The sequence below is a fragment of the Lampetra planeri genome, chromosome 38, assembly GCF_965212315.1.
Source record: "Lampetra planeri chromosome 38, kcLamPlan1.2.h2, whole genome shotgun sequence".
In the NCBI taxonomy this organism is placed as follows: Eukaryota; Metazoa; Chordata; class Hyperoartia; order Petromyzontiformes; family Petromyzontidae; genus Lampetra; species Lampetra planeri.
Window position 1 is genome coordinate 1627858 of NC_136144.1, and position 68556 is coordinate 1696413.

General features: G+C 50.8%; 1 protein-coding gene and 1 long non-coding RNA gene across 2 annotated transcripts; both read left to right on the forward strand.

Moving 5' to 3' along the window:
- Window positions 1–22686: 22686 nt before the first annotated feature.
- Window positions 22687–44010, forward strand: LOC144731149 (dual specificity tyrosine-phosphorylation-regulated kinase 2-like). The gene is made up of 10 exons (XM_078612114.1): window positions 22687–22692; window positions 24414–24545; window positions 26134–26270; window positions 26915–27005; window positions 38877–39014; window positions 40496–40571; window positions 40952–41127; window positions 42655–42715; window positions 43379–43479; window positions 43981–44010. The coding sequence occupies exons 1-10, from the start codon at window positions 22687–22689 to the stop codon at window positions 44008–44010; spliced, it is 948 nt and encodes a 315-aa protein (XP_078468240.1).
- Window positions 44011–44325: 315 nt separating this feature from the next.
- Window positions 44326–45714, forward strand: LOC144731175 (uncharacterized). Its single transcript, XR_013587918.1, has 3 exons — window positions 44326–44403; window positions 45129–45199; window positions 45613–45714. It is a non-coding gene; the product is annotated as an uncharacterized LOC144731175 (long non-coding RNA).
- Window positions 45715–68556: the final 22842 nt, after the last annotated feature.

Genomic DNA, 68556 nt, shown 5'->3' on the forward strand with positions numbered 1-68556 from the left:
TCCTGGGAAAGTCCACTGACCTAATAGTTATTTTTTGTAAGCGACCTGCCCACAAATTATAGCTTAACAAAGTAACTTATCACGCGGAAATGTATAGCAGCCAAATACTATAAATGCATGTTGATTTGAAATGTGGAGGGGAAAACCAGAGGACCTACAGAATAATCCACATGACCACAGGGAGAACATGCAAACTCCAAATGTACATGCGTCAAGTTCGGGATCAAACCCCACGACCTTACCAGGCGGAGTTTTTATCTTCTCCCCATGGATAACCCTCTACCACCTGGCAAAAATGCCAATGAAATCAATTTGTCAAGTGGGCAAATGAGCCAACTGATTTGGTTTATCGGCAAACCAACGACCTGAACCCACACTGAACTATGACTCTAAATATTGGTCGTGAATATGCATGAACAATATTAAGATTATTGTCGTTAGCAGAATCAGCACAGCATTTAAGGAGATGACACTGACACTGTGCTGGTTTTGTTTCTGCTTTTGTCTCTCTCACAGGGAGAGCCTTTATGATGTGATGAGAGAATTGGGGTTCCGGTTGGACATGGCAATGGTGAAAAGCTATACCAGGGGAATCCTCATGTTCCTGTGCCACATCTATTCCAGGAACATAGTTCACGCGGACATCAAGCCAGTAAGTGGACACAGCGCTCAGTATGACTTTGTTGCAGAGGTGTATCATTATTAGGGAATCGTTCCACGGAGAAAACCGGCCACGTTCGTCACAAGGTCGATGCGTTCGCTCTTTCTATCTAACTGGAAAGAGGCAGGTCATAGTAGCCCTGGTGAAGATAATGCGGTATGAATTAAACTGTAGTGTAGAGTCGTGTCGGTATTGGGGACTCACCATAGACAAAACCGGCAACGTTGATCACAGCGTTACCCCAGTCCTTCGGAGACAGAAACTGGAGCAAAGAAAAACGATTTCCTAAGTGTGCCAAACATGTATTTTGACCTGACAGCTTGCCCGTTGTCGGCTTCCACACTGCGAATGGAAAACTTCCGAAGACAAACGCGCGGAGGATAGCGTCATGGAATCCGCGAGCTCTCATGTGGAGCATTTGGTCCGTAACCCGTTAAAGGGCACTCTTGCAGCTGTGAGCACCATGCGGCTCTCCTGTCGGAGGAACCACGATCAGTTGTCAATAGGGCTGCCCTCCTTTAGTTCAAAGGTGCCTCAGAGTGCTTTGAACATGAGTCTCAACTCAAATCTCTATTTTAGACGCAATTGAAAGGGGCAACCCCCAGTAATAGCTGTCAACAAACACCGAATGTTGCACTTGACCGACGCTCGTCAACGGCACTACGCCTCGTTTAGTTCCCCTGTTTAGTGTAGGTGGTGGTACGTGATCGTTCAACTGCTGGCTGAATGTTATCGGCATAACCTCTGAGTTTGAATTCATTCTGCCCCTTCTCCTGCAGGAAAATGTTCTCGTCAAGGACACCGTGACCGGCACTGTGAGGGTCACGGACTTTGGCACGAGCTTTTTTGTGGAAAGTCAACGTGAGTGACCTCACCTGGGTGTGTGAGCGTCTGCGTGTAGGTGTCTATGTGGGTGTCTTTGTGTATGGGTGTATCTGTGTCTGTGTGCGAGTATCTGTGTGTAAGTGTTTGTCTGATTGTGTCTATGTGTGAGTATCTGTACATGTGACTGTTTACGTGTGTGATGAAGATGCTGTTTAAGAAACAATGAGTACACAAACACACATGTGTTGTTCTTGTGATTGGTGTGCAGCTATGGATGTTGGTGGGACCCTGGAATACACGGCTCCGGAGCTGTACCTGGGCTACAGCTTGACCTGTGGAGTAGACATGTGGGCGCTGGGTTGCACGGTGGCGGAGTTGGCAACGGGCAGGCAATTATTCCAGTCCGAAAGTGACGAAGATCACCTCCCACGCTGCATTGAGGTATTTCCCACTGGGCGTCCATCCGCTCGTGATCCCCCTCTCTTTCCTTGGAGTCGTGGGTTTTGGGGGTGGCAGGAGGGGGGGTGGCCACTTAGTGATCTGGCGAATAGCGGCCGTCGTATGTTGTGTATGTGTGTACACGTGTCCGTCTTGTACGTGTGAGGGGAGCGGTAGTGTAGCGGTTAGCATGCTGCGCTATAAACTGAGTTTTATCCCAGCTCATGGCCCACGCTAGTGATGATTATCTGAACCTGTCCTGGGCCTCCCTTAGTTAGCCTCAGCCTTAAATGAGTACCTAGTGCAGTGTGTAAAATACCTGGGGCAATGTGGCCCACCACCCCCTGTCTCTGTGTGCCATAATGCTGGCCCTCAACAAGCGCTGCTGCTGTTGCTACGCCATACTAACAGCACTTGCCCCTACAGTCACCCGAGATTACACGGGTGACCTTTGTCTTTGTCTCAACCATGTGCAGATTCTGGGAATGCCTCCAAGATACATGGTGAACGCAGATCCCGACAGAAGGCAGTTCTTTGGTGAGTTAAAGGGTGGTGCGAGCGACGGACGGGATTCAGTTTTAAGGAGAGGCCTGCGGCTGTTGTCATTTTTGGGGGGGGAGGGAATGGCCTCTTTGTATTTTAAATTCCTTGGGTGAGTGGGTGGGTATATAGGTGTGTGTGGGCAATTGGGTGGGTATGTGGTTGAGTAGGTGAGTAGGTTGTAGGGTAAGTGGGCGAATTGGTCAGTGGGTAAGCGGGTGGACGGGTGAGTGGGTGGGTGGGTCGGTGATTGGGTAGATGGGTAGGTGAGTGAGTGATTGTGTAGGTGGAAGAGTGGGTGGGTAGGTGAGTGGGTTAATAGATGAGTTGGTAAGTGGGTAAGTAGGCGGCATGGTGGTTGGTGACTGCATCTGTCCCGCTGTGCATGGCTCCCGCAGACCGTCGAGGGAAGATGTTCTGCCCAGGCAAGACAAGGGTACCGGGGAGCTTCCCACTTGACAGGGTGCTCAAAAGCCACGACCCGGCGTTTGTGGAATTCGTCAGCTCCTGTCTGCGGTAAGAACCCCCCACCACCTTCTCCCCATGAGGATCCCCCCCTCTCCAATTGATCGGAGATCACTCTCCACCGATCACCAGGAAAATGTGGAGCTGAGTGAACCTGCTGATGTGCAGTACCACCGGTGTCAAGATCACCCTCTGTGGAGGAGGGGGAGGTCCGTGCAAGATGCTGCTGGCCAATGCGAAGCTCGGGGCGTTTTTAAGCTACTGGGCATCAGAGGATTGCCACTGCTCCTGCTGCTTCCGCTGCTGCCGTGCATTCCTTGACCTCTTCGGAGAAGGGAAGGAACTTCAATGCTCTCACCACGCTTCTCTCACCACATGCGGCGCGTGTATCTCCCACGCATCTCTCAACAGATGGGATCCGGATTGTCGTATGACGCCAGTGCAGGCGCTGGATCACAGGTGGCTCCGGACCGCAGTCACCAGCAACACCAGCAATGCCACCACCACTGCTACTCCTGGCCGTGTACAGTGCTTTGGAGCTGCTGAACGACGGTAACCCACTTTATGCTTGTCCAATGTCCAAGGCAGTCCATAGAGAGGTGTGGGGCCAAGGCAAATAACAACTCCATATTCCACATGGAGAAAGTGGCCCAAGTATGGGCATTAAACCCAGGTCCCTCTTTGGCTGTGAGTTCCAGCCCTGCCGCCCACAAACTAATACACGGAGAGTTCAAATCCCACGTGTACATTCGGTTATATACGGATATATTTGTATAATTACTTTCTGGGTGAGGACAACTAATGAAGCGGCCATATCTTTGCCATGTAGCCCTTCATCCACTGTGACATCGCCAGTCCCCCCCCCCCACCCCCCCCGATGGTGGAGGAGGGATGGCTGCAGTCTCTGCTGTAGCAGTAAGTTTGAACGATGTCGTGCGCATCTCTTCACAGAGCGGAGCCGGCGCTGCCCCCATTCTCGTCGCTCGCCCAGGCCTCTGAATGGAAGCTGAAGGTTGTGGAGGAAGAGGAGACCCTGGTGGAGGAGCTGGTGATGCAGGAGGAGGAGGAGACCCTGGTGGAGGAGCTGGTGGTGCAGGAGGAAGAGACCCTGTTGGAGGAGCTGGTGGTGCAGGAGGAGGAGACCCTGGTGGAGGAGCTGGTGGTGCAGGAGGAAGAGATCCTGGTGGAGGAGCTGGTGGTGCAGAAGGAGGAGACCCTGGTGGAGGAGCTGGTGGTGCAGGAGGAAGAGACCCTGGTGGAGGAGCTGGTGGTGCAGGAGGAGGAGACCCTGGTGGAGGAGCTGGTGGTGCAGGAGGAGGAGACCCTGGTGGAGGAGCTGGTGGTGCAGGAGGAAGAGATCCTGGTGGAGGAGCTGGTGGTGCAGAAGGAGGAGACCCTGGTGGAGGAGCTGGTGGTGCAGGAGGAAGAGACCCTGGTGGAGGAGCTGGTGGTGCAGGAGGAGGAGACCCTGGTGGAGGAGCTGGTGGTGCAGGAGGAGGAGACCCTGGTGGAGGAGCTGGTGGTGCAGGAGGAGGAGACTCTGGTGGAGGAGCTGGTGGTGCAGGAGGAGGAGACTCTGGTGGAGGAGCTGGTGATGCAGGAGGAGGAGACCCTGGTGGAGGAGCTGGTGGTGCAGGAGGAGGAGACCCTGGTGGAGGAGCTGGTGGTGCAGGAGGAGGAGACTCTGGTGGAGCAGCTGGTCGTGCAGGAGGAGTCCCTGGTGGAGGAGCTGGTCGTGCAAGAGGACACCCTCGTGGAGGAGATCGTGGTGGAAGAGATGGTGGTGGAGTAGAAGGAGAAAACAAGGGTAGAGGATCAGGTGATGGTGATGCAGGAGAAGAGGAAGCCAGGGGGCCTGACCCGCATGGGGAGAGTCATCCGCTCACTCCTCCGACGCGCGCTGCTGTGTGGTGGCCGGTCCACCGCACAGTAGAGATGGTTGTGGTCGTTGATCGTTGTGATCCACGACCACTATCACCACACCCACCACGCACACCCTGCACCCACCCACCCCGTGACACCAACCATCCTCCACACACCCCACACACACCCTGCACCCACCCACCCCGTGACACCCACCACCCTCCACACACCCTGCACCCACCCACCCCGTGATACCCACCACCCACCACACACACCCTGCACCCACCCACCCAGTGACACCCACCACACACCACACTCCACACACACCCTGCACCCACCCACCCACCCCGTGACACCCACCACCCACCACACACACCCTGCGCACCCACCCACTCCGTGACACCCACCACACACCACACACCACACACACCCTGCACCCACCCACCCACCCCATGACACCCACCACCTACTGCACACCACACACACCCTGCACCCACCCACCCACCCACCCCGTGATACACACCACACACCCTGCACCCACCCACCCCGTGACACCCACCACACACCATACTCCACACACACCCTGCACCCACCCACCCCGTGATACCCACCACCCACCACACTCCACACACACCCTGCACCCACCCACCCCGTGACACCCACCACCCTCCACACACCCTGCACCCACCCACCCCGTGATACCCACCACCCACCATACACACCCTGCACCCACCCACCCAGTGACACCCACCACACACCACACTCCACACACACCCTGCACCCACCCACCCACCCCGTGACACCCACCACCAACCACACACACCCTGCGCACCCACCCACTCCGTGACACCCACCACACACCCACACACCACACACACCCTGCACCCACCCACCCACCCCATGACACCCACCATCTACTGCACACCACACACACCCTGCACCCACCCACCCACCCACCCCGTGATACACACCACACATCCTGCACCCACCCACCCCGTGACACCCACCACACACCATACTCCACACACACCCTGCACACACCCCGTGACACCTACCACCCACCACACTCCACACACACCCTGCACCCACCCACCCCGTGATACCCACCACCCACCACACTCCACACACACCCTGCACCCACCCACCCCGTGACACCCACCACACTCCACACACACCCTGCACCCACCCACCTACTCCATGACACCCACTACCCACCACACTCCACACACACCCTGCACCCACCCACCCCGTGATACCCACCACCCACCACACTCCACACACACCCTGCACCCACCCACCTACCCCATGACACCCACTACCCACCACACTCCACACACACCCTGCACCCACCCACCCCGTGATACACACCACACACCCTGCACCCACCCACACCGTGACACCCACCACACTCCACACACACCCTGCACCCACCCACCTACCCCATGACACCCACTACCCACCACACACCACACAACACACACACCCTGCACCCACCCACCCCCGTGACACCCACCACACACCACACACACCCCTGCACCCACCCCGTGACACCCACCACACACCACACTCCACACAAAGGGTTAAGAGTTTTGAGGGTTAGGTGTTTAAAGGATTAGGGGTGGAGAGATCTAGGGGTTTAGAAAATTATTGTTTTAACAGTAAAGAGGTTTAGAGTGTTAGGGGGTTTGGGATTTTATGGTATTTGGGTTAGGGTTTCAAAGGGTGAGGAGTTATATGGATAGGGTTTTATGGGTAAATCGGTTTAAAGGGTTAGGGATTTAGAGGATTATAAGTTGAGGGTTTAGAGATGTACAGGGTGATCGGTTTAGAGGTTTAGAGGGTTAGGTATTTAGAGGGTTTGGGGTTTAGAGGTTTAGGGGTTTAGAGGGTGAGGGTTTTAAGGGTAAAGGGGTTTAAGATTTTAGCGATTTAGAAATAATTGAAGACTTAGTCCAACATGGACTGAATCCTGACGTACCAACTTTGCTTAGGCACCAACACTTACTTCACCTGGAATGGTACTTTCTAGCCAATGTGTTTATGGAAAGGTTTGAATCAGACGCCATCCAGACGTCCACCCTGTGTCCTTCCCTGTGGAAGAGGTATGTGGATGACACTTTCGTCATTTGGCCACATGGCCTCCCAGCATTGAACCATTTCCTGGACCACATCAATTCCAGCCACCCATCCATCAGATTCACCATGGAAGTGGAGAAAGATGGCAAACTACCATTCTTAGATGTTCTGTTTGAGAGGAGACCTGATGGATCCTTGGGACATTCTGTCTACAGGAAAGCCACCCACACAGATTCCTATCTAAAACCTGATTCCCACTACCGTCCAGCACAGAAGGATTCCCTCATCAAAACACTACACCTTAGGGCCCACTGCATCTACGACCAACACCACCTAGCCAGTGATCTGGAACACGTACACCAAGCCCTCAAGATGAATGGGTACTCAGACCGCATTTTTCGCAAAGCTGTTTCTCCAACCATGGAGAAACAATCTCCTGAGAGTCCAATCAAAACCATCACTTTACCATACATACCAGGTGTTACCAAAAGATTTCCAAAATCTTAAACAAACACAAGATCCAGGTCCGATTCATTACAGTACACAAAATCCGTGATCTAATCCCATCTGTGAAGGAGATCATTCCTGACATGCATTTCCCTGGAATCTACAAACTGAGATGAACCTGTGGTAGCAGTTACATTGGGGAAATGAAACGACACTTCTCGGACCGTGTTCGCGAACACAAGGCAGATCTGAAACATGGCAGAACCAATACCTCTGCCGTAGCTGACCATTGTTATAAAGCTGTGGGCTCACATGATATTGGTTTTGTCCGAGACCAAGGTACTCTGCAAACCTTCGGGCTACTATCAAAAGTTTGTTTATGAAGCCGTCCAGATATATAAACATAGACAAAACTTCAACCGAGAAGATGGATACAAATTGAACAATCATTGGAAGGATGTTATCAACCAGGCAATGCCTTAACTTGTTGTTTCCATCATTACCTGCCGGTTTGCTGCTCACCCTGCCCACGTCCCCCCCCAGCCTCACGTCCTCTATCTGTTCTTCCACCACCTTCCCACTTCTAGCCCTGACCACTTCCCCCCCCCCCTCTCAGCCTCACGTCCTCTTCCCCTAGCGCTCACGTGCCCCCCCTCTCCCTAGCACACACCCCCCCCCCCCCTCTCTTCCCGTGCCTCCTCCCCCCTCTCTTAACTATATAACCTCTTGCCACGGCAGCTCTCCCGCCGACTTCAGCATTTTCTTGCTGTGGTTGTCCCACCTGATGAAGATCGCTTGTGTTGCGATCGATACGTCGTGATTTGTTTAATTTTATTTCTACCTACGTGACTTTACCGAAAGAATAATAAAGTATGAACTATTTTAATCTTACCATAGAATCACACAGACCGGTTAGACTCACACAGAGACCTAAACCACTAAACCTCTAACAATTAAAACCCATAAACCCTCTAAACATCCAAACACATAACTATCTAAACCCCTAACCCTCTAAACCCATAACCTGCTAAACCCTAAACCTCTAAATCCTAAACCCTCTAAACCCCTTTACCCTTAAAACCCTAACCGTCTAAACCCCCAACCTTCTAAATTCCTAGGCCCCTAACCCTCAACCATTACACCCCAACCCACCAAAAACCCATTACCCTCTAAACCCCTAACCATTGGAACCCAAACCTTCTAAGCCATTAAAAACCAAAGCCTGTAAACACTCTGAACCCCTAACACTCTGAACCTCGAAACCCTAACCTTCTAAAACCCTAAATCCCTAACCTGAATCCCAAACAATCTAAACCACAACCCTCGAAAGAACTAACCCTCAAGACGCCTAACCCTTAACACACCTATACCCCTAAAACGCTAACCCTCTAAACCCATAATAAATATATCTTCGGGTTAGATCGTGTAAATATAAATATATCCTCACAAACCCCATACATGCACTTAAGGCTGTGATCGACTGCGAAGATTTCATAGCAATTGTTGTCAACAATCATCACTGCAATAGTTTCCACAGATTGCTCCATTATAAAGATCTTGTAGCCCATAATAACGACACATTTCACTGTAGTGCCCATAGTGGGCAACTGGAATGGCAACTTCAAAATCAACTAACAGACAATTAATGTGACTGATTTATATAATTCTGTCTTCATTGGTAATAAATTACCACTTCAAGTGCTTGCATGAGTGGGATGGTGGAGAGATCGGGTGATGATGTCGGGAGATGGTGTTGTTATTTGGAGAGGTCAAATAGTGGAATGTTCTCGAGAGATGGTGTCTTGTGATGGTATAGACACACGATGAGGCTCTATGATGGTGCATTTAATTGGCCGTGGTGGTGTGGTGTCATGAGAAAGGTAATGTGAAGAGATGGTGTAGTGATATTTTGGTGTGATGGTGTGCTAGTTTTGGAGAGAATGTTGTGTGTTTGACTCCCACAGACCCCACACCTTTGGGGAGTGATGCTTGTAGCAACTTTGGCCTGGGAAAGGGTCCATCTTATCCATGTCCCCCCACGTGGTCGATTGACACGACGACTCCCGGCCTACAAAGAACAGAAAATGAATTCAAACGACGAGTATGGAATTAGAGAACGAAGGACGTGGAGTTTCACAGAAATAATTTTAAGATCGCTGTAATTGCCTCTTACCACACAACAGGACCTGATATTGAGAAATATTCATCACATGGCAGTAAAACTTTACAAGTCATGTTTAGCTTGAGACCCCAGTTTAAACAAAAATGGCTGAAACTCAGATCTGAACCCATCCTCTCAGCCACACTCGATCATTACGTCTTCCCATCACCACCAAGCCATGTCTACTAAAAGTAATTGATCAAGGAGCCTCCTTCTCTGCATATAAGCAATGTGATGCAGGTATCTGGGACTTACCCTCATAGTCATCCAAGATCTCAGCCCACTTGATTTGGCTGTCCATGTTGTTGGGAAGGAGTAGATGCTGTATGAAGTTGGATGGCCTGGGGAGGTTGGAACGCTCAGATTTTGCAACCTTTTGACTTATTCATCCTCTCAATTATTACATATTTGACCACTCACTGTACCAATTCAATAAATTTCATGCCTGTTGCTTTACAAGCCATTCACTCGCTCGTTTGCCCAATCATGCATGCGTCCGATCACTCATTCATCCACATGAACATGTTTATTCCGCCTGCATTAAACATCATCGCCAGACTTAATGATATTTAACCTCTAATCCAGACATGCATGTCAATGTACAGACCATTTGTATTAATAGAATGCTTGATAAAGGCCCCCCCCTATGCCTTGTACGTCATCAGGGTCATATGACCATACTTAAAATTATTTGTTATAACCCGAGCATGACTTCGCAGGTTATTTGATGTCAGAAATACCATCCATGTGGCTGTGCCTTCAGATTGGAGACAACTATGGCAGCAGCGAGTGTCTGAACATGAAGGCAGACTCCTCCCCAATGTTGAATAACATTTAGTACATGTAATTGAGGGCACAATTGTGCCAGCAATCAGAACACAATCATTGTAGACATGTTATTCATATTCTAAGAGCTTTAAAAAGGTTCGTTATGCATGTTTTAAATGCTGACTCACTTGGGGTCTAAACAATGACAGTAACAGCAACATATCAGGGCTTGCCAAGATACTTATCTAACAGTCCTTGTTTCAGTTTCATTAATACTGGTAGGAACCTTCTGGTTACACCAGCCGACAGGGGATTATTATGTCCGTCCGTTGTGCAGGGAGGGCGTGGGTGGGGAGGGTGGGGAGGGGCTGGGTGGGGAGGGGAGGGGCTGGGTGGGGGGGTGGGAGGGGTGGGGCTGGGTGGGGAGGGGCTGGTCACCCCGTGGTGCCCTGATAAAACTCAACGTTTAACCTACTCATGCCAGCTTGTGCCCGCCCTCACAGTCGGCCATATTTGCAGAATACGCCACGCCGCCGTTGACCCTGGCCATTGACCGAGCAACCCAACGTTCCTACCAGCTCCCTCCGCAGGAATGTGTTGTTTTATAACCCTGTGAGCCATGCGGCTCTTGACTCGGGTGCAACCGCAAAAAAAAGCAAGAAACATCGCAACAGAAAAATCCTGGATAAAACAGCAAAGTCTTCCAGAATAAACACCGGATTCCAACGCCATGTGCAAAAATCCAAGTGGGATGCAAGTCAAACAATAACAACCATTAGACAATGTAGATTAAAGTTATCAGGCTAACTCTGTACTACAACAAACAAACATGGCTTAACAAAACGTTTTCAAAATCACAAAAATAAGGCTATAAATACAATGTAACAGTGATCATAGAAACTGTGATTCAAATTTAACAATAAACGATACACATAACATGTACGACCAAACTTTGCAGCTGTAGTTGGCTGCATGAGTCACTCCACAACAGCAGGAGTATCAGTAGCAGAATATAAATTTTTCAATGCACCTTTAAAAATCAGCACACTCTAATCAAAAATCAAGATCGTAGAGTTCTGCCCTTACTAGTGTAGTGACATAGAACGGTCACTACTGTGTCGGCCCGTACGAGGGCTGGGGCCCCCAAGGGGGTGCCTGGGGGGTCACGTGGTGGAGGGATCCGGACCTTCCCAGAGGTGGGGGAAGGGAGGCGTGGCCTGGGAAGGGAGGCGTGGCCTGGGAGGGGAGGCGTGGCCTGGGCGGAGCCAGCCACGCCGGGGCGGAGCCGGCCACGCCAAAGCAGATATAAGTGTGGTGTGAACGCAGAGTGAGGCTGTTGTACTGTACTCCGAAGTGAAGACACCATCGGTCGTCAAGTCTCGAGTCGTCGTCCTGGGCCAGGCAGGCCGTTTGCTTATTTCTATCGATGTTCCAAAATCCGACCTTTTCAAGCGGTGTTTCTTCATCTCGTGTACATTCGCTCACTTCCCAGGCGCATTTCTTTAGAACGACTCATTCTTTCAGAACTGCCTTCTGCGTTTAGTTTGTTGTCCTGCCCCCGCACCTCCTCCGATTAACACGGTTGGCTACGTATGGTGGGAAAGAAGTTAAACGTACGTAAAGCACGCTTGTAACGTTTAAAGGAGTCTGCGCTTTAATCTTGTGTCTCGTAACCAATCCGTGCGTACGGTGCTGGTAAACGTCGTGTTCAACAGACGTTCACATATCGGACGTATCCGCATATACTTTGGTACCACGGCGAGTCTGATACGCACTCCCGCCCCCCCCCCCCTACAACAGGTAGACAGACTGTGGCATAATTGTGGATTTTCAGGAGGGCCTATAATAGCACCCCATCAACATAGATTGCCATAAAGATGTCAGGAGCATTAAACAACCTCTATGAGTGCAGTCTGACAAGGTATGATCATCAAACTGCCAGTGCCAACTGTTTCTGCTTGGTCAGAGAGTGGTGCAATTATTCCCTTTAGAATTCCAGATCATGCTCTTGGGTTAGGTTTAGTCTGACCTTAATCCAGATGCAAATGTGCACCAACTATATAGTCAGTCAGGCAGTTATTTTGGGTAACGGCCATTTAGTTAAGCATGTATTTTTTTATGGTGACCTAAACTGGTCATAGTAGCAATAAACAAATTATTTTCCAAATGGGCCCCATGGTTTTCGTTGTCTGTTTACCCATATCTGTGCACGAGATCGCCCTAAGTGTTGAGTGGGGGGGGCAGGGGTTGTCATCGCCCGGCAAATTCTTGAGCGCGCACACGCGGTACCCAAAAACCGAACACTTTGCCAGGAGCATGGCCCAGCCACGCGAGACTAAGTGCCGCTTGTGCAACAGAGCAGCGTGGCAGCCGGCGAAGAAGGCTTCACGAGCACTAATTACGTAATAATAATACCGTGCGGTAATAATTGTGCTCTACTAAATTTCAGAATGATGTAAAGGATGTTTTGTGGGGGTTGTTTTCTACGAGCGGCAGGATAAAGTGTGGGTTACTACAACCTATTCCAAGGCGTCTTGCAAGCTTGGAAGAGCTCACCAAAAAATACCCTCTAGAACAGCACTCTTGAGCTATTTCTAGCAGAGGCCCTTTCACCAGCAGTGGCACAAATAATTGCAGGGGCTGTACCATTACCTTGTATTACAGTTACCACGGTAGCGAAATGTTAACTACCTCGACTGGTATACACGAAGTCGTGGATTCGATCTCGACCCTGACATCAGCATATTTGGGGTTTGCATATTCTCCCCGTGGTCGCGTGGATTTTTCTCTGGATCCCCCGGTTTTTCCCTCCACATTTAGAATATAAACATGCGTTCGGAGTATTTGGCTGCGAAAAATTTCCAAGCGATAAGTCACTTCGTTTTGCTATCATTCGTGGCCAGATCGCTTCTAAAAAAGAGTTATATAGCTTAGTGGGCCTTTCCTGGTAAATAACAAAAAAGTTTAGTAATTATTTCACGGCTATTATACGACAATCAAGCTAAGACAATGTTCATGCGAGCACTGGGGCGTCACCCATCTCCATTAGTGGTAATTCCATAGAGACTTTCCACAAGACAACCACCGATTCATTATTCCACAACACAACAGTCGTATATTTTGCAATAATCGCACATTCCGAGTGGAGTATTACAGCGATACCAGTGTTTGTCTCTGGAAATTTTCCGATTTACAATAAAGTGGAATGGTGGCGCAGTGCATTCACATACAACTGAACCTCGAAGAGTTGCTCTTCATAGCCCATGTGACGGAAGACGTTTGATACCCGGCCCGAGGTTTAACACTTGAGCCAGCCTTGGCTCCCCTTCATCAACCTGCAATGACCAGTGTAGTGAGGGCCTAGTCAAACAACAACCATGACAAACATGTTGTGGGGAAGCCTTCAATCAGCAGTGAATTGGACAATTACTTTGGTATGCCCCCCCCCCCAACCAGACCTCAAGACTTCGCAAAAACTACCTAACACGGCAATCAGATTTGTCTTCACGTTACATCTTTTTTTTTCTTCCAAACTTGCAACTCAATAAAAAAATATCGGAATGAGAAGACAGTTTAGAACATACTGATTGTCCATGAACATTTTCAGTCGCATTTTGTTACCTAGGTCAAAGATTATACATATTCGATTATTGATACCATCGTTCACACGTCCCTCCTGTTTAGGACGAGCCCTATGTACGACAAAATACTGCTGTGATTGACAGGATGACTCGCGTCTAGACAAATTAAGTTTCTCGTCATGTACACCGCTGTGTGGAGAATGATGTAAACGCCGAGCACACGTTTTGGACGGGAACCATGTTGGAAGAGCCATCAGATGTGACAGTGGTTCTCATTGCCACAACGTAAAATGTTAAACTCATAAACATCAAAGCAGCTGGCTCCTAGATCTCTGAAAACAACAATGTCTTTGGCAACCGTGTTGTTAAAACTGTGCATGATGGTCGTGCACACTCCAAGGGTGAATAATGTTAACAAATGTATGGATTTGTATACGACTTGCCACTATGAGCGCCGGTACTAAAGATGTTTGTTGTAGAGACAAATGAAGGAACGATTGTCTACGAATTGCGGTTAAAAAAAGTGCATGCATGGCAATTAAGATTGGTTAATTTTCCAGTGGCCGTGAGTTGCAATGAAACTATGACTTGTTACAGCAACAGTGTGTGATGGATATAAACAGTATATCTATTTTATGTTTTGCGTGACTTGTTATATCAGTGTTACAGATTACATTTTTCCAAATTCTTCCGGAAAAAATACATGGAATTTCAATAAGCTCAGATCTATTGACGCACATACTGTATATGAGATAGATGCATTTCTTTGATAGTTGTTTATGCTTACCATTTTGTATGTTGAATTGTTTTCACTTGAGTAAATAATAGAAACTGTAATAATGATGATAAATTCGGTCTGCTTAATATCATTCCTCATTTATGTTTCGTAGTAAACTCATGCAACAGCATTCGTGTCAAAAGTATTCACCCGTGGTGTTATTCTAATGCCCCATATGCACGAGTAGAGAAAGGCACGTATGATATGAATGTGTAATAATCCTTCTTGAGACGGCTTCGGAATCAGTCCTTTTTATTTCCACTTCCACAATACACTTTACTCACTCACTCTCCGTTGCTGGCAGACAACGGAGAGAGGACTGACTTTACACTAAGTCCCTACCGCGCACGTGGCACCCGGAGCCCCCGTCCGCGCGTGACCCTGCTCTTATCGTTTCCCAGTCTGCTCTCGATCGTTCTCTCTCACTCTCTCTTAATCCCTTCGTCACGTGGTCCCCCCAGCCAATCGTTCATGGACAGCTTCGACCATTCTCGATGGTTCCCTGTCAATCCCGGGACCACGCCCCTCATCCGGCTCCCCATTAGCTGGGGCCCCGAATGGCTAGGCCAATCACTCCTGATGACATGCCGTGATCACGCCTGGGCCATGGTCTCTATCTCGACCCTTATTGGCTACAAGCAGGACCGGCAAGCCAATCCCCACGTGAACCCTCTATGGCTGTTATTACATCACCCCCCCCCCCCCTCCGGTGAAAAAATTTAGCCGTCTCGGCTGGGAAAAGGGTGAAGAACCAATTCCGCAACATCTTATTAGGGCACCAAGGTGCGTTTAACAATTCGAGGGTGAACCGGCGTTCCCGCGCCTAACAACATTTAAAACAGTCACCCATAATAAAAAAAAATCACGACATACATTAGGGTGCCCCTGCAGCGCAGTAACGACAGGGAAATCAGCGAAACGATCAAACGTTAATGAAACGGAAGAGATTTCGACCGCCTACGCGACGCGGGACCCTCTCCGCTCCCAGCGCAAGGTCGCTTTGCTTCCGGATGGACAGGAGGTGGCAGGCTCGAAGAAGAAGTAGGTTGTTGGTGCTTGGTCACGTCCAGGGCGGGCCCCGTTGGAGGGGGGGCAGCGGGGGCTTCCTCAGCCCTCAGAACCTGTTCATCTGCAGGAGGCACAACACAGTCCCCCCTGGGATCAACGGGCGTGTCAAGCGGCGTAGTCGGCCCGGCAGAACCCGGCAGGTCAGCTAGTGGAGATGAAGGACCGACACGCGCGTCAACATAGGGTTTAAGTCGCGAGGAATGAACATACCACCGACGTTTTCCGTATTGAACGCGGATAATTTGCGAGTTCCGAACATCTACCAGCGTCACAGGCCCCCGCCACGGCCTGTGCAGTTTAGGGGATGTGCCCGCCGGTACCTGGGGGCAGTGGAGCCACGCCAGGTCTCCCACTGACCAAGGCATGCGAGTATGCGATCGACACGCATACCGTTCGTTCCTTGCCTGAGCACGGGCCGTCGCACACCGGGCAGCCTCTCGCGCCTCCGTTACTCGTTCAAGCGAGTCACGCACGTGGTCAGGCAGGGAGCAGGACGGTTGTTTACTCGGCGTCCCCAGTTGCACATCGATGGGTGGAACATTTTCACGGCCATACATAAAAAAAAAATGGTGAGTATCCCGTGGACGTGTGCGGAACCATGCCGTATGCCGCTAAGATGCCTGGTATGTGCAGGTCCCAATCGGTTTGCTTGTCACTGACCGTGTGACAAAGCATAGCCGAAAGGGTACGGTTGAATCGTTCCACCATACCATCTGTTTGTGGATGGTATGGGGAGGTGCGAACTTTCTTTGTACCTAGCGCGTCACAAACTTCCCTAAGCAATTTAGAGGAGAAATTCCTCCCTTGATCTGTGAGCAGCCTCTCAGGTGCCCCCTTGTCCATGACATACCCGTTCAAGAAAGCGTCGGTGATGGACGCTGCCGTTTGGTCGGGCAGAGGCCAGGCCATCGGCCATCGAGAAAAATATTCCACCCCGACTAGAAGGTATTTATTGCCCCTAGCCGACGGGGGAAACGGACCCAGAATGTCGAGAGCCACTAATTCGTTTATACGGGACACTTCAATGGAACGCAACGGTGGTACATAGTGGTTCCGAGGCGGCTTCCTCTTCGCACAATCATGGCACGAGCGGACAAAATCGTTGATGTCTGCCGTCATACCGACCCAGAAAAAATCCTTTTGCATCGCGGCCACAGTCTTTTGGACGCCGAGGTGCATCAACTTATCAGCGTGCAGAGCACGGAGCAGGTCGTAGCGAAGTGAAGTAGGCACTACCAAGCGTGGTCGGTCAGACAACCCGTCGGTACACATTAACAACCCTGACTTACCCCGGAACATCTGCCACTTCCAACCCGCCAATTGCGATTTCTGTTTCCCAACCAATTTACGTAGCGGAGACAGCGAGGCATCGGCCTCCTGCTCGCGCAACCAGACCGCGTGCGGCAGCCGTAAGGTATCATCGGTGTCCACCGACACCTGCTGGTCCTCCTCCTTCACTTTCGCTCCTGCGTCGTCCTCATTTGCTATCGCCCCCATAACCGGGCAGGGCGACGTGGGCGGTGCCGCGCAGCGGTGCGTGCCCGTCAGGCAAGTGCACGGAGGAACGGGCGGCAGCCTTGAGAGCGCATCAGCGTTCGCGTGGCGGGCCCCCTTTCGGTATGTTATATCGAAGGAAAATTCCTGTAACGATTCCAACCACCGGGCCAATTGGCCTGACGGCTGATCCAATTTAAGGGAATATTGCAAAGCCGCATGATCAGTGCGGACCAGGAATTTCCGTCCATACAGGTACTGCCGGTACAATCGAACAAAATGGACAATTGCCAAAAGTTCCCGCCTTGTCACGCAATATCGCGTTTCCGCAGGGGATAGAACCCTGCTGCCGTACGCCACCACCCTCTCAACCCCGTCCTTGCGTTGCGACAAAACGGCCCCAATGCCGATATCACTAGCATCCGTATCAAGGATGAACGGCTGCGAAAAATCTGGTGGTCCCGAAGTGCCATAAAGGAACTTTCTTCCTCCGCACCCCATTTAAACCTTTGATTTTTGCCAGTTAGAACGTGTAATGGTTTTGCCAACGTCGCAAAGTTCTTAACGAAGCGGCGATAATAGGAAGCGAATCCAATAAACCGCCGAACATCACCCACCGAGGTGGGTGTGGGCCACTCACGTACACACTTCGTTTTCAGAGGGTCAGTGGATACACCGTCCGAACTGACAATATGACCCAGGTAACGGACGGAGTGTTGCAGAAGGTGGCATTTCCTCGGTTTAAACTTAAGGTCAGCCGCACGCATTCTTTGAAAAACTGTCTCAAGGCGTAGGAGATGTTGCTCGAATGTGCGGCTAAAGACAATTATATCGTCTAGATATATGAGGCACGTTTCCCACTGCAGTCCCGCCAACACCAATTCCATGAGCCGCTGAAACGTGGCCAGAGCCGCGTTCAGGCCCATCGGCAACCGATTAAATCAAAGAGACCTTACGGCGTGCGGAATGCCGTTTTGGCTTTTGACTCGTCATCGAGGGGAAGCTGCCAGAAGCCCGAGGACAGGTCAAGGGTGGAAAAGAATTTAGCACCCGATAAAGCATCCAATGAGTCATCCATCCTCGGTAAGGGGTACGCGTCCGCTACCGAAATTTTGTTCAACCGGCGGAAATCAACGCAAAACCTCGTACCACCATCTTTCTTCTTAACCAGAACGACGGGCGCGCCCCAAGGGCTGTTGGACGGCGAAATAATATCGGCCGCCAGCAATTCATCTACTACCCCACGCACGTGTTCCCTTTCCGCCGGGCTCATGCGGTGAGGGTGCATACAGACGGGAGGCGCCGCACCGGTTTCAATATGGTGCGACAAAAGCGACGTGCGGCCGAGGTCCAAATCATTTCTGCTGAAAACATCAGCGTACCGCAGCAATAGCGAATGCAAGGCGTTCCTATGTTCATTTGACAAGGAAGAATTCTCTCCGCATAAATCTGCGATCCAGCGTTCTTGTGAACGATCATGCGGAGACCCATCCGCGGGCATCCGAGCGCGCGGCGGTTTGTCACAAGAGGCGAAATCGGTAGTGGCGTGAGCCAGCACCGATCCCTCCGGAACAACAACGCGGTCAGGTCCCCCATACAAGACCTGTATGAAAGGTGCCTGACCTGGGCGCACGATCGTTTGTGCCGCCGCCAAAGAAAAAGATTTCGATACCGAATTCGATGGGGATAATAGCACGCCCTTCGCATCCCTTCCCATTTGAAGTGGTTTTCAGTAACGCAGCGGGATAAGCATTTGCGCTCCCGATGGAACCTCCACCGTAGCCGCAACGACAGCAGTAACTGCGTTACCTGTAGGCACATTGGCCAGCAGGGAAGGCAGGAACGCCATCCTACGACCCCCCGGCATTTCCAAACAGCCCTGGTCGACCCGTATTCTCAGCGGCATCCGGCGCAGGAAATCTGTACCCAACAAGCATGGAACAGCTAGCGAGCGAGAAATTAACACAGGTCCTGCGGCGGTAATATTTCCGATAGCGATGCTCACATCCACCTGTCCGCAGATACCCATGCTCCCCCCATTGGCGGCAACACACGCATCATTAACCTTGCGTATCCGCGACGCAGGAATGGACAACAAATGAAAAATAACATCAGAAATGATGGTAGCCGATGCGCCAGTGTCCACCAAGATACGGACGTCAATGCCGTCGATGGTACCTTGTACCGTCGACGAGCCCGACGCCGCAGCCACAATCCTGCGAGCCAATTTCTTCCACTGTGTAGCAGAGCGTGTCAATGGAGCAGGATAAGTAAAATTATCCTTAGGAGTGTAAGAATGAGTGCGAGTGGATGAGTGATGTGACAAGACCTGCCGGTTGTCTGATTTGTGCCGACTCGCCCGAGGTTGTTGCAGTTCCGCAGCAGGTGGAGGAGATGGAGGTCCCCTCGGCAGAAGAGGCGACAGCAGAGGTCGGCAGCGGCAGTCACGGGCGAAGTGGCCCCGTCTGCCGCACTTGAAACACGCGGCCGACGTCGGCCGGCGGTCGGACGACCCGGCCCTTGCACGCGGCCGGTTCGTGTAGTCGCCACGCTGGTCGCGCAGCTGCCGTCCCGGATTCCTATGCGGAACAGCAGCAGCCAGCATGTCGTCGTCGCCCGAGTCGTCGGAGCAGTGGACCACCAGTCGCGGAGACCATCCCAGAGGCGGCCCATCGATATCGGGTTTCCCCGTCCACGCCGCCATCTGGTCCCAACGCTTGATATTAAACGTAGCGTCCAGGCAGCGCGCCACCCATCGCGATGAAAGCGGTTCGTGGCCGCACACTGGTAGAGAGATGTTGAGCTCCTGAGACAACTCCAGCATACGGGAAAGGATGAGTGGATCCAAATGATCGGCCGTCGCGTCGGGGTAGGCAGCCATGGCCAGCGCCATCAACGCCCCCCGATAAGCCAACGGCGATTCCTCCGGTGCTCGGCGACGCGACATAAATTTTCTGGTGGCTGATGTCGGTGGGTCATAAAATTCCGCCTTCTCTGCGAACGCATTCCGCAGTGTCTTCTTCTTGGACGCCGGGATGGAGCGGAAGACTCCCAGAGACACATCATCGAGCAGTGTAGGTAGCGCTCCCAGCGCTTCTTCCTCCGTCCAGTTCACAGATCTAAAAGCTGACTCGAAGCGCCACGTAAAAGCACTCCAATCACCCCCGGCGATAAATTCTTTAATTTGTGGAAGGCGATGTCCGCGGTGGCACGCGCGCGCCGCGGGCGTCTCCGACTGCCGTTCCCGCTCTCCACCCGCTGCAGGCAAAATGGCGTCCGGCGGCCGCGTGGTGGTAGGTGCGCCCAAAATGGCGGCTGACGACTCCGGTGCAGCCGCCCCACCCAAGACGACGGCGTCCTCCCGCGTGGCAGGATTAATGGCGGACTCCGATTCTTTTTCAGGACCTCTTCCCGCGGCGTCCAGCTGATCGGCGATCTGGCGACCCACGGCTGGTGAGGACGCCACCGCGGTCACCAGGCTTAGCAGAATGGCGCGTAACGATTCAATCTGCTCCGCCATCAGCCGCCATTCGTCTTTTGTTCCTGCGGTGGTCGCATCTTCCCCTGGTCGACGCTGAGAGGCGTCGAGGAGAGTGTCATGAGCAGGCGGCATAAGGGCTGTAGCTCCCAACAGCTCATCTTCATCCGTCTCGACCTCTTCCTCCGATAGAGGCACGGGCAGGTTCTTTTTTCTGGGGTGTTTAGACATCTTGACGATCGTCCAAACAGTCACAGAAGCACTTCTGACACCAGTGTAATAATCCTTCTTGAGACGGCTTCGGAATCAGTCCTTTTTATTTCCACTTCCACAATACACTTTACTCACTCACTCTCCGTTGCTGGCAGACAACGGAGAGAGGACAGACTTTACACCAAGTCCCCACCGCGCACGTGGCACCCCGAGCCCCCGTCCGCGCGTGACCCTGCTCTTATCGTTTCCCAGTCTGCTCTCGATCGTTCTCTCTCACTCTCTCTTAATCTCTTCGTCACGTGGTCCCCCCAGCCAATCGTTCATGGACAGCTTCGACCATTCTCGATGGTTCCCTGTCAATCCCGGGACCACGCCCCTCATCCGGCTCCCCATTAGCTGGGGCCCCGAATGGCTAGGCCAATCACTCCTGATGACATGCCGTGATCACGCCTGGGCCATGGTCCCTATTTCAACCCTTATTGGCTACAAGCAGGACCGGCAAGCCAATCCCCACGTGAACCCTCTATGGCTGTTATTACAAAAGGAATAATTGTACAGGCACAATTGTTTTAAAAACCACGAGCTGATTTCCCCACTCTTCATCTCAGCAATAAGGGTTAAGCAGGCGACAGTAAAGACGGCAGCTATGCCAAACTTAGACTTCAAAGTCACCGTTTCTCCACTTTCAAAGCCTCACTGAACTCTACTCATCTCCGTTCGTGGTCCCTAGCCGGTGGTGGAAATTCCACATTCCTATGGTGGTAATCAGAATGTCCACACGATGACCACACAGAGACCCAAAGACTCACCACACAGAGACCCACAAACTCACCACACAGAGACCCACAGACTTACCTCACACAGAGCCCCGTGTCGGCATCTTCAGGCTGAGTCGACCACGAAGAGGCCCAGACAGGGTTCAGATTTTTCCCGCCATCGCCGCCATTCGCCCCGACCGGAAGCGGAAGTAGAAGCTGGGGGTGGAGGTCACCCAAAGAGGAGGGGCAGGGGGCAGCTTCCGGGGGCGTGGTCGCGCATTGGCACGTCACTCGGAGGGCGTAGCTAAAGGGGGCGTGGTCACGTCCCTCGCTCTGTGACATCACCGGTTACGTCGCAATCACCACGTGCTTCCTCAGTGTTCGAGACGGGCGTGAAGGAGACGGCAGCTTCTTAAACTTCAGCTGCTTCAGCTTCATCATCGTCGCCTTTCGAACAACTTCTGCTGAAGCCATCCGAGCGAAACTTTTGACGAGGTGAGTTTTGTGGACTCATGGTGAGTGTGTGGGTCCCTGTTGTGGGTTCGTGGTGAGTGTGTGGTTCCGTGTTGTGGGTTCGTGGTGAGTGTGTGGATCCGTGGTGAGGATGTGGGTGCGTGGTGAGTGTGTGGGTCCATGTTGTGGGTTCGTGGTGAGTGTGTGGGTCCGTGTTGTGGGTTAGTGGTGAGTGTGTGGGTCCGTGTTGTGGGTTCGTGGTGAGTGTGTGGGTCCGTCTTGTGGGTTATTGGTGAGATTGGTTCCGTGGTGAGGATGTGAGTCCATGTGAGTTTGTGGTGAGGATGTGAGTCCATGTTGTGAGTTCGTGGTGAGGATGTGTGTCCTTGTTGTGAGTTCGTGGTGAGGATGTGAGTCCGTGTTGTGAGTTTGTGGTGAGGATGGGGGTTCGTGGTTAGAATGGTGGGTTCCTGGTTGGGGGATATGGGAAAGTGGTGAGGATGTGAGTTCGTGTTGTGACTCTCTACACCATCTCCACCCCCCCCCACCCACCCACAGCTTTCCACACAGAGACCTTGGGAACTGCTGCGTGAGAGAAGCCACTCTGAGTATCAACACCATGGAGGTACGCATGGGCCCCTACGCTCGACTTACGAACACCACCAGCACTCACCAACACCACCCACACTTCCGAACACCACCCACACTTACTAACACCACCCTCACTTACGAACACCACCAGCACTTACTAACACTACCAGCACTTACGAACACCAATAGCACTTATGAACACCACCCATACTTTCGAACACCACCTTCACTTACGAACAACACCCTCACTTACGAACAACACCCTCACTTACGAACACCACCCACACTACGAACACCACCCACACTTACAAACACCACCCACACTACGAACGAGCTTCCATGAAATATATATTTGTTTAACATCGACTTACAACTCGCACTTGCAAACCGAACGGCGGAACGATCCTCTGCGAGATATAGTGAGTGTTTGTGATGCCTGTACACTACTCTGTGGCACCACAATGGCGACATATTAACAACCTCACTTGGTTTCCAGTAGGTCGTGGGTTCGACCCCGACCGTAACATCTACTGTTTATTTGAAGTTTGTGTGTAGAGGAGCCTACTCCAATATTGTTTTTATGTGTGTGTGTATGTGCATGTAGACGAACCAAGCTGGAGCAAGAAGGAGAGAGGCAGTCTCTGGCAACACGTGGAGTGCGTTGTCCGCAACCGGCACCGGCCTTATCCACAGTAAATCGCTTCGAGGTGAGGAACAGCAGTGAGCAAAAGTGGCCACGGTGAATGGAGGGAAGTCACTACCGCCATTTTTCATGGGGGACTTCACGTTGGCCATGTGGCTTAGGGGACTTTATTGCAGTCCTGTTGCATGGGAGACTTCATTGTGCCCATTTTGCATGGGGGATATCACGGCAGCAATGTTGCATGGGGTACTTCACTACGGCCATGCTGCATGGGGGGCGTCACTATGGCCATGTTACATGCGAGATTTCATGGCTGCAATGATGCATGGGGGTTTTTAGGGCGGCCATGTTTAATGAGGGATGTCATGATGGTCATGATGATCATGCTGCATTGGGGATATTACAGCGGCCATGTTGCATGGGGGTTGTCATGGTGGCCATGTTGCATGGGGGTTGTCATGGTGGCCATGTTGCATGGGGGATGTCACGGCACCCATATTGCATGAGGGATGTCACTGCGGCCATGTTGCAAGGGGGACTTGATTGCGGCCATGTTGCATGGGGGATGTCACTGCAGCCATGTTACATGGGGGACTTTATTACGGCCATGTTGAATGAGGGATGTCCTGATGGCCATGTTGCATGGGGGATGTCATGGCAGCCACATTGCATGTGGGTTGTCATGGTGGCCATGTTGCACGAGGGATGTCATGGCAGCCATGTTACGTGGGTATACAGTATTTGGCTGCCGCTATATATTTCCACGTGATGAAGATCACAGCCACTTCGGTTGGGCCTTACCTGCCAAAATAAAAAATATATAGTTTAGTTTTAGTATGGGTCTCTATGGGTCGTTATGGTTCGATATGAGCATGGATCTCTGTGGGTCTATGGATCTATATGAGTGTGGTTCTCTATGGTTCGATACCAGTATGGGTTTCTGTGGGTCTGAGTGGAGTGATGAGTCTCCACGTGATGATAATTACGACGATGACGATATAGCTCTAGCGGGGGTCTTACTTGGCATGTAAACAAAACAGAAATAGTTAAAAGTCTAAGATGTCGTTGTTGTTGTCACGTGTGCAGCGATCCTGGATCTCTTTGGGCCTCAGGTAAGTCATCGCCAAAAGCCGGAGCTGGAGGCCATGAAACAAGTATGGTTCTTCACTGTGGACAAGGTCGGCAAACCCCGGGGCGGCAACAACAACGACAGCTACGACGACGATAACAACAACTACATCCCTGTGAGGCTCACAGTGACACCCATGGAGACCCAAAGAGACACCCACAGAGACCCACTCCCATTGAGACCCACAAAGGCATCCAAAGAGACACCATTAGACACCCACAGAGGTTTTTGTTGGGTTAGAAGGCATGAGTATAAATATGTAATCGTTAAACTTGCCACCACCATCAGACACAGACAGTCAGTTAGGGTTTTGTGTTACGGGTTTCTGGGGGTCTCTGTGAGTGTCTAAGGATCTGTTTGGGTCTTTATTGGTCTGGGTGTCTGTGGGTCTCTGTGAAAGTGTTCAAGTTATTTCGCACCGTATGTAGTAAACTTTGGCTAATCCACTCACGACGTCGGCCGTGGTGGCCAGGAGATGTTAACTCCCTCCCCTGGTATACAGGAGGTCGTGGGTTCGATACCGACCCTGACGCCTGCTGTATATTTGGAGTTTGCGTCTCTCTCTCCCCGTGGTTGCGTGGATTTTTCTCCGGGTCCTCCGTTTTTCTCCTTCCACATTTAGAAACAACGTCAAAGAGCAATTGGCTGCTTCTGCTGTAAATTTCCACACGGTGATAATGATGAGGCCCCACTTCGTTGAGCAATGATTTGTGATGGCCAGGTCGCTCCATAGCAGCTCAGTGTGGGGCCTTTAACAGCGTAGCAATAGGCTGTAGCCTTTCTGGACATAAAACACATACTTGTGGTTAATATGCAGACAAAAACATGCTCTGATAATGTGTGGCATTGCCTTTGAAACTGATTGGTCTACACCAGAGAGAGCAGCCTTCTTTAGGGCCTAGTCTCAATACCAGTGTCTCACTACCCAGTGTCTCACCACCAGTGTTTCACCACCAGTGTCTCACTACCCAGTGTCTCACAACTTGTGTCTCACCACCAGTGTCTCACTACCCAGTGTCCCAAAACCTGTGTCCCAAAACATGTGTCTCACAACCTGTGTCTCACAACCAGTGTCTCACCACCAGTGTCTCACAACCAGTGTCTCACTACCCAGTGTCTCACTACCAGTATGTCACTACCAGTGTCTCACCACCAGTGTCTCACCACCAGCGCCTCACCACCAGTGTCTAACCACCAGTGTCTCACTACCAGTGTCCCAAATCCTGTGTCTCACCACCAGTGTCTCACCACCAGTGTCTCACCACCAGCGTCTCACTACCCAGTGTTAGATCAATAAACGCAAAAAGGCGAACAACCCCCCCCCCCCCCCCCCAAGTTTTAACGGCATTCGGTATTCTTGGGTCTTTCGGTAAAGTCACGTAGATAGGTTCAAAGAAAATAATACAAAATAACAGAAAGACGACCGCTTGCGTTGCGATCGAAACGTCATAGTTGTCCGTTATTTTTTTTTATTATCTTTGAACCTATCTACGTGATATTACCAAAAGATCCAAGAATATGAATTCCTGCAGTCACGAAAGCTTTAAGTCAAGCATTCGGCAGTTTCCACGATCTAACACCCAAGCAAAAAGAAACCTCCGTAGCTGATAATGGCAGTCGTGGAAGCCCCGACTACTGCTGCAACTACCGAACGTTCGACGCTCTGATTGCGACGACTCTGACTACCGGCCTCCGCCTCCTAGGTCCGCAAGGAACAGCTCCACTACCGCTATGAGGTGCAGAAGATGATCGGCGAGGGAGGCCAGGGCCTGGTGCTGCAGTGCCTCGACCACAAAACCAAACTGCTCGTGGCCGTCAAGATGCTGTCGCTGCCCTTGTCGTGAGTCGGAGGGCCTTCCGCGGTGGCCCGCTCTCTCGGAAAATAATCATCAAATGATTGGAGGCACCGCCGTGAAACTGCCACTAACTATGGACTCGCTGACAAAATACTAACTGCCGTAAGACTTCTGCTAACAATAAACTATCAAAATACTGACATAAACCTGCTGCTAAATATGAACTAACAAAATATTAACTGACATAAAACTGCTGCTAACTATAAACTAACAATATCTTACTGCCATAAAACTGCTGCTAATTATAAAGTAACAGACTAACTGACATAAAACTTACTAACTATGAACGAACTCACGAAATAATAACCTGCCGTAAGGCTACTGCTATGAACGAAAATTAACTAACAAAATAATAACTGCCATACAACTATTGCTAACTATAAACTAACAGGCCCATACAGACCCGCAAAGACCCATAGAGACCCACAGAGACACCCAGACCCTTAGAGACCCACGGATGCACCCAGACCCTTAGAGACCCACAGAGGCCCACAGAAACACCCAGACCCAGAGACCCACAAAGACCAGCAAAGTAACCCACAGAGACACCCACAGAGACCCCACAGAGACCCCCACAGAGACACCCACAGAGAGTCACCGTTGATTTCGTGGCCTTCCCGCTGCGCAGCTCCTCGACAGCGGCCCGCCAGAGGACGGAGTTGGAGGTGGCCAAGGAGCTGCAGGGCAAGGCCAGCAATGAGCGCTACGGAGTCATCCCGGTCCTGGACACGTTCCAATTCCGCGGACACAATTGCCTCGTCGTCGAGCTCTTGAAGTACGCGAACCTCCCCCTCCCACCCCCCCACCCACCCACCCACGAGTGTGTGCGTGTCCATTGCTCCGCTCGATAGTTGATTTATTTCGGAATAAATATTTATTTAATATTTGATCAAGCAACCAGATTTATCACATTTATTTATTGAGTTTCACACGCATGGCTTTCGCGACCAATATCATCCATAATAAAGATATTTTTGGGTTAGATCAAGTAAATATATAAATGTTGTGTCGTTAAACCCACAACCACCCAACATAGCCAACTAGTAAGGGTTGTCACGCAAACAGAACGTGACAATTCGTTACTAGTATAGCACTATTGTGTAGTGTCGTGTAAAGTGTAGTAGTGTATAGTGTGGTGTATAGTAGTGTATAATGTAGCAGAAAGTGTAGTGTATAGTAGTGTATAGTGTAGTAGAAAGTGTAGTGTATAGTTGTGTATTGTAGTGTATAGTAGTGTATAGTGTAGTGTATAGTGTAGTAGAAAGTGTCGTGTATAGTAGTGTAGTGTATAGTGTAGTAGAAAGTATAGTGTATAGTAGTGTATAGTGTGTCTGACCAGCTAGTTGTGCCTCAGGCTTGTTCCATCTGGGCCGGCCCTCTAGCTGCTACCGTAGGCGCACACCAGCTCAACATCCCTGGTGAGTCGGTACAGTCAGCAGCTGTCAACGCCGAACCCCGGGCGGCGGTTAACGAACCCGGAAAATTCAGCTTGTCTGAGCCAGAGCATGTGGAACCCCTGGTGGAGGAAATTCCACCAAAACGGGTCTTCGGACCTTCCACTGCAACCAGGACCATCTCCAGTCTTGACTACGTCTTGCCACTGGGTACAGATGCGGCTGGTCGAGAGAGTGAGGTTGAAGCTGCGCAAATCACCCTCACTTAAATCCAAGTTCTCTGCGCAAGTCATGGCACTTTTTACCATCGTCATTATCCAAGTCCTGTGGCGATGGGTGAGCGACGAAGCAGCAGGCACGGATATGCTGGAAGCTGTAGCCGCAAACCTGCACGCAGGCGGCTCAGGATATTGGTCGTTCCTTCACTGGACCGAAGCAGCAGTGAAGTCCGGCAGCACCCTGAGTGACTGAGCAGCCCTATTCAGGATCAGATATGGCATTGGAAAATGTAACAGCAACGGTCTTCTGCTGCTGAAACATGCTCTGAATTTGACCTGCTCATCACCAACACGATATTCCAACTACCAAAGCGCAAGAAAACTTCATGGATGCATCCTTGTTCACACCACTGGCACTGGATTGCTGACGTCATCATGAGGAGGAGCGACCGGCACGATGTCAGGGTGACCAAGGCAATGTGTGGTGCTGAATGTTGGACTGGCCATCGTCTCATCATCTCCAAACTTAACATCCGGATTCAGCCTCCCAGACGCCCACAAGGAAAAAGACGTGGCAAGCGTCTTAACATCACTCGCCTACAACAGGAACACACCAGATTAGCCTTTGTTGAGGCTCTAGACCATCACCTGGAGTCTCTAAACTTCGAGCATACAGACGCTGAGGCAGACTGGACTGCTCTCAAGACCGTGCTGCATTCTATAGCCCTTGAATCACTTGGTGTTCCATTACGTACACATCAAGATTGGTTTGATGAGAACGATGCAGAAATCCGAGCACTCGTTGACGAAAAACACCGCCTGCATAAAGCATATCTGAATGACAGCAGCTCAAGTTTAAAGAAAACTGCCTTCCTCAACATTCGCAGGATTGTCCAGCAGAGACTCAGAGTCATGCAAGACACCAACTGTGCGCAAAAGCTGAGGAGATTCAATCCTACGCTGACAGTAACAACACCAATTGCCTCTATGATGCACTCAAGCAGGTCTATGGTCCGCAACGCTCAGGAACTTCACCTTTCCTGAATGCAGATGGAACAACACTCCTCACAGAGAAGGACAAAATACTTGCAAGGTGGGCCGAACACTACAGCGCAGTCCTCAACCGGCCATCATGCATAAATGAGGAGGCAATTGCGAGACTGCCTCAAGTTGAAATAAACCAGTCCCTTGCTGTTCTACCATCCATTGAGAAAACCTGCAAAGCCATAACACTCCTCTCATCAGGCAAAGCTCCAGGGTCCGATGCCATTCCAGCAGTAATCTATAAGGCTGGAGGGCCACGCTTAGTCGAGAAACTGACCGACCTCTTCCAGTCTCTGTGGAAATTAGAAGCTGTTCCCAAGGAGTTCAAGGATACCACTATAATCAATCTATATAAGAGGAAAGGCAATCGGCAGGACTGCGACAACCATGGAGGCATCTCTATATTATCAATCGCTGGCAAAATCTTGGCAAGAATCCTTCTGAACCGCCTAATTGTCCACCTAGACCAGGTTCTGCTACCTGAGAGTCAGTGTAGTTTCAGAAAAGACCGCGGAACCACTGACATGGTATTTACTGCCCAGCAGTTACAGGAGAAATGCCAAGAACAAAATGTTGATCTATATATGGCTTTCGGGGATCTAACAAAAGCATTCTCCACAGTCAGCCGGGAGGGCCTATGGGAAATCATGGCCAAGTATGGGTGTCCAGACAAGTTAATTGGTATCGTGCGCAATCTCCATGATGGCATGATGGCCAGCGTCAGAGACCAGCAAGAACTCTCTGATCCGTTCCCAATCACAAACGGGGTGAAGCAAGGCTGCGTATTAGCGCCAACGCTCTTCAGCAAGGTGTTTTCTGCCATGCTGCAAGACTCATTCCAGAACCACAACACTGGGATTAACTTCATCTACCGTTTTGACGGTGGGCTATTCAATCTGCGGAGGATGCAAGCCAAAACTAGAGTGGAGGAAGTCACTGTTCGAGAACTTGTGTTTGCTGATGACTGTGCTCTGGCTGCTGGCTCAAATAAAGATCTACAGGACAGTATCGACCACTTCTCCTCAGCTTGTAACAACTTCGGCCTAACAATCAGCACAAATTTCGATTTAAAGCTTTCGTGACTGCAGGGATTCATCTTCTTGGTTCTTTCGGTAAAGTCACGTAGAAGGGAAGTAATAAAATAATAAAAATAAAACATAATAAAACAATTCTCACGACGTTTCGGCCACAACGCAAGCAGCCGTCCTCAGGCGAAGAATGAGAACATTATCAAGCTAGGAGCTTATATAGGTGTAGCGAGGAGGAGCGCCTTAACAAAAGAATGTGCATATGAAGAGGAATTTAGCATACCAATGGGCAATGAGTAGGAGGTGGGCGGAGGGGTTTCAAAGTCCCATTATGCCCATGCATTATGCAGGATCAACAGCACCACGGGGGGGGCGCAAGGAACAGCGTTAATAAAGGAAAGGAATGTTAATGATATGTAGCTGCATTTACCAAACAACCACGTAGAAAACCAAAGTAAAAACTACATAAAAAACTAAAATATAAACTGATACTTACTATACTCTACAATAAGCTGAGTTACTAACAAAAAATAATAAATTACAATTCTACGTCGTAAGAAGTATATAATATACTTCCATCTAAACTTTATTCTCTTAGCATATACAGTACTATATACTGCCATAGATAAACCCAACATTAAATTATATACTGTATTGCTGTAAACCACCCTATACTTTATACATTTTAATATAACACTATGTATTATTCAACTCACCCTAATGTGTATCGAAATGGTTTATTACGTCCTTCCAATGATTGCTAAGCCTGAATCCATCTTCTTGGTTAAAATTGTCTCTGTGTTTGTATATGTGGATCGCCTCATGAACGAATCTCTCATGATAGCCAGATGGCTTGCAGAGAACCTCCGTCTTGGAGAAGTCAATGTCATGTGAGCCCACTGAGTTGTAACAGTGGTCTGCCACGGCTGAGGTGTTTGTCCTACCGTGTTTTAGATCAGCTTTATGTTCACGAATGCGGTCTGAGACGTGTCGTTTGGTTTCCCCAATGTAACTGCTACCACAGAGGCAACTTAGTTTGTAGACGCCAGGGTACTGTATGTCTGGAATCACATCTTTTACAGACGGTACCAGATCACGGATTTTATGTACTGTGTTGAATCGGACCTGGATCTTGTGTTTAATCAGGATTTTGGAGATCTTTTTTTTGATGTTGCTAGCTGGCTAAGATGCCAGCTAGCAACATCAGCAAAGATGAGCGTTTTGAATTAGCTCAATTAAAAAAGAGGGAGGACATTGTCATCCTCTCAGCCGACAAAGGCAATGCCACTGTCATCATGGACAAAATAGAATACAACAACAAAATTCAAGAACTACTCAACGATGGCAGCTATACAAAAATAAAAAGAGACCCCACCAACAGCCTTGTCTCCAAAACCAACAACATCATTTCTACTTCAACCGCATTAATTGATCAGACCAAACAGTTCTCGTTGAAACCTTCTGCAGCCAGGCCACCAAGATTGTACGGCTTGCCAAAGATACATAAAGAAGATACACCTCTTCGTCCCATTGTCTCTACTATCAACTCCCCCACTTACAAACTGGCTCGTTTTTTGTCCGAAATCCTACGGCCTTTCACTGGAAAAACCACCTCTGCAGTACTAAACTCTACTGACCTGGTATCGACAATCAAGGGGATTGCCCTGTCCCCAGACGACCTGCTTGTCAGTTTTGATGTGGTTTCCTTGTTCACCAAGGTGCCTGTGCCTGACACCATCGCAATCATTGAAGACTTGGTTCATCAAGGACTAAATGCTGGGGTACCCCCCCTGGTGAGACACTGCTTAACCAATACATACTTCACCTGGAATGGAACCTTCTACAAGCAAATTGAGGGCACCCCAATGGGCTCCCCCCTATCTCCGGTTGTAGCCAACATCTTCATGGAAAAATTTGAGACGGACGCCATCCAGACTGCCACTCTACGCCCGACCTTATGGAAGAGGTACGTAGACGATACTTTTGTCATCTGGCCACATGGCCGGCCTGCTCTAGACCAATTTCTCGGCCACATCAATTCCATACACCCAGCCATCAGATTCACCATGGAAGTCGAAAATGATGGCAAGCTACCCTTTTTGGATGTCCTAATCAAAAGGAGACCTGATGGTTCAATGAGCCACTCTGTCTACAGGAAAGCCACCCACACGGATGCTTATCTAAAACCGGATTCCCACCACCATCCATCCCAGAAGAATTCCCTCATCAAGACTCTATATCATAGAGCCCAATGCATCTCCGACCATGAACACATTTCCAGTGAACTCAAACACGTACGCCAAGCTCTTAAGGCTAATGGTTACTCCGACTACACAATCCGCAAAGCCATCACTCCAACCATCAAGAAAGATCCTGTTGAGGAGCCTTTCAAGACCATCACCTTACCCTACATTGCTGGGGTCACAAAAAAGATCTCCAAAATCCTGATTAAACACAAGATCCAGGTCCGATTCAACACAGTACATAAAATCCGTGATCTGGTACCGTCTGTAAAAGATGTGATTCCAGACATACAGTACCCTGGCGTCTACAAACTAAGTTGCCTCTGTGGTAGCAGTTACATTGGGGAAACCAAACGACACGTCTCAGACCGCATTCGTGAACATAAAGCTGATCTAAAACACGGTAGGACAAACACCTCAGCCGTGGCAGACCACTGTTACAACTCAGTGGGCTCACATGACATTGACTTCTCCAAGACGGAGGTTCTCTGCAAGCCATCTGGCTATCATGAGAGATTCGTTCATGAGGCGATCCACATATACAAACACAGAGACAATTTTAACCGAGAAGATGGATTCAGGCTTAGCAATCATTGGAAGGACGTAATAAACCATTTCGATACACATTAGGGTGAGTTGAATAATACATAGTGTTATATTAAAATGTATAAAGTATAGGGTGGTTTACAGCAATACAGTATATAATTTAATGTTGGGTTTATCTATGGCAGTATATAGTACTGTATATGCTAAGAGAATAAAGTTTAGATGGAAGTATATTATATACTTCTTACGACGTAGAATTGTAATTTATTATTTGTTGTTAGTAACTCAGCTTATTGTAGAGTATAGTAAGTATCAGTTTATATTTTAGTTTTTTATGTAGTTTTTACTTTGGTTTTCTACGTGGTTGTTTGGTAAATGCAGCTACATATCATTAACATTCCTTTCCTTTATTAACGCTGTTCCTTGCGCCCCCCCGTGGTGCTGTTGATCCTGCATAATGCATGGGCATAATGGGACTTTGAAACCCCTCCGCCCACCTCCTACTCATTGCCCATTGGTATGCTAAATTCCTCTTCATATGCACATTCTTTTGTTAAGGCGCTCCTCCTCGCTACACCTATATAAGCTCCTAGCTTGATAATGTTCTCATTCTTCGCCTGAGGACGGCTGCTTGCGTTGTGGCCGAAACGTCGTGAGAATTGTTTTATTATGTTTTATTTTTATTATTTTATTACTTCCCTTCTACGTGACTTTACCGAAAGAACCAAGAAGATGAATCCCTGCAGTCACGAAAGCTTTAAATCGAAATTTAACCGCCTCTACGGGGAGGGTTTCCACATAACTTTGAGATCCTTCAACAAGCTCCGGGATAAGAAGGCTCAGCTAATCGAGTCTCTCACCTTTCTGAAGAGATGCCGCGACTCTAAGGTAATACCAAACGCATTTACACTAACATCTGCTGCTGTAACTTATTCTAATGCGAAACGAATTCTGTCTAGAACTAGCTTAGCTCTTATCTCAGAGAAAATCAGACTTACGCGCACCGAACTAGATCAGTTAGACAAGATACTCTACAAATCACACTTATCTTTGAGTGCAACAATGTCCACATCGGATTGGGAACACGTGGAAAAAATGACTGCCTCTTCAGCTGCCGCTATGTCGACTAAATGTAAGGACAACTTGATTTCCAAATTCAACCGCCTCTCAAACAAGAAACCGGACCCACACATTGAAAAGCTAGATGTTAACAAAGTCGTAATTAATCGCAGTAACAGTCCTATTTCTGAAGGTTTGAAATCCGTTTTAGCTAAAGGACTAAACTTTGCAGTCACACCTAGACACATACCAGTTAATGATATAATTGCTCGAGTAGATGTAGCTCTCAAGGGCTTGAGTCACATCGCTGCAGACGTAGCAAGATCTGAAATCTCTGTAACCCTCAAAAACGCTAAGATGCCAGCTAGCAACATCAGCAAAGATGAGCGTTTTGAATTAGCTCAATTAAAAAAGAGGGAGGACATTGTCATCCTCTCAGCCGACAAAGGCAATGCCACTGTCATCATGGACAAAATAGAATACAACAACAAAATTCAAGAACTACTCAACGATGGCAGCTATACAAAAATAAAAAGAGACCCCACCAACAGCCTTGTCTCCAAAACCAACAACATCATTTCTGCTTCAACCGCATTAATTGATCAGACCAAACAGTTCTCGTTGAAACCTTCTGCAGCCAGGCCACCAAGATTGTACGGCTTGCCAAAGATACATAAAGAAGATACACCTCTTCGTCCCATTGTCTCTACTATCAACTCCCCCACTTACAAACTGGCTCGTTTTTTGTCCGAAATCCTACGGCCTTTCACTGGAAAAACCACCTCTGCAGTACTAAACTCTACTGACCTGGTATCGACAATCAAGGGGATTGCCCTGTCCCCAGACGACCTGCTTGTCAGTTTTGATGTGGTTTCCTTGTTCACCAAGGTGCCTGTGCCTGACACCATCGCAATCATTGAAGACTTGGTTCATCAAGGACTAAATGCTGGGGTACCCCCCCTGGTGAGACACTGCTTAACCAATACATACTTCACCTGGAATGGAACCTTCTACAAGCAAATTGAGGGCACCCCAATGGGCTCCCCCCTATCTCCGGTTGTAGCCAACATCTTCATGGAAAAATTTGAGACGGACGCCATCCAGACTGCCACTCTACGCCCGACCTTATGGAAGAGGTACGTAGACGATACTTTTGTCATCTGGCCACATGGCCGGCCTGCTCTAGACCAATTTCTCGGCCACATCAATTCCATACACCCAGCCATCAGATTCACCATGGAAGTCGAAAATGATGGCAAGCTACCCTTTTTGGATGTCCTAATCAAAAGGAGACCTGATGGTTCAATGAGCCACTCTGTCTACAGGAAAGCCACCCACACGGATGCTTATCTAAAACCGGATTCCCACCACCATCCATCCCAGAAGAATTCCCTCATCAAGACTCTATATCATAGAGCCCAATGCATCTCCGACCATGAACACATTTCCAGTGAACTCAAACACGTACGCCAAGCTCTTAAGGCTAATGGTTACTCCGACTACACAATCCGCAAAGCCATCACTCCAACCATCAAGAAAGATCCTGTTGAGGAGCCTTTCAAGACCATCACCTTACCCTACATTGCTGGGGTCACAAAAAAGATCTCCAAAATCCTGATTAAACACAAGATCCAGGTCCGATTCAACACAGTACATAAAATCCGTGATCTGGTACCGTCTGTAAAAGATGTGATTCCAGACATACAGTACCCTGGCGTCTACAAAACTAAGTTGCCTCTGTGGTAGCAGTTACATTGGGGAAACCAAACGACACGTCTCAGACCGCATTCGTGAACATAAAGCTGATCTAAAACACGGTAGGACAAACACCTCAGCCGTGGCAGACCACTGTTACAACTCAGTGGGCTCACATGACATTGACTTCTCCAAGACGGAGGTTCTCTGCAAGCCATCTGGCTATCATGAGAGATTCGTTCATGAGGCGATCCACATATACAAACACAGAGACAATTTTAACCGAGAAGATGGATTCAGGCTTAGCAATCATTGGAAGGACGTAATAAACCATTTCGATACACATTAGGGTGAGTTGAATAATACATAGTGTTATATTAAAATGTATAAAGTATAGGGTGGTTTACAGCAATACAGTATATAATTTAATGTTGGGTTTATCTATGGCAGTATATAGTACTGTATATGCTAAGAGAATAAAGTTTAGATGGAAGTATATTATATACTTCTTACGACGTAGAATTGTAATTTATTATTTGTTGTTAGTAACTCAGCTTATTGTAGAGTATAGTAAGTATCAGTTTATATTTTAGTTTTTTATGTAGTTTTTACTTTGGTTTTCTACGTGGTTGTTTGGTAAATGCAGCTACATATCATTAACATTCCTTTCCTTTATTAACGCTGTTCCTTGCGCCCCCCCGTGGTGCTGTTGATCCTGCATAATGCATGGGCATAATGGGACTTTGAAACCCCTCCGCCCACCTCCTACTCATTGCCCATTGGTATGCTAAATTCCTCTTCATATGCACATTCTTTTGTTAAGGCGCTCCTCCTCGCTACACCTATATAAGCTCCTAGCTTGATAATGTTCTCATTCTTCGCCTGAGGACGGCTGCTTGCGTTGTGGCCGAAACGTCGTGAGAATTGTTTTATTATGTTTTATTTTTATTATTTTATTACTTCCCTTCTACGTGACTTTACCGAAAGAACCAAGAATCAGCACAAAGAAGACTGACGTCCTATACCAACCTACTCCTGGGAAACCCTTCACTGAGCCAACCATCTTTGTGAATGGGCAAAAGCTTTCAGCCGTTGACAAGTTTATTTACCTTGGTAGTACACTGTCTCGCGCTGTGCACATAGATGATGAAGTTAACATCAGGATTGTCAAGGCCAGTGCAGCCTTTGGGCGTCTACGTGACTCGGTATGGGAAAGGACTGGCATCAAGCAGAAGACAAAACTGAAGGTCTACCGGGCTGTTGTCTTACCAACTCTTCTGTATGGGTGCGAAGCCTGGACAGTTTACCAGCGACATGCCAAGAAATTGAATCATCTCCACTTGAGCTGTCTGAGGAAACTGCTGAGGATCAAGTGGCAAGACAGAATCCCTGACACGGAAGTCCTCAGCAAGGCAAATATCCCCAGCATCTACACCTTGCTTGCTAAGGAACAGCTTAGATGGACTGGCCACGTGACCAGAATGCCCTACGCGAGACTTCCAAAACAAGTCTTCTTTGGCGAGCTGAAGAATGGCAAGCGAGCACAAGGTGGCCCCACAAAGCGCTACAAGGACACCCTTAAAGCTTCCTTGAAGAGCTTTGGATTCGACCTGAAAAGCTGGGAATCCCTAGCACAGGACCGACCTGCCTGGAGAAGAAAAGTACAGGACGGTGCAGTCCTCTGTGAGAGTAGAAGCTCCTGTGCTATCTTGAAGAGGCAGCAGTGCAAATCTACCAAGGACTTGTGGCTGCGCCTCAGAGCTCTACATCCTCCCTGACCTGTCCAGTGTGCCACAGAGAATTCCGGGCTCGGATTGGCCTGTTCAGCCATCTGCGCACTCATCAAAACCCAACAAAATGACAAACGTGCCATGGTCATCATCAACTATGATGGACGAACAAGAAGAAGAAGTGTAGTATAATGGTACAGCACAACGGTGTGTTGGAGAGCCAAGCCAAAACATTTACAATCTCTGAATATGATGTTTCGCCAGTAATTACAACTGGCTTCATCAGGCGACAGCCACAGTTTGTGGAGAATTCCACCTGTTTCGTTCTTTATATAGAGGCACAGATGTGGTGATCAGGCTTCTGTGCTCTTGCGCAAAGTGGGCAGGGGGGGGGATTAATTTTCTAATTTGTTCCAAAATAGCTTTTTTTTAATACCTTTCATAATTAACTTATTTTTGCAGTTTATTTAATGAGTTTAAAGATAGTTAACAATTCATCAAAAGATGTCTCGCCTCGTTAAATCAATTAATTTAATCGATTACATAACTTAATTAATTGCTATTTTGATAATTAATTCATGCAATAATTAATCTGACAATTTTACAAGCACAATTTGTTTGGCAACCGAGTCTCCAAAGCTCTGGGAAGTCGAGCAGCACGCGCCCACGTGGCCCCCGTGGGTCAAGCAGCTCAGCACGGCGAACCGCTGCGTTATCGACAATCGCAGAACACCGTGGCGACAAAGCAGACGCAGGAAATCCCCCCGGGTTGCGAAAGACGCGACTCACGGAAATGCTCCCCATGAACCATACATTAATTTCTTTCATGATAATCTACGTAGAAATAAAAGGGAAATGTGTGGATATGTGTGTCTGTTCGAAATGTTTAGCATACTTGCCAACATGCAACAAACTTGAAATTTGGCACGTGGGTAGCTTCCGTACTGTACACAATGTAAAAAGTATAAAAATAGACTTTTGTATTTTGGGGGGTAATAATGGATATAATCTATTGCATGGCAGTGAGCGATAACGTCACATCTGTGATGGACTAAACTATTAATTTCCGTGCGAAGAACGGGTACACCTGCTAGTAAAATTAATAGGCTATTTTATAAAATAATAAAATAATACGATATTAATAGGTGAATAATAATGAAAAAATACTAATTAACAATAATATGGCAATTAAATGACGGAAAAAATTCTAAGATAAGGAAATTATATTGAAATAATACGAATATATTGCTAATTAAAATTATAATACAATTTTTTATTAAGAAATATTGATAATACAATAATAATAAATAGAATACATGTATTGTTAAATTGTGATATGATAGTAATAAAATGATAGTAATGAAATAATAAAAGGGAATAACATAATCATGGTGAAATTATAATAAAATCATAATGAAGTTATTATTACAAAATATTCAGTTCCCTTGGCGCTAGTGCGGTGCGGCGAGGCCGCGGATGAATACCGCGGAGCGACGAGGCGTTTCATGACCCCTCCCCCCCCCCAAAACTAACCAAGTGGCACAAGTCGGTTTGGGGTCCGGGTCGTGGGTCGCCGAGCGGACGTCATCGGAACGGGAAAGGGGTTTAAACGTCGTCGTCGTTGTCGTGCCAGGCAGAGCCTCTACGACGTCATGAGGAAAGGGAGCATCGGGCGAATCTACGTGAGGCGTTGAGGGAGCACAACAAGGCCATCCTCGACTTCCTGTTGTACGCCAAGGGGCGGGGCATCGTCCACGCGGACATCAAGCCGGTGAGCGGAGCGGGCGCGGTGGTCACGCCCTCTCATCGGGGCGCTCGGTTAGCTGGCGCAAAGGCAGGTCAGCCACGGTTGATCGCGGGGTCGATGCGCTGGCTCCGTCCATCGGGAGGGAGGTGGTGGTAGTGGTGGTGGGGTCACGGTACCTCCGGCGAAGACGATCCGGTACGAGGTGGACACTCGTACCGCAGAGGCAGGCCGGCCACGGTTGATCACGGGGTCGATGCGCTGGCTCGTCAATCTACTGTGACTCTGCCACCTCCTCCTTCCAGATAGAGGTAGCAGGTTGACGGTAGGCAGCTGTGGCTAGGAGATGTTAACTACCTCGCCTGGTATACAGGGGGTCGCGGGTTCGATTACAACCCTGACGCCTGCCGTATATTTGGAGTTTGCGTCTCTCTCGCTCCCCGTGGTGGTCACGTGGATTTTCCTCCAAGCCCTCCGGTTTTTCCCTCTACGTTCAGAATCAACATGACCACGCGTTTAGAGTATTTGACAGCTGCTGTAACCTTTCCGCATGATGATGTTGATATCAGCCCACGTTGAGCTATCGTTTGTGATGGCCAGGGAGCTTCCGACAAAACAGCTGCACAGCAGCTCAGAGTGGGGCCTTACACCTAGTAAAGTAAAACATAACTTAGTTTTAGTCTGTGTCTCTCGAAGTCAGTGTGGGTCTCTGAGTATGGGTCTCTCTATGTCTGTGTGGGTCTCTATGAGTATGGATCTCTGTTGGTCTTTGTGGGTCTCTATGAGTATGGGTCTCTGTGGGTCTGTATGGGTCTCTATGAGTATGGGTCTGTGTGAGTCTCTATAAGTATGGGTCTCTGTTGGTCTTTGTGGGTCTCTATGAGTATGTGTCTCGATGAGTATGGGTCTCTGTGGGTCTGTGTGGGTCTCTATGAGTATGGGTCTCTGTGGGTCTGTATGGGTCTCTATGAGTATGTCGGTCTCTATGAGTATGTGGGTCTCTATGTCTGTGTGGGTCTCTATGAGTATGGGTCTCTGTGGGTCTGTATGGGTCTCTATGAGTATGGGTCTCTATGTCTGTGTGGGTCTCTATGAGTATGGGTCTCTATGAGTATGGGTCTTTAAGGGCCTGTTGAAAGACGTCTCTAGAGTGTTTGGCTGCTGCTATATATGTCCACGCAATTATTATGTTGATGCTGATGATGCTGATGATGCTGATGATGATGCTGACGATGATATCAGCCCCTTGGTTGAGCTGCTGTATTACGTGATGGCCGGGTCGTTTGCAATAAAAGACCTACACAACAGCTCAGCGGGGCCTTACACCCTGATAGTAAAATACAACTTTGAACGGGTCTCAGGCACGTAGCCCGTGTCGCAAGTCGGGCGGGGGGCTGCCCGTGTGGGTGTCAATGCGTCACTTTGCGTGATCGACCCACTGCTGGCTGGACACTCTCGCCGTAACCTCAGAGCGTGGAATTCCTTCTTTGTCTCTCCCCTTTGTCCAGGACAACATTCTGCTCACCGCGGCCGGCAAAGTGAGGGTCACCGACTTCGGGTTCAGCTTTTACCTGAAGCATAAAAGTGAGTGGCCTTGCGTGCATGCGTGGAATTTTTTTTGGGGGGGGGGGGGAGTTTGATGGCGTCAATGTAAACGCAGCCGGCCGGCGAGGTTCAGCGTCACGTAAACAGGACGCTCCAATTCGCCACTTGCACAGCACTAACCGGTGTGCTGGAGATGTAGACCCACTACGACGTTTACAATTCGAGCGTTTACAGCCGAGCATCATCATTAGGCAGGCAGCCAGAGTACGCTGTCCAACCCAATAACTCGCCTCCGCCGTGAAATATCGGTCGCAGAAGCCGACTACGCATTTAGCCGACAAAAAAAAAACTTGTTCCCCCCACGTCGCTGTTGACGGAGGGATTACTTCATATTCATCGTCGTTGTTGTTGCTGTGCAGCAGCCCAAAACGTGGGTGGGACGTTGCCCTACATGGCCCCGGAGCTGCTGCTGGGCTACGATGTCACCTGCGCTGCGGACATGTGGGGCCTGGGCTGTACCTTGGCCGAATTGGCCACCGGCAAGGTGCTCTTCGATTCACCTGCCGTCGAAGAACACCTGCCCTGCTGCATTGAGGTACGGGCGGTGGGTGGGTGGGTGGGTACGGTGGGTATAGTGGGTGGGTATGGTGGGTAGGCGGGCAGGTGTCTATGGGTATGGGTCTATGTGGGTCTGCACAGAGACCCATACTCATAGAGACCATACAAACCCACAGAGACCCATACTCATAGAGACCCATACAGACCCACAGAAACCCATACTCATAGAGTTTGATTCCCTCTCACGGCCCCAAACACCAGAGAGGACTATCTGAACTGGTCCAGGGCCTCTCATAGGTCGACTAAGCCTCAAGCGAGTACAGTAGAACATCTGGTCACGACCATAATTCGTTCCATAACGTTGGTCGCAACCCGATTTGGTCGTGACTCGAACCTAATTTCCGCATTGGATTGTATGTAAATACGATTAATCCGTTCGAGACTCCTACAAACTGTATATAAATATTGTTTATTTTTGGATTTTTAAGCACAAAAATAGTTAATAATGCCGTAAAATTCACAGTGTAATAGTAAACTAAATGTAAAAACATTGAATAACACTGAGAAAACCTTGAACAACAGGGAAAACTAACATTGCCGCTTCAAGGTTTAGAATCGTTCAACAAGATGATTGTTTCGTCTGCTACATCAGTCGGTCGATTCTGAGAGAGAGAGAGAATATTTGCATGAGAAATTCATGTTTCTATTGAAAGTATGTTAACAGTAATATTTGCTTACAGTATTGTTTTTGGAAGCATTCACCGTAATATCGTATGAACGTTTACTTCACCGCATCATCGTATGAATGATGTGAGAAGAGATTAACGGGTTATTACGTGAGCGATTTACGTACTCAGCACTTTCGCTCTCTAAATTACGGCTTGAATGAGGGGGGAGGGGTATGACTACACTCACAAAGTTAATATCTTACTAGGAATTTTATATAACAAAAGTTACATAACTGTTACGCGTTGTGTAATTCAACAAAAAAACGGCACGGAAGGGGAAATCGGCCGCGGCCGTGTTTGATCGCCACCCGAGTATGTGTTCGTTACCAGATTAAAATTTTCTGTGAATTTTTTGGTCGGAACCCGATTTGGTCGTGATCAGAAGCATTCGTGACCAGAGGTTCTACTGTACCTGGTGTAGCAGTGTGTAGTAAACATTTCCACTGGGGGAGACAAAGGTGGCCGGGCGTGGCACTGGGCACCCACCCCCTCGTGTGCCGTTCATGCCTTTATAAGTGCTGCTCGCTGCTAACAGCACTTGCCCCAGCAATGAGATGAGGCTAATAAGGAGAGGGAGAGGGATTGTTGTCTTTGTACACAGTGCGTCCTTCATAGGTGCTGCTCGCGATTAAACAGCACTTGCCCCAGCAATGAGATGAGGATAATACGGGGAAGCGGGGATTGTTGTCTTTGTACACAGTGCCGGCCTCCACAGGCGCTGCCTCCACCACGACTCACCGCTGACAGACAGCATTTGCCCCAATGGGCCCGCTGAGGCTCCACCGGCTGTAACCCCCCCCCCTCCTCCTTTTGTCTTCGTCTGAAACCATGCGCAGATCCTGGGCATGCCCCCGAAAAAGATGGTGGACGACGCCCCAAACAGGACACTTTTCTTTGGTGAGTCGAGGAGCTCGGGCAGGCTGGCGCAAGCGACGTAACCCATTCCGTTTTGTTAGGTGGGGGTGGCAGTGAGGCTCTTATATGGTTATTTTGTGGGGGGGGGGGGGTGGCTGGGGGGGACTGATTATCTCGGGGGTGGGGTGGGGTTTTGGGCTCCCAGTAGCAGTCGTTATGAAGCATAGGTGCGTGGGTGAGTGAGCAGGTGGGTGGTTAGGTGAGTGGGTGGGTGAGTGGGTGGTTGAGTGAGTAGGTGGGTGAGTGGTTGAGAAGGTGAGTAGGTAGGTGAGTGAGTGGTTGGGTGGGTGAGTGGGAGAGTGGGTATGTAGATGGGTGAGTGGGTATGTAGGTGGGTGAGTGGATATGTAGGTAGGTAGGTGGGCGAGTGGGTGGGTAGGTGGGTAAGTGCATAGGTGGGTGGGTGAGTGGGTCGGTGTGAGGGTAGGTGAGTAAGTGGGCAGGTGAGTGGGTGTGTAGGGTGGTTAGGTAGGTTGGTAGGTAGGTGGATGAGTGGGTATGTAGGTGTTTCGGTGAGTGGGTGAGTGGGTGGGTGGGTAGATGGGTGGGTGAGTGGGTATGTAGGTGGATAGGTAGGTGGGTAGGTTAGTGGATGAGCAGGTATGTGGGCGACGTGGTGGTTGGTGACTGCGTGCGTCTCTGCAGACTCTGAGGGCCTCCCCGACAACCTGTCCAAGCAGCGGCCACCAGGAAGCCTCCCTCTGCACCGCGCGCTGCAGGGCCACCACCCTCAGCTGGTGGACTTCGTCAGCCGCTGCCTGCAGTACGAACCACACTCACCCCTCGCTCACCCCCACGTCTCCCCACTTATCCCCACACCACTCACCCCCACTCACCATCCTATACCTGTCAACACCTTATCAGTGCCCTACCTTACAACAGACCCAACTCAGACATTGTCGGTTACTCCGTGCCCCTTATAAATCTCAACGTTCATCCTAGAAAGTCCCATCACAAGGGACAAACACAAACAAATAGATACAAGTTATTATTTTTACCCAGGATTGAAACGGCTGCACTACGTACGGACCTGAAAACTCAATTTCCGTGTACAAGAATATGGAATAATCCGTACGGGTTGACAGCTCTGCCACCCACTCACTACCCACCACCACTCCCTCCCACCATCTCCATCCCCCACCTCTCCCCACTCTTCCCCCACCTCCCACCCTGTCAAATCATCTCACCATGCCCCTCTTACCACGTGTGCGTCCCCCCCCCCTCCCTCCCCGTGCGTCTCCCAACAGATGGGATCCGAATCTCCGGATGACGCCTGAGCAGGCGCTGGCTCACAGCTGGCTCCAAACCACCACCACCATCCGGGCCACCACCAGCAGGGCCACCCCCACCACCACCCGGGCCACCACCACCACCCGGGCCACCACCACCACCCGGGCCACCACCGCCAGTGAGGCCACCCCCACCACCATCCGGGCTACCACCACCACCCGGGCCATCCCCACCACCGCCACCATCCGGGCCACCACCACCACCCGGGCCATCCCCACCACCACCACCATCCGGGCCACCACCACCACCCGGGCCATCCCCACCACCACCACCATCCGGGCCACCACCACCACCCGGGCCATCCCCACCACCACTGTGCCCAAGGAGGACAGCCGGCGCATCATCACGCTCGCCAAAGACGACGACTACATCTCGTTCAGGTGCGCTGCCGCCGCGCCTCCTCACAACGTCTCGGTCGTCGTCGTCGTCCGCTGTCCGTCGCCGATGGGTCTGCCACAGCGTTCTTCATTGCAAGGCCCACCGCGAGCCACTTGGGGGCCCTGGTGGCCTTGAGTGCAGACTCCAACAATGCACATATGTGAAACTAAACTATTTTGATGTTGCGATGTGATTTGACCCAACTAGGTCATTTGCGGGTTGTTTTACAAACTGTAAATTTTCACCGTAACGCCGGCATCCCACGGTGGTGAGATGTTGATGACTTCGCCAGGTATACAGGAGGTCATAGGTTCGATCCCGACCCTGACGCCTGTATATTCGGAGTTTGCATGTTCTCCTCCTGGTCGCATGGATTTTTCTCCGGGCCCTCCGGGTTTTTCCCTCCACATTTAAAAACTTGAATTTAGAGTATTTGGCAGCTATACATTTTTATGTGAAGAGCTACATAGCTCAGTGGTAAAATAAAAATAGTTTCGTTTTACTTGAGTTTTCGAGCATGGGCACAGAGTTTTTATTTAACGCAATCTCTGAGCTGACGGCGTGTAATGTTGTTCATTTGTTTATGCATCCGCAGTTTTTAACAGGGCGGGCGTTGGCCTCTAACTGGCAAACGTCTGCTAGGACGCGTAATGAGAGTCCAGCACCGACCGTGTGACTTGCCGCGACCCCTCCTGTGACTTCTGTGCCCCCCCCCCCCTCCCAACAGGCACCACGTCTACAAGCGCGACGGCAAGGACATCGAGTTGAAGGAGGTGGGACCGTGATTCAAGATGAAGTGTAAGTCTGCTTGACACGTTCCAGCTCGTCTCCACTTTATACCCCTGCGGAGGCGGTGGAAAATCCTTGTGGACTTCCCTACGAAGTGATCGACCCCAGGGAGGATGATGGGCTTGAATGTAAGAGTCTAGCGTCGGGCCGCGCGGCCCGCAAGTGACTTGCAGAGCGGGTCGGAACTTGAGTCGGTGGGGTCGCTGCTCTGGTCGCATTCGCTGTGCCGTGACCTGACCCGCATTCCCCCACCCCCGATGCGATGTGTAAATTTAAAGATGACCGGGCGTAATGCTGGCCACCCACACCAACCCCTTCGTGTGCCGTGGTGGCTTTCCTACGTGCTAATAAGTGAACAGCGCTTTTCCCACACGATCTTAAAGGCTACATGGGGAGGATCTTTGCCTTCGTGTGTCGCACAGTCTACGAGATTAAACTGGGCACGCTGGACAACGCGGCCACCGCCGAGGTGGAGTGGCCCTGGTGACTGTACATGAACACGGCGAAGAAGCGGAAGTTCCTGAGCGTGGATTGAGGGGGGGGGCAACTTCTCCCCCCCCCCCAACACTGCGGGCCTGGGGGGAGGGGCGGTGGGGTGGGGTGTTTGTCCCTGAAAACCTGGAGTTGGAGTCAACTCGCGGCGCTCTCCGCCGAGGCTCGAGGCGTTGAGGAGAGGTCGCCGTGTGGATAGGGCAGTGCGTGAATTGCTGTTCCAACCCTCGTCACACACGCGCATCATACGCGTCACACACACATTGCGGATGTACATTTATCAAACACAAACATGCACATCGTCGCATGCGTCGCGCAGACGCACACAATTGCACAAAAAGACAAAAGTACCCCGTATCGCCTTTAACAGATTGCTGGGGCAAGTGCTGTTAGCGGGTAGCACCTATGATGGCCGGCATGGCACAGAAGTGGGTGGGTGGCCAGCCCCACGTCTGGCTGCCTTTGTCTCCCCAGGTTTGCGATGTTATACACACCACACCACGTACTCAGATGGCTGAGTTCGTAGGGCGTTAACTGCTGTACCACCGCTCCCCAAACGGTGTACACAAACATACACGTGTACACAAAACGAAATTAACATTTATTTAAGTAAAAAAAAAGAAAATACCAAGTCAGGCAGATGGAGAAAGTGGCTTGTCGTTGTGTATGTGTAGATATGAAAAACTGCCATAAATAAATAATATTTTTGGGAAGTCACAAGCGCCTTACATCACATCTCGACCATTTGAATGGACATCCCCCCCCCCTCTGTGGCACAAAATAAACTAACAAAACTAATCTATTTTTATTTTAGCAGGTAAGGCCCACTGCTATGCAGCTCTTTTCCAGACGCGACCTGGCCACAAATGAAATACCCATGAAGTGGCTTGTTACGCAGAAATTTATAGCAGCCAAATACTCTTAAACACGTTTCTGAATGTGGAGGGAAAAACCGAAGGACCCAGAGAAAAATCCACGCGGCCACGGGGAGAACAAGACGCTTCTCATCCGTGAAGCACTTCACTTTAATGAGGCGCTGCTGGTGGAGATCGTCTCTGAGGCACTTCTCCTCTGTGCGGCACTCCACCCTGGCAAGGCGCTGCATCTCAAAGAGGTGCTCCTCTACCACGAGGCGTTTCTCCATGGCAAGGTCCTTCTCCTCCTTGAGACGCTTCACCCCGCTGAAGTCCTTCACCTCCCCAAATATCCTCTGTTCAAGTAAAGATGACCACAGGAATATTCAGACATGCACATGCAAACACAAATTCATACCCTCATAATCAACGTTTTTGTGTTAGATCGCGTTATTTATAAATGTGTCGTAACCTTCCACCACCCGACACGGCCAATCATCAAAAAAGTGTCACGTTGACAAAAGACAAATAGTTCACTACTTTAGCCCACCGGTGTGTTGAAGCGTGAAACCACAACATTTACAAAAAAAACTGGAAATGTGGATTCACTCTTCAACACACCGGTGGGCTAAAGTAGTGAACTATTTGTCTATTTGTCAACGCGACACTTTTTTACTGATTGGCCGTGTCGGGTGGTGGAAGGTTATGACACATTTATAAATAACGTGATCTAACACAAAAACGTTTATTATGAATAATACTGGTCGCGAAAGCCTCTGTGTTAAAAATTCATACCCACAGGCACGCAAACATAAGACGTGCACATAAACACAAATGCATACTCACACATCTATGTACAGATGCAGACATCCACATTCACTCATTCAAGCCTGCTTAGCACACACATGAATATACACTATCACCTGATGTTAACATAACACCTTATCCATCAATACTTTTATCACATTGTACGTGTAGCCCTAACCCCTAAATTTCCCAACCCCTACAGAATCAAAATACATGTTACATCCTCACAAACCCCATACATGCACTTAAGGCTGTGATCGACTGCGAAGATTTCATAGCAATTGTTGTCAACAATCATCACTGCAATAGTTTCCACAGAATGCTCCACTGTAGTGCCCATGTAGTGCCCATAATGGGCAACTGGAATGGAAACTTCAAAATCAACTAACAGACAATTAATGTGACTGATTTATATAATTCTGTCATTGGTAATAAATTACCACTTCAAGTGCTTGCATGAGTGGGATGGTGGAGAGATGGTGTTATTTGGAGAGGTCAAGTAGTGGAATGTTCTCGAGAGATGGTGTCTTGTGATGATATACAGTGAGGGAAAAAAGTATTTTATCCCCTGCTGATTTTGTACGTTTGCCCACTGGCAAAAAATGATCAGTCTATAATTTTAATGGTAGTTTTATTTGAACAGTGAGAGACAGAACAACAAAATCCAGAAAAACTAATGTCAAAAATGTTATGAATTGATTTGCATTTTAATTTGGGAAATGAGTATTTGACCCCTCTGCAAAACATGACTTAGTACTTGGTGGCAAAACCCTTGTTGGCAATCACAGAGGTCGGACGTTTCTTGTAATTGGCCACCAGGTTTGCACACATCTCAGGAGGGATTTTGTTCCACTCCTCTTTGCAGATCTTCTCCAAGTCATTAAGGTTTCGAGGCTGACGTTTGGCAACTCGAACCTTCAGCTCCCTCCACAGATTTTCTATGGGATTAAGGTCTGGAGACTGGCTAGGCCACTCCAGGACCTTAATGTGCTTCTTCTTGAGCCACTCCTTTGTTGCCTTGGCCGTGTGTTTTGGGTCATTGTCATGTTGGAATACCCATCCACGACCCATTTTCAATGCCCTGGCTGAGGGAAGGAGGTTCTCACCCAAGATTTGACGGTACATCATCCCTTCCATCGTCCCTTTGATGCGGTGAAGTTGTCCTGCCCCCTGAGCAGAAAAACACCCCCAAAGCATGTTTCCACCTCCATGTTTGACAGTGGGGATGGTGTTCTTGCGGTCATAGGCAGCATTCCTCATCCAAACACGGCGAGTTGAGTTGATGCCAAACAGCTCCATTTTGGTCTCATCTGACCACAATACTTTCACCCAGTTGTCCTCTGAATCATTCATATGTTCATTGGCAAACTTCAGACGGGCATGTATATGTGCTTTCTTGAGCAGGGGGACCTTGCGGGCGCTGCAGGATTTCAGTCCTTCATGGCGTAGTGTGTTACCAACTGTTTTCTTGGTGACTATGGTCCCAGCTGCCTTGAGATCATTGACAAGATCCTCCCGTGTAGTTCTGGGCTGATTCCTCACCGTTCTCATGATCATTGCAACTCCACGAGGTGAGATCTTGCATGGAGCCCCAGGCCGAGGGAGATTGACAGTTCGTTTGTGTTTCTTCCATTTGCGAAAAATCGCACCAACTGTTGTCACCTTCTCACCAAGCTGCTTGGCGATGGTCTTGTAGCCCATTCCAGCCTTGTATAGGTCTACAATCTTGTCCCTGACATCCTTGGGGAGCTCTTTGGTCTTGGCCATGGTGGAGAGTTTGGAATCTGATTGATTGCTTCTGTGAACAGGTGTCTTTTATACAGGTGAAGTATTTTAATGACGGCAGGAAACTCCTTGACGGGTAACACACTTTTTATTAAATCTTGACTTGTCACTATACAACGAGTGGTCTCTATTCCTCGGACTACACACACTTCACTCGACACGTGTAGTTACTATTCCTCCGGCTACACACACTTCACTTGACTCGTGTAGCTTCTATTCCTCCGGCTACACACACTTCACTTGACCCGTGTAGCTTCTATTCCTCCGGCTCCACACACTTCACTTGACCCGTGTAGCTTCTATTCCTCCGGCTACACACACTTCACTTGACCCCGTAACGTCCGTGGAGCCTACAGGCCCACCCCAGCTTGGGCGTGGGCCACAACCTCTGAGTCCCACGAGCCGGCCCTCTCACGGACGTCTGGCCCCGGGTCCCAGGGTTCCGCCTCCTCCTCCGTCTTCAGTCTTCGCTGGTACTCCCTCCCCGTGCGCCTGTGCGCATCCCCTTATATAGTCCCCACTCACGGGAGACGGAGTGTATGCGGACCTCGACGTGAGCATCGCTCCTTAGTTGACCAATCACGACGCGCTGTTCCTACGATCCGTTTTCCCCAGCGCGTGTTACCACTACACAACCAATCACGCCGCGCTGCCACACGATCACTCCCTCTCAAGCGCGTCACCGGCACACAGCCAATCACTACCACATAACCCATGACCCCGCGCTGACCCCTGATCCTTCACCGTCAGCGCGCGTCACCAACACACACAGCCAATCACTACGCGCTCACACACGATCCCTACCCCAGCGCGTATCACCACTACATCACCCCCTCCCACATAGCTCGCAGCCGGCCCGGCTGCTAAACAACAACACAACACAACGTCAACACAAGAAAAACCCCACCCCCCAGTGTGCCCTGTAACGCAACAACAACAACACAACAACAACCTATGTACAAATCGACAACCAACGCAATAAAAGTCAACAACAACAGACACAACACCTAGATAAGAAGCTATGTACAGCCCGAAGAACAACACAATAAAAGCGAATTCCAGAAAATGAACGCGTCCAGTGTCTCTGCGACTACATGCAGTGACCAGGCGCTCCGGCCGCCTCGACTCCTCAATCGGTAGATCATAACAAGTAGCGCGACCTAGCGCGAGTCCGCCTGGCCGGTCCGTCATATGGGACGGGACGCTGACGACTGTCCGGTGGCTCCGGCTGCTCTGGACGGCGCGGATCGGGCCTGGAAGGACCGGCCGCGCCGCGAAGATCCGGCCGCCGGTGGTCGGCAGCTGTCAGTTCCGAGACACCTGGGAGCGGATCAGGCGGAGACATGTGAGGATCAGGCAGAGACATTTCCCCCCTTGGGTCGTCGGTCACGTCACATGCTCGGCCCTCACGACACAAAGGGAGGCCATATGGAGGCGAGAACGGTTTCAGTCGGGAGGGGTGGACATACCAACGGCGCTTTCCCCATTTTATTTGAACGCACTGGGGGCGTGCAACCCGCACGACCTCCACGGGTCACCGCCATGGCTTCAACAATTTAGGCGACGTAGCCAAAGGTGCCTGAGGGCAATGCAGCCAGGCCCTATCACCTGGTTTCCAGTCGTGCACGGACACCTTCCGTGCACGCAACCGCTCGTTTGCAATTTGGCGAGCCCGCGAATTAAGCCGTGCGGCCTCCCTTGCCTCTGTCAGCTTATGGATATTAAATTTAATATGTTCTGCCAATTTCGAATTTTTTCGTGGTGCGGACAGGCCCAGCTGCGTTTCCATGGGCGGGTCGGCTTCCCGACCGTACATCAGATAGAATGGGGAAAATCCCGTTGCTGAATGGGGGGCCATTCTATACGCGGCGAGGACCCCCGGGACCTGCAGGTCCCAATCAACATGTGCCTCACACACCCGCTGGCACAGCATAGAAGTCAAAGTCCTGTGGAGTCTCTCCACCATCCCGTCCGTCTGTGGGTGGTACGGGGAGGTACGCACCTTCTTAGTACCCAATAGGTCGCACACCTCTTGCAGCAATTTACTTGAAAAATGTTTCCCTTGGTCGGTCAGCAAGCGTTCGGGAGCCCCCTTGTCCAGGACGTAGCCCTGGACAAAGGCGTCCGTCACAGCCGCCGCCGACTGGTTGGCGAGTGGCCACGCCATAGGCCACCGGGTAAAATATTCGACACCCACCAACAGGTACTTATTACCCCTAGGCGTGACTGGAAAAGGCCCCAAAATATCGAGCGCAACGAGCTCGTTAGTGCGCGAGACCTGAATAGATTGCAGCGGTGGATTAGATGCCACGGGCGGTGGTTTCCGTCTGGCGCAATCAACACATCCCTTTAGAATATTCACCACGTCACTCCCCATCCCCGGCCAATAATAGTCACGCTGAAGCAGAGCAAGCGTTTTGTTTACTCCCAAATGCAAGAGGCGTTCATGTGCGGCCAGGACAACTTTCCCCCTCACAGCGGAAGGCACCACAAGTGCGTGCCGCCGGGACAAACTATCCCATCTCATTAATAGGCCTTGCTTAAGTACCCAGGAGCCAGTTCGCTCCCGGCCCTCCTCGGGACCCCCCACCCTGCGGCGCAATGCTAGCAGGGAGCTGTCTTCCATTTGGAGACGGCCCCACTCAATCAGCGACAGTGAGAGTAGCGAGTCCTCTCCCTCAGGGGTAGCGGGAACATCCCCGATTGGTGCACCCGCGGTCGCAGCCAACGCCCCCATACCTTCCCCAACTGTCGGTTTACAGCGCGCCGATCCCGATAAGCACGCACATTTGTGACAAGGCGACAATCGCGACAGGGCATCGGCGTTTGTGTGGCGCAACCCCTTACGGTATGTAGTCGTGAACTGATAGTCCTGGAGGACTTCCAACCACCGTGACAATTGGCCCGAGGGTTGGGCGACCCTCAATGAATACTGAAGCGCCGCGTGGTCCGTCCGGACCGTAAAGTGACGGCCATAGAGATACGGTCTAAATTGTTGTACAAAAAAAACAATAGCAAGCAGCTCGCGACGGGTGACGCAGTAGCGCTGCTCCGCCGGTGACAATACCCTGCTACCATAGGCGACCACCCTTTCGACTCCCCCAACGACTTGCGAGAGCACCCCCCCAATGCCCGTGTTGCTAGCATCCGTGTCTAGCAAGAAGGGACTCGCAAAGTCAGGATAACGCAAGGGTGGGGCACCCACCAAGGCGTCCCGGAGGGAGCAGAACGCGGCCTCCTTCTCCGGTCCCCATCGGAACTTGACTCCTTTTGCCGTTAGAGCGTGCAAGGGTTTTGCAATGGTGGCGAAATGCTCAACGAATCGGCGGTAATAAGAAGCAAAACCGATGAAACTGCGCACGTCCGAAACTGACGTGGGCGTCGGCCATGAAGTGACACAGTCCGTCTTCGCCGGATCGGTAGAGATCCCCGAAGAGTCGACAATGTGGCCCAAGTATCTAACGGACTTACGAAGAAGGTGGCATTTGGCCGGTTTAAACTTTAAATTAGCCGATCGCATTCTCAAGAACACCCCTCTCAATCGCTGGAGGTGTTCCTCAAACGTCTTACTGAAAACAATGACATCGTCAAGGTAAATCAAGCACGTATCCCATTGCAAGCCCGACAAAACCAACTCCATAAGGCGCTGAAACGTCGCGGGAGCGGAGTGAAGTCCCATGGGTAACCGGTTAAACTGGAACAGGCCCCCTGGAGTCCGAAATGCTGTCTTAGGTTTAGACTCGTCGTCGAGTGGCAACTGCCAGAATCCCGATAATAAATCAAGAGTCGAAAAATATCGCGCACCAGACAATGCATCGAGGGACTCGTCCATTCTGGGGAGCGGATACGCGTCAGCCACAGAGATTTTATTCAGGTGACGGAAATCTACGCAAAATCGCAAGGACCCGTCCTGCTTTTTAACCAGCACAATAGGTGCTCCCCAAGGACTGGAAGAAGGCGAAATAATGTTGGCTTCCAGCATATCGTTGACGGCCGACTGAACGTGTTCCTTCTCAGCAGGACTCAGTCGGAAGGGATTTTGCCTGACCGGTGCCGCATCGCCCGTTTCAATATGGTGGCGTAACAGGTTCGTGCACCCAATGTCATACTTATGCTTACTGAACACATCAGAAAACTCTATCAGCAACGCCCGCAGCGCACCCAACTGTACCGTTGACAAATCGTTCGAGTCCGCGCACAGCGAATCGACCCATCCAAGGTCCTCCCTCGCTGTAATGTTCCGCGTGGGGCTCGGATCAACCTGCGCAACCAGCCGCTCTTCCGCAGGGACCCGTGCCGCGTGAGCTAGCACGGTGCCCTGCTGAATAACGGCCGGCCGCGACCCAGCGTTTAAAACCATCACAAACGGGTCCTTGTCAGCCCGAACCAAAGTGTGAGCCACCGACAAATCGAGACCTCCGACAGCCCTATTTGAAGGACCCAAAAGCATGCCTTGTTCCGAGGTCTCCCCCACCCACGGTTTCCGCAACCGGAGGGGAATTAACATCTGTGAACCCGGGGGCACGTGCACGGTCTGTGTCGCCAACGCTTGTATCGTAGCGCACGCCGTCCGAATTTCAGTAGGGTTCGTCAAAAATGAAATACGGCGACCCGATGGTAGTTCAATGCAACGCTGATCGATGAGAATTTTAATGGGCATTTTAGCCAAAAAATCTGTGCCCAATAGACAAGGAACCGCCAAGGAAGAAGAAACGAAAACGGGTCCCGACAATTTTATATCTCCAATGCAAATGGACGCCCTAATCTGACCGATAATGCCCAACGATCCCCCATTAGCGGCGTAAAATGGCACGTCCACTGGGAGCAGCGGTCGACATTGGACGGGGAGAATGTTGTAAATGAGGTCCGATATAATAGTCGCCGACGCCTCCATGTCCACTAACACCCTGACCTCGACCCCATCAATGAATCCCGTAACGACGGATGATCCCGCCGAGGCAGCCACTGTGTCCCAACTCCGACCATTTAATGTCCCCCCGGTCCCGGCCGAACCCCCCTCGCCGAACCGAATCCCCGAACCCTAACCGGCTCTCCTCCGCCGCAACGCGACGGCCCATGTGTGTCGTGCATGTAGGCCGAGCATGTGAGGTGCCGCGACTTGCCGGGGTTAGTAGGGACGACTTGGGGCCTTGGTCGTCGTCCAGCCGAGGTCCCATGGCGCGCTGACGTGGAGCGCGGCAACCGGACGCCACGTGGCCCCGAAGGCCGCAGTTATAACACGTGATGAGGGTCGTCGGAGATCTCGGTTGCTCCAGCTTGCGGGCCGATCGCAGAGGCGAACGACCCCCCGACCTCCAGTCCCCCGGTCGTCCCGTGGTGAACGCCTCCTCTCGTGGGCTGACAACTTGGGGTTCGGGGACCACCGGGCCCGGATCTGAGGCCACGGCAGCATTGCAGACGACCCCCTGTTTACGTTGAAGGACCTCGTGCGCCTGTATACTTGTTGCGACCCGCAAGGAAGAAATATCGATCTCGTCGGCCGTGTTGATGGGGACCCCCAGGTCCTGCGCCAACTTGAGCAGTTGCTCCAAGACCATCGTGTCCTGGCCCTCCTCGTCCATACGAGGGAACGCGGCGTCGGCGAGAGCCAGCAACGCCGTCCGGTAGGCGAGCACGGTCTCCGTGTCCGCCTTCCGCCTTGCGTAAAAATGATGGCGACACGCCGAGGGAGGTCCGTAGACCTTGGCCATGAGACCCAACGCGGCCTTAAGCGTGGAGCGGTCCGACCTCCGTGCTGACGTGAAGGCCGCGAGCGCGTTGTCGTCCAACATGGCAGGCAGTGCCCGCAGCGCCGTAGCGTCGGACCAGGCGGACATTTCCTGATGCGCCAGAAATCTGCGCTGGAATTGGCCCCAGTCCCCGCCATCCGCCTTGAAGGCTGACAATGTTGGAAGGCGCTGTTGAAAGATGAAGTCGTCCTCTGCCTCGTGGTTCCTCTCCGCCGCTCCGTCGGTGTGCGAGATGGCGGCCCCAATGGCGGGTGTCTGACGGCGGTCCGCAGCGCGCGTTGATGACGTAAGCGGGCGCGCTTGGAGAACCGCCGCCACGTGGTGCTCGCCGTTCCCGCCAAAAGATGGCCGCGCAGTAGAAAGGGCGGGAATCCCCCAGTCATTTTGGCGGGAATCCGCGGGGCGACCCTGTTGAATGTCCGCCGACGTCCCCGCTCCTCCCGACGTGCTGATCTCCGCCAGGATGGACGCGGCGGCGAGCAGCAGCTCCGCCAGACGGGAGTGCGCCTCGCGGAGCACGGCTTCGGTCCCCAATCGCTCGTCCGGCGCCCTCGGCGGATCCTGCAGCGTCGGCAATTCTTCTTCCTCACCCCCCGATGCCAGCTGGCCCGAGTCGTCAAGGTTATCCTCGCGGTCAATCTCGTGAGTCCGACGGGTCTTCCTTGTATCCATGCTTGGAAGACTGTTTCACTTCTGACGCCAGTTGAAGTATTTGAATGACGGCAGGAAACTCCTTGACGGGTAACACACTTTTTATTAAATCTTGACTTGTCACTATACAACGAGTGGTCTCTATTCCTCGGACTACACACACTTCACTCGACACGTGTAGTTACTATTCCTCCGGCTACACACACTTCACTTGACCCGTGTAGCTTCTATTCCTCCGGCTACACACACTTCACTTGACCCGTGTAGCTTCTATTCCTCCGGCTACACACACTTCACTTGACCCCGTAACGTCCGTGGAGCCTACAGGCCCACCCCAGCTTGGGCGTGGGCCACAACCTGAGTCCCACGAGCCGGCCCTCTCACGGACGTCCGGCCCCGGGTCCCAGGGTTCCGCCTCCTCCTCCGTCTTCAGTCTTCGCTGGTACTCCCTCTCCGTGCGCCTGTGCGCATCCCCTTATAAAGTCCCCGCTCACGGGAGACGGAGTGTATGCGGACCTCGACGTGAGCATCGCTCCTTAGTTGACCAATCACGACGCGCTGTTCCTACGATCCGTTTTCCCCAGCGCGTGTTACCACTACACAACCAATCACGCCACGCTGCCACACGATCACTCCCTCTCAAGCGCGTCACCGGCACACAGCCAATCACTACCACATAACCCATGACCCCGCGCTGACCCCTGATCCTTCACCGTCAGCGCGCGTCACCAACACACACAGCCAATCACTACGCGCTGACACACGATCCCTACCCCAGCGCGTATCACCACTACACAGGTAACAAGCTGAGATTAGGAGCACTCCCTTTAAGAGTGTGCTCCTAATCTCAGCTCGTTACCTGTATAAAAGACACCTGGGAGCCAGAAATCTTTCTGATTGAGAGGGGGTCAAATACTTATTTCCCTCATTAAAATGCAAATCAATTTATACAATTTTTGACATGCGTTTTTCTGGATTTTTGTTGTTATTCTGTCTCACTCTTCAAATAAACCTACCATTAAAATTATAGACTGATCATTTGTCAGTGGGCAAACGCACAAAATCAGCAGGGGATCAAATACTTTTTCCCTCACTGTAGAGACACGATGAGGCTCTATGATGGTGCATTTAATTGGCCGTGGTGGTGTGCTGTCTTGAGAAAGTTAATGTGGAGAGATGGTGTAGTGATATTTTGGTGTGATGGTGTGCTAGTTTTGGAGAAAATGTGTGTTTGGCCCCCACAGACCCCACCACCTTTGGGGAGTGATGCTTGTAGCAACTTTGGCCTGGGAAAGGGTCCACCTCATCCATGTCCCCTCACGTGGTCGACTGGCACGACGACTCCCGGCCTACAAAGAACAAAAAATTAATTCAAACGACGAGTAATGAATTAGAGAACGAAGGACGTGGAGTTTCACAGAACTAATTTTAAGATCGCTGTAATTGCCTCTTACCACACAACAGGACCTGCTATTGATAAATATTGATCACATGGCAGTAACACCTTACAAGTCATGTTTAGCTTGAGACCCGAGTTTAAACAAAAATGGCTGAAACTCAGATCTGAACCCATCCTATCAGCCACACTCGATCATTACGTCTTCCCATCACCACCAAGCCATGTCTACTAAAAGTAATTGATCAAGGAGCCTCCTTCTCTGCATATAAGCAATGTGATGCAGGTATCTGGGACTTACCCTCATAGTCATCCAAGATCTCAGCCCACTTGATTTGGCTGTCCATGTTGTTGGGAAGGAGTAGATGCTGTATGAAGTTGGATGGCCTGGGGAGGTTGGAACGCTCAGATTTTGCAACCTTTTGACTTACTCATCCTCTCAATTATTACATATGTAATAAAAGACTTGACCACGATCTCTGGCTCAGTGTCCTTTATTTGGTCCGTACTGTATTACCCACACGGCTGTCTCCTCTTTGCTCAGTCCCCACAGTACTGACTCCGATGTCTCTCTCTTCTCCACCAGCAGCCCCTCTGTTGGCCTCTGTCGCTCCTGTAGCCCCCACAGCAGCTCCGCTGCTGTTACTCACTCTCAGCCCCCCTGGCTGTAATCGCTGCTGCTCTTCTCCCTCTTGCTTACTCCGCAGCGCTGACAGCCTCGTGCTGTCTCTCTCTCTCTCTTCGTCGCTCCTGCGACTCTCTGCAGCCACACCGCTGCCTCTAACACACAGCCTTCCTGGCTGTACTCTCCGCAGCTTCTCACCACCCTTTAGCTCCCTGCTATTCTCCGGGGTTGGCTCCCGCTGGCCAACGGTGCCCCCTCAGCACGTTCGCCCGCGCGGCCCCACTCTTTTCCATTCACACCCCGACTGACTTCTCTTTCCGGTTTACCCACTTAAGGACCCCAACCTTTCACCCACGTCACCTGGCTCCGCCTCCCCGTGACGTCACATCCGGAAGGTCGCTCACGCCCGCATTACACCACCCTCCCCCGTAGAAAAAACCCAGCCGACCTCGGCTGAACAATACCAAAGCGTAATGCGGTGAACCGACCTTCCGCGCTAAAGGACACCAAGCATGCAATATAACAACAGAACAATAACAACAAGTAACATCACGGACGTACAGAAAGCATGCAATAAATACAAGGGTAAGAACAAGAACAACAACACAACATACAATCAACGAAACGTAAGTGATTTAGAGCGTGTGCGGGTCGCCGGCCCGTCCCGGACGGTCGGCGGCCCGCTCGCAGAACGGGAACGCGATGGAACTCGATGAATGACAGGGGGTAATTCTCCTGTTGCGGTTGGAAGTCCACCAACGTCCCGTGTTCCCGAAGAATCAGTCTTGGCCGTGTCCTTTGAATGTGCCTGCGGCGGGGTCGGAAGGGCTGCAGGGCTCGAAGGTCTCGCAGACCTGGCAGGCGCCCTCCGAGCAGGGCCCCTCGTCCCCCTCGGTGTCACGGCCAACCTGTCTGGAACAGGTACGACAGGCGCTCGAGCAAGATCAGTGGACGCAGGCAGGGGAGAGTCGGCAGCAACAGACCCCGGCAAGGCAACATTGGGAGATGACGCATCACGTAGGGGAGCAACATATGGTTTCAACCGCGACGTATGAACAAACCAACGGCGAGAACCAATCTGAACGCGCGCCGACTGTGGATTGGGAACCTCAATGAGGCGCACAGGACCATGCCAAGGTTTGTGCAATTTAGGAGAGGTCCCCGGCCGCACCTGCGGGCAATGGAGCCAGGCCAGGTCACCAACCTTCCAGGGGCACTCCCCCTCGGACCGCCGAGCATACCGCTCGTTCCGGGCCTGGGCTTTGGCCGTAGCCACGCGGGCATTTTCCCGCGCCTCCGTGACCCGGCGAACCGTGTCCTGAATGTATTCAGGGAGTGGTTTACGAGGTCCTTTCACCCCAGTACCCAATTGCACATCCACCGGAGGCACGTTTTCCCGACCATACATAAGGTAAAACGGCGAATACCCTGTAGCCGCATGAGGCATCATCCTGTACGCCGAAAGCACTCCGGGGATGTGCAGATCCCAATCTGATTGCTGTTCACTCACAGTATGGCAAAGCATGGCAGACAATGTCCTGTTCAGCCGCTCAACCATACCATCCGTCTGCGGATGGTATGGGGATGTCCGTATTTTCTTAGTCCCAAGGCCCGCGCACACTTCCGCCAATAATTTAGAAGATAAATTTCGGCCCTGGTCCGTGAGGAGTCTCTCAGGCGTCCCCTTGTCCATAATATACCCAAACAAAAAGGCGTCGGTGATGGCTGCAGCCGACTGATCGGGCAACGGCCAGGCCATCGGCCAACGGGAGAGATACTCAACCCCTACCAGCAAATATTTATTTCCCCTCGCCGATGGTGGGAAGGGTCCTAATATGTCCAGTGCCACCAATTCATTGACTCGAGACACCTGAATCGACTGGAGAGGCGGCACGTAAGGATGTTTAGGCGGCTTACGTCGGGCGCACTCAGGGCGCCGCCATGCCGTGCCAAAAATAATGACGTTGCAACGTCAACAAAGTCTTCTGCACCCCTAAATGTAAGAGTGTCTCACAATGGAGAGTCCTAATCAACTCGAATCGCAAGGACGTCGGTACCACCACACGCCAGCTTTCCTGGACCCCTTCTCGCCACATAAGCAGACCATCTCGGAGAGCGGTTCGCGGCCCCACAGCCGAACTCGGACTCCCATTGTCCCTCGTAGACCGCTTCCGCATGGACAACAACGACTCATCCATCATCTGTTCCCGAATCCAGACAGACCGCGGCAGATTCAAAACCCCGTCAGTCGGTCCCGGTTCCATCGGAGTATCCGACTTCTCGACGGCCAACGTAAGCGGCTGAGGGGGGTTCAGAATCGGCGAACACCTATGCGTCCCTGACTCACATTTGCAAGGGGCTCGCCGCTGTAATCTGGAAAGTGCGTCAGCGTTCGCATGGCGCACCCCCTTCCGATGTTGAATTTGGAAGGAAAATTCCTGTAGCGTGTCCAACCAACGTGCCCACTGTCCGGATGGCTGGTCCATTTTAAGTGCATATTGCAAGGCCGCATGATCCGTTCGCACAACAAAGGAACGACCGTAAAGGTACGGTCGAAATTGCCGGAGGAAAAAAACAACCGCCAAAAGTTCTCTACGAGTGACACAGTAGCGAGTTTCCGCAGGAGACAAGACTCGGCTACCATACGCCACGACGCGCTCTACACCCCCTTTAGACTGTGATAACACCGCCCCAATACCTGTGTCACTCGCGTCCGTATCAAGAATGAATGGGCGATCAAAATCGGGATAATCCAATGTTGGGGCCGTTGCCAATAGATCACGCAGACTCCGAAAGGCCGCCTCTTCCGGCTGTCCCCAAACAAACTTCCGTCCTTTACCCGTAAGGAGATGCAAGGGCCTCGCAATCGTCGCAAACCCCGGCACAAATCTTCGGTAATACGAGGCAAATCCCAAAAACCGCCGAACATCCCCCACGGTAGCCGGAGTCGGCCAATCCCGGACGCACGCCGTCTTTTCCGGATACGTGGACACCCCCTCAGCACTCACAATGTGCCCCAGATAACGGACGGACCGTTGCAGTAGGTGGCATTTCTTTGGTTTAAATTTTAAATTCGCAGAGCGCATCCTCGTGAACACTGTCTCCAGCCGTGTTAAATGTTCCTCAAATGTGCGGCTGAAGACAATGATATCGTCCAAATATATAAGACACGTCTCCCACTGCAACCCCGTCAAAACGAGCTCCATCAATCTTTGAAATGTGGCAGGGGCCGCATTCAATCCCATCGGGAGGCAGTTAAATTGAAATAACCCCTGCGGCGTACGGAAAGCGGTTTTCTCCCGTGAGGACTCGTCAAGGGGAAGCTGCCAAAATCCCGAAGAGAGGTCCAGTGTGGAAAAGAACTTAGCCCCCGACAATGCGTCAAGGGAGTCGTCCATACGCGGCAGGGGGTACGCATCTGCCACCGATATCTTATTCAATTTCCGGAAATCAACACAAAATCGCAAGTTGCCATCCTTTTTCTTAAACAAGACCACAGGAGCGCCCCATGGGCTGTTAGATGGCGATATGATGTCCGCAGCCAACATGCCTTCTACTGCCCCCCGAATGTGTTCTCGCTCCGCAGGACTCATCCGATGCGAATTTAATCGAATAGGGGCAGCGTCGCCCGTCTCAATGTGATGGGAAAGCAACGATGTGCGGCCCAGATCCAAATCATCGGAGCTGAACACATCCGAATACGTCAACAACAATTTACGCAGCGCATCACGTTGCTCCACGGACAGGGAAGAATTTTCGTCACATAAGTTAGCAATCCAACGATTATCCGAACCCCTCGGCTCGGAAACACCAGCGACCACTCCCCGGCTATGCGGACAATTGTGCGTCGCAAACGCTGTAGTGGCATGTGCCACAACCGTACCGGCCGGAACACGGATGTTTTCCACCCCCGCGTTAAGCACCTGTAAAAACGGTAATTGATCCGGCCGGACAATGGTCTGTGCCCCAACTAACGCCAATCCTGTTGTTATCGTGGCGGATGGCGACAACAAGACCCCTACTGCTCCCAGACGATTAGGCAGGGGCTTCCGATACCGCAAGGGTATAAGCATCTGTGAATCAGGTGGGATGTCCACAGATGCGACGGACAGCGCCTGCACCTGTACGGCCGAAGCAGGTCGCCCCCAGGGCGACGGCAGAAACGATATTTGACGGCCACCCGGCAATTCAATACAATTCTCATTGATTTTGATCAAAATGGGCATTTTAGCCAAAAAATCGGTGCCTAATAAGCAAGGAACCGCCAAAGATCTTGATATTAACACAACACCCGAAGCCGACACATCCCCAATAGAAATCTTAGCATCCACCTGGCCCACGATACCCATGCTACCCCCGTTCGCAGCGACGCACGACCCATAAACCGGGCGCACAGCCCCCGGCGGGATGCCCAACAGATGGAAAATGACATCCGATATAATAGTCGCAGACGCTCCGGAGTCGACCAAAATGCGCACGTCCACCCCTTGTATAGACCACGGTACAGTGGACGAACCCGTAGTGGCCAATTTGCGCCACTGCGTCACCGAGTGACAAGGCCCCGTCGATGGCCTATCATGAATAACAACAATAGGGTCGCGCAACGAAGGTGATGGGTGAGGTGCAAAGCCTTGCCGGGTGTCTGGTGTGTGCCGACATGCCTGTTTCGGAGGGTCTTTGGGCGGCTTGTCCGGTACTGAAACCTCCCGCTGCGGCGGACCCGGGAAGCGGGCCCAGCAATCCTTGGCGTAATGGCCCCTACGGCCGCAGCGGAAGCAATCGGCATCGTTGCGCCGAAGCGCAGGCCTTGCATCCCGACGGCCCCGTTCCGATGGCGTAGCGCGCGGCCCCGGGCCTCCGCGTCCCGACCATGGAGAGGAGGCGGCCGTCAGCTCCCGAGGACCCCGCTCATCCGGCACATAGACCGCCTTTGTGGGGTCCCACCCCATCGCGCCTCCTTCCTTGACGGGCCCACCCGTCCATGCCGCCACTTGCTTCCAGCGACGGAGATTAAACTGCGCATCCAGACACTTTGCTGCCGCCCGGGAAGTGAGCTTCTCATGCCCACACACAGGCATGGGGATCCCCAGATCCCGAGACAGCTCCAGCATTTTGCCTAATATGAGAGGCTCGAGCAGGTCCTGTGGCGTCTCCGGATAAGCTGCCATGGCCAGCTCCAGCACTGCACCTCTGAACGCCACGGGCGATTCCTCGGGTGCTCGTTGTCGTTGAGCGAATGACCGATGCGCATCGTCAGGTGGCTCATAAGCGTCGGCCATTTCTTCAAAAACTCCGCATAAAGTCTTCTTCTTATCGGCCGTTATGGAACGGAAAAATCGAACCGATTCGTCGTCCAGTAGAGTCGGCAACACCTCCAAGGCCTCAGCATCGGTCCATCTTGCTGAACGTACCGCCGCCAAGAATCGGCAGGCGAAAGCGCTCCAATCGCCCCCGATGGAGAATTCCTTAACTGTGGTGAGGTGGCGACTCCGACTCCTCTTCACGTTCTCTTCAATTGTTGGTTGTTCTGGAGGCAAATTCAAAAAGGCGTCGACCCGCGGCGTGTCCAAGATGGCGGTTTGGCGCCGCGGGACGCGCAAGATAGCGGCTTCTTGCCGCGTGGCTAATGGCGGCGGCAGGGCAGGCAACGTGGCGGCCCGTGGAGCACCTTCAGCTTCCTCCGTCGTCCTCGGCGTGACGAGTTGACATAGCTGCGCCAGGACGTCCTTGAGTGCCTCCAGTTGCACCGCCATCTGTTGCCATCTCTGATCAGCGTCCGATGATGTTGACGGCCCCGCCATCGCGCCGACATCTTCCACACCCGTCCCCATGCTCGCTTCAGCAGAGCTCTCCTCCACCACCCCAGCAGGATCCATGGTTGGAGGGAATTCGTCGTCGTCGGACGATGAAGCTGATGCTGGCGGCGGAGTAATCTTCTTCCTCACTTGCTTCGACATGCCGTTTCACTTCTGGCACCAGTGTAATAAAAGACTTGACCACGATCTCTGGCTCAGTGTCCTTTATTTGGTCCGTACTGTATTACCCACACGGCTGTCTCCTCTTTGCTCAGTCCCCACAGTACTGACTCCGATGTCTCTCTCGTCTCCACCAGCAGCCCCTCTGTTGGCCTCTGTCGCTCCTGTAGCCCCCACAGCAGCTCCGCTGCTGTTACTCACTCTCAGCCCCCCTGGCTGTAATCGCTGCTGCTCTTCTCCCTCTTGCTTACTCCGCAGCGCTGACAGCCTCGTGCTGTCTCTCTCTCTCTCTTCGTCGCTCCTGCGACTCTCTGCAGCCACACCGCTGCCTCTAACACACAGCCTTCCTGGCTGTACTCTCCGCAGCTTCTCACCACCCTTTAGCTCCCTGCTATTCTCCGGGGTTGGCTCCCGCTGGCCAACGGTGCCCCCTCAGCACGTTCGCCCGCGCGGCCCCACTCTTTTCCATTCACACCCCGACTGACTTCTCTTTCCGGTTTACCCACTTAAGGACCCCAACCTTTCACCCACGTCACCTGGCTCCGCCTCCCCGTGACGTCACATCCGGAAGGTCGCTCACGCCCGCATTACACATATTTGACCACTCACTGTACCAATTCAATACATTTCGTGCCTGTTGCTTTACAAGCCGCTCACTCGCTCGTTTTCCCAATCATGTGTAATAAAGGACTCGGTCAGGCGATGTAGGTCTCCGTTCATCCTTTATTTGGGTTCTTGTCTCGCACCCAGCTCGTCCTCGTCCGGACCGGCGCCGCCTCTGCCGTGCGCCCCGCGCACGCTCCGTGTGGCCCTCGTCCACACTGCGGCCGCTCTGCTTCCTCCGTGTGCCCCTCCTGCATACGCCGCCAGCCACACCGCTGGTCCGTGTGCCCCCGCACACCCTGCTAGCCACTCGCTAGCTACGTGTGCTCCGCACACTCTGCTAGCCCCTCCACACTCTGCTAGCCCCAGCACCCCCACGCACACCGCTGGCCTACGGTGCGCGTAGGTCTCCGTCCACGTGGCAAATGGCGCCACTTCTCCGCCACTGCCCAGCGTGGCTTCCTCCCTATTCTCACTCTCTTCCAACCTCTCGATCTCTTCCGGCTCTCTCCTTATATCCTCCCCCTCACGTGACCCTGACTCCTCCTTCCCGTACTGCCCCCGTCTCCGCCCCCGCTCACCCCGTCTCCCATTGGAGCCGAGGTGAGCAGTGGCTCCTCCCACACGCTCCGTCGACCAGGCTCCGCCCCCCAATACTCCGGGCCATGTGAGTGTCGCGGAGGCCAGCAACCACCCTATTCTTGCTCGCATTACACATGCATGCGTCCGATCACTCATTCATCCACATGAACATGTTTATTCCACCTGCATTAAACATCATCGCCAGACTTAATGATATTTAACCTCTAATCCAGACATGCATGTTAATGTACAGGCCATTTATATTAATCGAATGCTTGATAAAGGCCCCCCCCATATGCCTTGTATGTCATTAGGGTCATATGAACATACTTAAATTATTTGTTATAACCCGAGCATGACTTCGCAGGTCATTTGATGTCAGAGATACCATCCATGTGGCTGTGCCTTCAGATTGGAGACAACTATGGCAGCAGCGAGTAGGCCTGGCAAGGTAAGGTAATTTACCCTTTTTACCGGGTAAAAGGGTAAAGGTAAAGATGTCGACATGCCAAGGGGTAAGGTAAAAGGTAGGGTAAAGGTAGCTCGGAAGAATTACCCGGTAGGGTAAAGGTAGCGCGAAGTATTACCCGGTAAATACAGTATCTAGTTTACCGCTAAAAGCTCAGTGGCGCAGTCCGTGGCCTCCATTTAATAAGTAATATTTTAAAAAAACTTTCTTAAAAACACACTTTTATGAAATGTATTAGTAATGGAAGAACTCCACGACTCCAGGAAGTGGCCCCGAAGCTTGCCACAACGTAAGGGACCGTGGTGATTTACAGCCAACGACAGTTGACCGTGGACAATTAGACCCAAGCCGAAACAGAACATATAAAAAAGGATTTTATGATAGAATATAGTGTTGTCATCAGTATGACATAAGTATACCAAGTTTGCAGTCGATACCACATTAGGAAGTGGGTAAAAATTTTGTTACAAGATTTGAGGATACGACAACAACGTCAACAACAACAATGACAACACCAACAAGCGTGTAAAATTGGAATCTTCGAGAGTATTTTATATGAATAAAGCGCTCTACCCAGCATTTACCGTTATAAACCTTGTTCATGTGTAGTTCCCTAGTAATTACCCTGTAATTGGGTAATTTATATGGGGTAAGGGTAAAAGGTAGGCTCGTTGCTTTTTACCTTTTACCTTACCTGCTAAAGGGTAAAAGGTAGGGTAGAGTGATTGTATTTTGGTAAGGTAAAAGGTAGGGTAAAAATAGGCTCGTTGTTTTTACCTTTTAACTTTTACCTTACCTTGCCAGGCCTAGCAGCGAGTGTCTGAACATGAAGGCAGACTCCTCCCCAATGTTGAATAACATTCAATACATGTAATGTAGGGCACAATTGTGCCAGCAATCAGAACACAATCATTGTAGACATGCTATTCATATTCTAAGAGATTTAAACAGGTTTGTTATGCATGTGTTAAATGCTGACTCGCTTGGGGTCTAAACAATGACAGTAACAGCAACATATCAGGGCTTGCCAAGTTACTTATCCAACAGTCCTTGTTTCAGTTTCATTAATACTGGTAGGAACCTCCTGGTTACACCAGCCCACAGGGGATTATTATGTCCGTCCGTCGTGCAGGGAGGGCCTGGGTGGGGAGGGGAGGGTAGGGAGGGGCTGGGTGGGGAGGTTGGGGAGGGGCTGGATGGGGAGGGTGGGGCTGGGTGGGGAGGGACTGGTCACCCCGTGGTGCCCTTATAAAACTCAACGTTTAACCTACTCACGCCGGCTTGTGCCCGCCCTCACAGTCGGCCATATTTGCGGAATACACCACGCCGCCGTTGACCCTGGCCATTGACCGAGCAACCCAACGTTCCTACCAGCTCCCTCCGCAGGAATGTGTTGTTTTATAACCCTGTGAGCCTTGCGGCTCTTGACTCGGGTGCAACCGCAAAAAAAAAAGCGAGAAACATCACAACAGAAAAATCCTGGATAAAACAGCAAAGTCTTCCAGAATAAACACCGGATTTCAATGCTGTGTGCAAAAATCCCAGTGGGATGCAAGTCAAACAATAACAACCATAAGACAATGTAGATTAAAGTTATCGGGCTAACTCTGTACTACAACAAACAAACATGGCTAAACAAAACGTTTTCAAAATCACCAAAATAAAGCTATAAAAACAATGTAACAGTGATCATAGGAACTGTGATTCAAATTTAACAATAAACGATACACGTAACATGTACGACCAAACTTTGCAGCTATAGTTGGCTGCATGAGTCACTCCACAACAGCAGGAGTATCAGTAGCAGAATATACATTTTTCAATGCACCTTTAAAAATCAGCACACTATAATCAAAAATCAAGATCGTAGAGTTCTGCCATTACTAGTACGGTACATTTCATTAAAGCGTGTTTTTAAAAAAGTGTTTTTAAATATTACTTATTTCTATCGATGTTCCAAAATCCGACCTTTTCACGCGGTGTTTCTTCATCTCGTGTACATTCGCACACTGCCCAGGCGCATTTCTTTAGAACGACTCATTCTTTCAGAATTGCCTTCTGCGTTTAGTTTGTTGTCCTGCCCCTGCACCTCCTCCGATTAACACGGTTGGCTATGTACGGTGGGAAAGAAGTTAAACGTACGTAAAGCACACTTGCAACATTTAAAGGAGTCTGCGCTTTAATCTTGTATCTCGTAACCAATCCGTGCGTACGGTGCTGGTAAACGTTGTGTTCAACAGACGTTCACATATCGGACGTATCCGCATATACCTTGGTACCATGGTGAGTCTGATATGCACTCCCGCCCCCCCCCCCCTACAACAGGTAGACAGACTGTGGCATAATTGTGGATTTTCAGGAGGGCCTATAATAGCACCCCATCAACATAGATTGCCATAAAGATGTCAGGAGCAATAAAAAAACCTCTATGAGTGCAGTCTGACAAGGTATGATCATCAAACTGCCAGTGCCAACTGTTTCTGCTTGGTCAGAGAGTGGTGCAATTATTCCCTTTAGAATTCCAGATCAGGCTCTTGGGTTAGGTTTAGTCTGACCTTAATCCAGATGCAAATGTGCACCAACTATATAGTCAGTCAGGCAGTTATTTTGGGTAACGGCCATTTAGCTAAGCATGTATTTTTCACTGGTGACCTACACTGGTCATACCAGCAATAAACAAATGATTTTCCAAATGTGCCCCATGGTTTTCGTTGTTTGTTTACCCATGTCTGTGCACGAGATCGCCCTCTCTAAATGTTGAGTAGGGGGAGCAGGGGTTGTCATCGCCCGGCGAACTCTTGAGCGCGCACACGCGGTACCCAAAAACCGAACACTTTGCCACGAGCATGGCGCAGCCACGCGAGACTTAGTGCCGCGTGTGCAACAGAGTGGCGTGGCAGCCGGCGAAGAAGGCTTCACGAGCACTAATTACGTAATAATAACAATACCGTGCGGTAATAATTGTGCTCTACTAAATTTCAGAATGATGTAAAAGATGTTTTGTGGGGGTTGTTTTTCTACGAGCGGAAGTGTGGGTTACATTAAAACCAACAAAATCATTTCTGATTCAACCGCATTAATTGATCAAACCAAACAGTTCTCGTTGAAACCTTCTGCAGCCAGGCCACCAAGATTATATGGCTTGCCAAAGATACATAAAGAAGATACACCTCTTCGTCCCATTGTCTCTACTATCAACTCCCCCACCTACAAACTGGCTCGTTTTTTGTCCGAAATCCTGCGGCCTTTCACTGGAAAAACCACCTCTGCGGAACTAAACTCTACTGACCTGGTATCGACAATCAAGGGAATTTCCGTCCCCAGACGACCTGCTTGTTAGTTTTGATGTGGTTTCCTTATTCACCAAAGTTCCTGTA

Excerpts from the sequence above, each read along its gene's own strand:
- LOC144731149 (XM_078612114.1), top strand. Across the intron at positions 42,716-43,378 it reads AAACAGGACACTTTTCTTTG|ACTCTGAGGGCCTCCCCGAC; the intron begins GTGAGTCGAGGA and ends GCGTCTCTGCAG. Across the intron at positions 43,480-43,980 it reads ACCCTCAGCTGGTGGACTTC|ATGGGATCCGAATCTCCGGA; the intron begins GTCAGCCGCTGC and ends GTCTCCCAACAG.